This window comes from Leptosomus discolor, chromosome Z (assembly GCF_034619465.1).
Source record: "Leptosomus discolor isolate bLepDis1 chromosome Z, bLepDis1.hap2, whole genome shotgun sequence".
NCBI classification, from domain to species: Eukaryota; Metazoa; Chordata; class Aves; order Leptosomiformes; family Leptosomidae; genus Leptosomus; species Leptosomus discolor.
In genome coordinates, this window is record NC_141419.1 from 35,306,004 (window position 1) to 35,373,444 (window position 67,441).

Below are 67,441 nucleotides of genomic sequence, written 5' to 3' on the forward strand. Positions count from 1 at the left end.
CAAGCCACCACACATCACCAGCCTCCAGCCAGTCGTAAGGTAGCTATTGACTTTTGCAGTTTTTTGGAAAACCAGTCAGATGATGTTAGTCCTAATAAATCAGAGGTTTGCTGGGCAAGGCTTATTATTCAGAAAAAGCTACTGATTGGACTGATTACCAGCACTCCTGATATCAGTTTTTGTGAAAGCCATCTGCAAGGTTAATTGTAATAATGATGTAGCAATGGTAAGCATGATAGTGTTTATATTCTGTTAGTTCTGTGAAGGATGGATAAAACTGGAAAATAAATATGTAAGAACAGCTAAAACAAGCTGTAAAAGACATTATTTGTGGGAGGAAGCTTTGTTCCTCAGATATTCTCTGCAGCGACGTTTATCTTGGGTTCCTGGTATATTAAAGCATAAAGACTGTTGTGAGGACATGAACAACAGGCTGATATAGAGGTTGACCACCTATTACGTAATTTGTTTTTTGGTGGTGTTGCAACTGTTATTGTTAGGTGCCTGAAGATTGCCGTTATGGGAGCAGGCAAACTTCAAAATTTCCAATATGCTTTTATTTATGTTCAATGACTAGGCAATCTGTTAGCAGCTAAAAATCAATCATTAATCAAATGTATTAGTCAGGCCTTATGCATACTGTAACACGTGTCTGATGCTACTTATCTAGCTCTGATGTTCACAGTTTTGGCTGGCTTTAGTTCTCTGAGGACAGGATAGGCAGGCTCAAGACCTCTTTGATGAAAGAAACAAGAAACAAGGTTGGCTGCTTTGGTCCAAAGAATTATTTCCTCCTTTTGTAGATTAAAACCAGTCCATTGTGGCTCTTCCAGACATGTGTTACCGGTTTGCCAGAAACATATTATCTGTTTAGTAGCCGTTATCTGATTCCATCTAATAGTTGCACCCTGGATGTCATGGCCTTAGGTCTATTGTTTTCATGCAACTATACTAAACAAATAAACCTTACAAAATCTGTATCTTCTTGCCCTGCATCAGTCAGTCTTTTGATATCTGTGGGTGCAAGGCAAACAGAACAAAGTCACTAACAGGTCTTGATGCTATAAGAGAGGGTAGCATTTTCATTTCATTAATAGCGCATGTTAAGCCATGCATGCATTTTGGCTGCAGTAAGGCTGTGACTTAAAAGAGTTTTGAATGAGTCCAGATCCAACCTCTGAAAAAAATATGGCTCTGTCTAATTTGGAGTTTATTTGATGGTCAAGAGATTCCATACAAAGGTGTGGTGAAATGCTAGGCTTGTAAGGTTCACCTTAGCAAAGTAAAGCAACGTGTTTATCATACCCTGAATAGAGCAAGGACAAGAGCTGAGCAACTTGCTCATCTGGGAAAAAACAGCAAAACATCAAGAATGCTGGTATCTGCTTCTCCTTCTCCCCTGGAAGGGGAGATAACAACTGAAAGGGAGCAAGACAGCTCTGTTTTGTCTAAAGAATGAGGAACCAAGCAGAAAAACACTTCCAGCACAATAATTTGAAGGCTACAATGCCCTGGAGTGAAAGCTTTGCTTAATTATCTAGAAAATTAATATTACACTTTACACTCCTCCTTATGTTAATGAGAATTATAGAGATCATGCTATACATATATGACTATGTTACTCAACTGTCCACCTAAATCATGCTATACATAATCCGTGGGAGTGGAAACAAAGAATTAGAGAATAAAAAAAGGAGAATAAGGGGGAAAAATTTGGAGAAAGGGACTGAAAATCTAGAAAAGACAGTCAATGAGCTGTGCTCCCCTTTCTTGACCCAAGATAGGGACGCCTTCTTGGTAAGAACTGTGCCTTCACCCCCAGCAAAGAATACCCAGGAGAACTTGGCCAGCATTATTATAGTACATTAGCGCTATATTGCAGTAAGCGCATTTATCAACGGCAATTCCGCACCTGTTGTAACCGTCGCTTTAATAAACTACCTATATTTTCAGCTTTGTGAAACTGTCTCAGTGAAAGTCCCTGAGAGGGCTCTGACAGGCAAATATCACATCCTTACTCTTAACTTGACAAAAGGGAAATAATAAAAGCTCTCTCTCCTACCGAACACCTCCCCCGAGAAATCTCCCACACCCTAAATTCATAATTTTCGTGAAATATTAGGTAGAACAAAACATGAAGAGTGTGCTCAGAATCTAGCACACATATTCTGTGTTCACATCTTTTTTCTCTGACTCATCCCTTTAAGTCTCTTTTCACTAGCCAGCCATGTATGTTTTGTAGAGAAAAAAAAATCATAAATTCAAAGACTGGTGTGATTTTTTTTTTTAATTTTTATATCAATTTTCTTCTTTGTAGCTCAGGGAGTGTGGTAAAAAAAAAGTTTCCTTTTCTTAAAAAAAGGTATTACTACACTTCTCAAAAATTACTTCTGTTTTGTTCAAACAGAACAGGAAGACTTCAGTCAAACACATATTTTGTTTCCACACAAAAATACTGGAACACCTGCACGCACTTTAACATTTTTTGAAATTACAGGAATTGGTTTAAATGTCTTTTGATGGGTAGCATCCAGCAGAAATGTTAAATGGCATGTATGCTGTCTGTTACATTGCATTTGTGAATTGCAAGGAATAAAACAACATAGTCATCTTCAAAGCAGTTTGCATTATAAACCAAAACAAGAAATTGGCTTTCCAGACAGATGGCCTCTCTCACCTGGTAACTTAAATTCTGTTAAAGATGAGTGGTGAGTGCTTCAGGGGAAGGCTTAGGCAAAGCCAAGAAGTGAACCACTAGGCAGCAGCAAGTATTTGGAGAGATTATGCTCAGTTTGGGGCTAGTAGGGTTTGACAAACTCCCAAAACAATGAGAGCTCAGTTTATATCCCTTATTTTTGTCCCTGCTCGTTCACCTCTGGTGTTACTCCGCATCAGTTTTGGGCATACGCAAGCAGAGGTGGTCACTTAGCTTGACTCACTTCTGCTGTGGGCCCACTAGCCTGCCCCCAAAACCAGCACTGTGTTCACAAAACACATGGGGAAGTGAGGAGAAGTATTCTCTTTCCTTATCATAATTGGACCCCAAAGGCCTCCTTGGGGCCCCAAAACAACACTGACCTCCCCACCATCCTTTCTTCCACTGCTACAAAATTCAATTTACATTGTCCAACAATGAAGAAAGGATAATTTATTGTGTTCCTGTTACTTAGATCAGAAGAATACAATTTTTGTCACCCGTCCAGATAACCCCGTGTAATTCTGCAAGCATTGTGTGGGATTTACTTCTTCTTCGGGAAAAGGTCTTGTAGCTAAGCAGTACCCTTCCTCTATTTCTCATCCTCCACCAAAATGCAGTAATATGGCATTCTGTCTGCCTCTGGTGTTAATCCAGTCACAGCTCTATAGAGGAGAACTCTTTCTGTTTTAAAATAAAAGTCTGGATAACAGCAACAGGCAGCCCCAATTTCCACTTTGCAGTCACAGCCCAGACGATATTTAAAACACAAGCTCCCTCTTTGGCTGAAAATTTGTTCAATGAAGTACAGTCAAGTGAATTTTTGTCCTTTTTTAAAAACGCTGTACTGAAACTGCTTGAAGAAATGCTTTGTATAATATACAGCAAAATCACTGTGGGATCTCTGTTCTAACCTTGTTCTCAAGGTCTTTTTCTTATCTTTCACAATCTGTATTAAAGACCTGGAGGCTCCTTTGCAAAATTATTTTGGAAAATGGTGTAATGGCTATCTTGATAATTCAGTTTCTTCTTTCTGACAAGGCTTTTTAAAGTAAGAGAGATTTTCAGATTAGCCAATTGCAACTGTAAAAATAGGAGTACATTTGGTGTTGGTCATAAAAGCAATTTTATGCAAAAGCCCTTCTTTACACTTCCAAGAGGTATGCAGTTCACAGAAGCAAGCTAAAAAACCAGGAAGACATTTTCCCATCAGCTGACCTCAGCCATCATAATGATCCTAGACCAACTACCCAGGCAGAACAGCTGCTGCTCCAATTTTGTCAGGCAGAGCCACACAAAGTGATGTATCTGAGTGGACTTATTGTAAACAGAGCATTTCACTAGCAGATGTACCTTTATTGTAAGGACCATTTACAGACATATATATATTAAAGGTAATAAAGGTCATCTGTAGATGAGATATACCACTCTCTATACTTTTATAATGGTGCAAAAGGTGTGGAGATCAATCGTGGAGTGAACACGCAGTTTATGGTGATGTACATGTTGTAAAAATCAGAAGTACAGAAAAACAACTTTTGGGGGATTAATTTTCAGTGTTAGGCATGATTTCCCACTGGATGAGAAAACCCAGTATGCATCTCCAAATGAAGCGAGATGGTGCCCCTTTCTGGGGAGAGGCTGCTGCGGGTGGTTGGTGATGGTGGCGGCAGCACTATTGCTCAACCAGGCTTGGGGGCAAGGGACTCCTTCTACTGCTGACTGTACCCATCCTGCCTCCTTCTGGGCATTGTCTCTCTCCTGGCCTTCCCAAGCCCACTGGTGATCCTGGAGTCACTTCTCAGGTCAGGTACAAAGCCGTTAAGCACCAGTTACTCCCATGCTTCAAAACTGAGCTGGACAGCTTGAATGGGCGCACTAGTGAGCTTCATTTGTCGAGGAGCCAGCACACCCCAGGCTCCCCAGTCATATGGGTGATTTTGAAAGTCTTATCTTGCATGTGGAGAATGTCCTTTGGACTTGTTTTGTCAGCTTTTTTCCAGTTTGCCATCAGAATTGCCATGTAGATATCAGATTAGAGATAATCTGCTACGTGATACAATGACTGCAGTTTGAAGAGAGGATGAATTATAAGAAGCTTTGCTATTAGCATTACGTTATGGAGCAGTGGAGTTATTTTGGCAAGGTAATTCTCTTCAGGGGGTTAAGATGGGTTAAATCTGTGGGAGATGACAATCTCAGAGCCTGTGCAGAAGCTAGGGTTTTGCAGTCACCATGGTTACTTACTTCTGAGCCAGAAACAGAAGGGGAACATACACTTTATTTCTTGAAACTGGCCTGCCCCATTGAAACTGTATTGCATTATGGGGGGGTCCCACTTCAGTAAAACTGTTCAAAGGAATGGGCCTGTGTTAGACGTGAAACACCACAGGCGTTAATCACAGTGCTCCTGAGTTCTGCAAACAGCAATCGTAAAAGAGAGGAACTGATAGCAGGAGCAAAAGAAAATGAACAAACCGAATCAAGGCTTTTTTTTTTTGGTTTAAGGTGGCACAAAAATAGTTTGGGTTTTTTTTTTTTTTCAGAAGGTGAAATAGACTCTGGTTGATTGTCTGCACAAGTCCAAGAGTACTATTTAGGCTTTTAAAGCAAGCTGTTTGTGACGAATGGAACGTTTCTCGGCCTTCTGCATTGCTGTGTTTGTTCTTGTATCTGTCTTCCGTATCAGGAAAAAAAATGCTAGTATGCAAGTTAGTGTCTGAAAATTATGATTAGGAGAATATTAATGAAAAGAGGATTTTTGTTTATTAATTTCTATCTACCAGCCAAAGGAAGCACTTTCTCTTCTTGTCCACTTGTTCAAATTCTCATTCACTTCCAATTAGGAAGGAAAAGGGGTGGCAGTTCTGTGAGACGATTTTTCTTCCACGTTTATTCTGCTTGAACTTTGGAAATTCTTCAACTCAAATTCTTCAATAGCTGCCTAATGAACTGGGAAATATCTGTCTAAAAATTAAATCTTCACTGAAAGTTTCAACCAACTCATGCAAGCAGCAATAACTCTATATTGTAGTTGCATCACCAGCCTATTTACATGCTGTTTGGGTACGTTGCCATTATAAATGTAGCACTTTTATTAAACAACATTGTCACCTTGCTATATATTTTCTTACTCAACTAAGAAACAATCTAGACAGGAGAACAAAGTTTTCTTTTACTATTTCCTATCTGATCAACTATGTTAGACAAGTAATTTAACGCTAGACCACATTGGCAATAGGCAGGGTCTGGCTGCACAAAATGATGCAAGGCTAAAACTGTAAGTCCAGATCTGTAAAGAGATATGTTATCTTTTATTAGATAAAAATTCAGCAAATGACCAGTACAAACGTCTGCCCTTTGATAAGCAAAAGTCCTCCTGTTACATGTTATTTTATGTAAACCAGCAAGAGCTTGCAGAGATAAATTTTTTCCTATGTTACATCCAATTCCTATAAAGTTATATTACATCTCTTTACAAAACATGACTCGCTCCATCTTCATGCCCTTAAGGTAACAATATTATGTTCCATATATAGAGTAGTTGTGTAATGGCCTGTGCCCTTTACTGCAGCAGCACTTACAACATGAGAAGCACAGTGGATCAAATTCAAATATTCCTTGAAAAAAATCTGCTTTCAGAGTTTAATAGAGACCTAGCCACTGCCTTATCCATTTTAAAAAGCACTAGGTATATGTCTACTTAGAATATCTGATAAGACACCATTAGATTTATTATATGATAACAAATATTAATTTTACGTCATATTAATAACTTTATTTGTACATTTTATATTCATACTAGTACTAAATCAGAAATGCATTGTGAAAGCTGTAGCTTTCATGCGCATTTTCATTTCCTCCTTTTGATCTGGTCTTCAATTATAAATGCTTGCATTGTAATTCATGGTACAAACATGGTGACATCATCAATTATGATTGTGGCCAGATATTTGATTTTGACACTTTTATGACTTCCATTATGTAAAGGAAGAGTTCTTGACAGCTGAAGATTGCTGGTGTAGCTAATTCAGTCACCACACTTACTGCAGTCAAGGGAAGTGATTAATGAGCTAAATTATGAACAAAATGAACTTTTTGCCTGCTATATCTCCCCTACAAAGTCAAACAAGAAAAAATATATCATTTGTTTTAACCAAGTCTTAGACTTTACCTATAATAGTTCAATTGCAAATATCTTTCAACAGAGAAGAGCACTGATGCCCACCTCCAGTGTGATGTTATAAATATAGAAATACTGTTCTGCTGTTACCATAGAAATTGTTTAAGATCACAACTAAAAATTATTGGGGAATTTAGGGAAGATTGAAATGATGCTGTTAAATTTCATCTATTTTGCTTTCAGTTCACAAAATACCCTTACAGGCAAAAAACCCATCAAGCTTCTGTTCACTGAGAGCTTCCTAACAGGGGACCTAGGGTTTGCCATGACAGCATAAGATTGTGTCGATCATGGCCTTAGGATAGCACAGGAGGGTGCGGGGAAGTCTGGTCAGCAATAGGAGGGGTGTCCTCCCTGTTGGAAATCTTTGATGCTGCCACTCCCTGAGAAAGGGAGAAGCATTGTCGGCAACCATCTTACCCAACCCCTGTCTGCCCACAGGTCTATGGATCCTTCAGCTCAACTTTCTCAAGATTTGGGTCAGAGAATTTGCTTCAGGGATGAACAGGATTTGCATAAGTTTCTTGAGTTGGAAAGAGTTTCACCCCAAAACCCACCTCCTTTGAGAGGAACAACAGCCCTTCTGCCAAGAAAACGTCACATCAGAAATATATACTGATATAGCAGCTTTTCAGAGTAGTTTCTCTGTGACCATTTTGGATTAAAAAAGTTCTTACTATTTGTGAGCAAATACCCTCGTGAATCATCACATTATAGTGAGACTCCACATGCCCATGAGGTCATCTCGGCAGAAGCAAGTTCTGTTTAAGTGTCGACAACTGCATAAGGTTTCATAGTGAAAATCACCATTAGCACAATACAAGTTTAAAAATGCTAGCTCTAGAGACCATCAGATTTAGTAGTGAAACTCCCATTGATTTTTATACACTCTGAATTTGACCCAAGACACACGAACAATTCCATAATTCTCAGAAAACGCTTCAGTACTTCCAGAACAAAAATCTTATCAGTGCTACTCTATGAAGTACTATACGGTCCTTTAATACTAACTGAAACAACATGCTGGTGTGGATCTGAATGCTCTTATGCACATGACTAACCGCTAGAGATCATCAAGCAGAGTATAAAATGAATTGTGAAAGGAATAAAAAAAAGCTCTGTTTTCAGGAATGGCCAATAAGTAGTTTTGAGATTTCTATTCTCAAGCACTTATGATTGTAATTTGTCTTGCTCATGACCACCCTCATATTTTAATTTCTCCACGACACACACATCTGTGAAGTGAAATGATCCAGGAACCTTCAAAACAGGAAAAGACAAACATCCTGCTCTCCACAAAGTCAAATGTCAATCTTTGATTCCAAATATCCAAATCCTAAACACCCAGCACCTTATAGGTATTTTCTTCCAGAGTCTTCAATTACCTAAATAACAGAGAAGACATTGATATTTTTCAAAACCAGGTTCAGATCTTTCTTTCAAGAAAAGAGTTGCTTATAATGCATTTTACCCCTTAGTGAATACAGCAACTAACTTTTTGTGAGACGCAAACATTTCATCAGATTGATGCACATGGATCCCCATGTGTATGCTCATAAATTTTCTTACAAGTTTGTTCAGTCCATGCCTAGAAATGTCTGTATTGACAATTTTACAATAATTTGTATTTTTGGCACTCAGACTTAAGCTTGCTGTAACACTGAGACAATTCAGAAAACAGACTCAGTACTGGGTTTGGCTGGGATGGGGTTGACTTTCTCCATAGCAGCCTGTGGCGCTGAGCTTTGCATTTGTGACCAAACCAGTGTTGACCCATGTTTGGCTGTTGCTGGACAGTGCTAGCACAAAGTCAAGGCTCTCTCTCTCTTTCATACTCTATCCCCCTGCCAAGAAGCAGCCCACAGGTGGGCAGGAGGCTGGGAGGGGACACAGCTGGGACAGCTGACCCCAACAGACCAAAGGGACGTCCCATGCCATATGATGACATGCTCAGCAATAAAAGCTGAGGGAAAGGAGGAGGAAGGAGGGATGTTTGATGGCATTTGTCTTCTCAAGTGTAACTGTTATGCTTGATGAAGCCCTGCTCTCCAAGGATCAGCTAAACATCTGCCTGCCCACAGGAAGTGGCAAGGGAATTCCTCTTTTTGCTTTGCTTGCATGTGTAGCTTTTGCTGTCTCTATTAAGCTGTCATTATCTTGATCCACAAACCTCCTTGCCTTCCTGATGCTTTCTCGCATGCCACAGGAGAGGGAAGCAGGCAAGCAGGTGTGTGGGCATTCAGCTGTTAGCCAAGGCTAGCCCACCACAGTAAATGAGCAGGTGCTTTTTGAGGTGGAATTCAACACAGGAAGCCAAATTAACTCTTTTTTGTCTGCTCTTGTTCTCGGCTAACTGAAGAGAACAGTAAAAGATTTGCTGGCCCTTACACACATCTACCTTGAGGCCCTGTCAACTAGCAGTTCAGAAGTGCTCCTGAGAAGCTGCTGTTGAAAAGTGTTCTGGGTGAAACATCATTTGGTAGCAACACTTTTCATTTTCAGGCTCCTTTCTCTCTCAACCAGTCCACACCAGTTTTCCAAGACATCTGAGGAAATTCACAAGTTGATCTTAATATATCAATGTGTAATTCTTTCTTTGGCTGATTGATATGTGGTTTGCGCTGTGTCATTTTTTAAAAATTTTTGTGACAGGAGGCCAGAGTACTGAATGAGCACGTTAGCACTGACTTTTGAGAATTCACTATTTGCCCACTTGTAGTATTGCAGCTACAGGTGTGGAAGCCAGGCTGGGAAGCATGGCTGTGCTGGTTTTGGCTGGGATAGAGTTTATTTTCTTCACAGTAGCTAGTATGGGGCTATGTTCTGGATTTGTGCTGAAAACAGCGTTGGTAACACAGGGATGTTTTCATTACTGCTGAGCAGAAGCAGAGTCAAGGCCTTTTTTGCTTCTCACACCACCCCACCAGCAAGTAGGTTGGGGGTGCATAAGAAGTTGGGAGGGGACACAGCTGGGACAGCTGATGCCAACTGACCAGAGGGACGTTCCAGATCATAGGATGTCATGTTCAGCATATAAAGCTTGGGGAAGAAGAAGGAAGGGGAACATTCGGAGTTATGTTGTTTGTCTTCCCAAGTCACTGTTACAAGTGATGGAGCCCTGCTGTCCTGGAGATGGCTGAACACCTGCCTGCTGATGGGAAGTGGTGAATGAATTCCTTGTTTTGCTTTGCTTCCGTACATGGCTTTTGCTTTACCTGTTAAAGTGTCCTTGACTCAACCCGTAATTTTTCTCACGCCAATTCTCTCCCCCATTCCACCAGGGAGTAGTGAGCAAGCGGCTGTGTGGGGCTTAGTTGCTGGCTGGGGTTAAACCATGGCAACAGCCTTTTAAACTTTCCCTAAAAGCAGACTCCAAATTAAAAGAACTCCCAGCTCAGATGTCCACCCTTGATCGCAGCACCCTCTCTTGAGCAGGTTGCTAAAGGTGTAGACCATGCAGCTTGCAGCTTGCTGCACAGATCGGAGAGAGCTGCATCCCTGTGAGATAAAAGATGGCCAGCCAGCTCCGGGGTATGAAAGCAAAGCACTTCCGAGATTCCCAGCCCGGAGTCTTGAGATCGCCGGCGGTTTTGAAAGCCGTTATCACCACTCAGTGTGAAGCCAACATCCAAGCCAATTTTTTCACTTTGTTATAGTGACACCTGGTGTTGTAAGGGAGCTTATTCGGGAACGAAACAGGACGACCTCAGTAAAAGCACCAGAAAGGTTTGCATCTTTGCTCAGCCATTCGCCATACTTCACTGGCAAGCAAATGTGCCCATTTTTGAACACAAGGGTTTTTTCAGCACCGTTTTCTTCGTTCCGCATGTATTAAGTGAAAAAAAAAAAAAACAGCTAACTTCCTTTTTTTTTTTTTTTTTTGATATTCTTAGTCTATACATAGTCCTATCTCTCATTTGTAGATTCTGTGTAGAAGTCACACAGTGGATAGCAAAATCAAATGGGTAAGGCATCGAAGGATGTAAGAGTTTTGGATTGTCCATTTATGCAGTATACCTTGGAAGAGCAACCACCACACAGATTTGGGGCCCTTCTCTGTAATGGAATATCAAAGCACTCTTGTAAATAAAAACACACACAAAAAAAACCCTAACCCTCAGTCAAATTAGTCAAATGTTAAGCCCAGTGGACTATCTCGGTATTACGTGAGTTAGGGAAGATGTATTTAATCACCGATAGAGTTTACTCAAGATCAGTAAATCAAGCTCCCTTGTAACACTACTTATCTTTAGGAAGGAACACAGCACTCCTAGTCGCAAAATAACGCAACTCGGTGGTCTTGTTTTTAAAGCAGTAGCTTTGTGCAGAACAGAGCTACACTCAATAGTGTAACTCAGTGGTGTAACTATTGAGCTACAGTAAACATAGCTTTAATATGAAAAAAAACCCTCATTAAAAAGCCCGATCAAATTACAGAGGTAAGTGCGATACCTCTGTATTTTATCACTGTGAAGGCCTAGCTTCAGTTCCAGGAACAGGATTCTTAATCTGAATTGTTCTTTTTAGGTAACTTCCAGTTAGGATCCAGAAGAACAGAACAGTTACTGTCCATTACAAAGTTTTGTTTAAGTTGCTTTTATTTTCAACTAAGATTAAGAGAACTCTAACAGCAACAAGTTATTTCATTCCTTGGTGTCTGCTTGCAAATCTCATTTAACATGCTAGGGGGCAATAAACACTAACTTGTTGCCAGGCTAATTATGGTAAAGGTTTAGGATTATTATTTGAATTAATTTCCATGCACACTACAGTGACAGCTGGAGACTGTGAAGATGAAGGGAGGCAGTTGCATGCTGTGTGAACCTGTGTATTTCCATACTCACAAGCTCAGTGCTGTGTTTATTTCAGTTAGAAGCTTTTTCTTCTCCCACCCCCAGCCCCCCACTTTAAATGGCATTTTGGACAGACCTGGTTTGGACACCCTGCCTGACACCCTCAGACATTTGGCAGAGACCCTTCTCTCCATTTAAAGACTAGAGGCGTATACATTACCCTCCCTTTTGAGCCACACACTGTGCTCTCATTAATGGCAAGCAAAACATCTCTGCTCAGCAGGAGAAAAATGCACACTTTTAATTCCAGCCTCTCTAGCAGAGAGAGGTCTAGATTGCCACATGCTTGGCGTGGCAGGGGACAAAAATGCCCAACGGGACGCATTTCTGCAGTGTGCTGGGTGAGCGCTACAGTCTTTTTTTGGTCACAGCTAGTCAGCTGCTAATGTGATTTTCTGAAGTGACATAGACAGCCATCATCTTTGTTTGGTCCCTATAGACCTTAGAGAGAAGTTCAGTCATGAGGTTGTGAAAGGAGCAACTAGCTGATGTGGTGATGTGGAGAGATCATAATATCAGTACAACTTATACCCCAAATGCAACCCAAGGTAATGCAAAAACTGGGAAACTTTCTGGTGAAACACAGTAAAAAAAATAGCTCTGAAGTTCCAGTCACTGCATGGTTTTGAGACAGCTTAATCCTTCAAGTAACACTTTCCTAAAATAGGAAGATTTTGGCCTAACAGCATCAGTCTTTCTAGACATTTATACCAAATTCCTTATGGTCTTTTCAGAGCATAGGATTACATTTTTATAATATAAAGAATATATTATGTCTTTTCTCCAAATAATGCAGGCAGGAGCTTGTTCCATTCTGGGAGATTCTATGACTAACTTACTGTAAGCAAGATTGAACCACTGCTGAAGAGTTACTATCCTTTGAGCATGAGGTATTAGCCATTTGCAGAGAAAAACTTTTTACATCTTTTTCATGTAAGCAATAGTAAATCTGCTGTTGCTAAAAGAGTAGATGTAGTCTGATTTTATGGGTTTTGCTTTTTATTGGAAATGGAAGGTTAGGGTTATTCTGCATGTCTATACTATAACAAAAGCATTGTAGGGCCCTTCATCCTTTTTCCTAAACCTGTGTCTTCATTTCGCTTTACATACATCTCACAAACATCACCACTTTGAAGCAAGCAGTTTGTTTTATGGTTCTGGCCTAGGCTGCTACCTAGAGTAATCTATTGTTGCTGTCAGTCAGAGTTTGTATCAGCTGTCATTCAAGCTAGCAGCTTCTACAGTGCAGAACCGTACTGTAGGACAAAGATGGAAAATAACCCCAAAAAGAACAAAATAGTCAGGAAACAGAGTAAAGTCTATGAGGAAAAACCCCAAACTGTTCCACATGTAGCTTGCAATTACTGATTTAATAAATCCTACAAGTTTCACCGCTGCTACAAATACTAATATGTAAAATCTGAAAACTCTTCACACATTCTTTTTACACATTATGTCACCCTTGCTTACATAGGATTTAAGAAACAGCAAGGCAAGTGCAAGAAGCATAGCTGTGACAAACTTGAGACTCATAAACGCAAGCTGTCCTAAAAAGAGAGATTTCAAGCAAGTGCTGCCATTCAGGAACATTCATAATCCATATATTTTCTGTACAAAACCATGTTCTTCTCTGTTGCAGTTTTAAGAAAAATACTAAACTATTTGGTACTGCTTTCAAAGCACTTTTAGTTATGAGACTACACCAGAGCCTTTTAACTTGGGTTTTTAAAGCTATATCAAAGACAAATGCAAGTATAGATGCTATACATACCTGAAATTCAGGTTAAATCTTAATGTGTTGGATGTGGTCTTCAGCCCCTGTTTTCAAGCTTCTTATTGATGGCTGAATTATGAGTTCTATCCCTATTATTACAAATAGTTATTTTCTCACTGACTTCATCAGGAAGAAAGATAACTCCTGTGCGATTTCATCTTAATTATTTTAGAGGCTCCAAGAAAATCTTCTACCTGAAATATTCCAAGTATTTAATTTCTACTCTGTTACAGGTGGTTTTTATCTCAGAATGTGTTATCAATCCCTAGACAGATCTACCTCACTTCATATACTAGTGTATTTTCAAATGTTTTGAGGTTCAAGAACCCTACTTTACACACTCACTGTGGTGACAGCATGTATGCAGAGCACATACTTTTTGATGGAGTTTTGTGTTCTAATAGCTTTCAGATAAAAGGTAGGTAGAAGAATGAAGTGAACCAGATGCCGACAGTGTGCATGACCAGCTTGCTAAACATCTGATTATTAAGAATGCCTCTCCATGCGACTTACAAACCTTTCCTCATTAACTCTGTAAGCCAGCCTGATGCTTCCTATAAGCAGAGGTAGTTTTGCATTTTCTACCAGCATCCATTTACTTGTGAGAACCCCTGAACAAAGAAAACACATATAATTGTGGGACTAGAGGGTTACAAGGTGGCTCACATTTGATTACCTGCTGTATTTTCCTCTATTTTCCTTGCTAATGTTATGATTTGCATGTCAGCATCCAAGTACATGCCTATTATAGGGAGCAAACAAGCCATCCTTTTCCTAATTAACCAGTAGTCCTATAAACCTTTGAAGGCTGGTATTATTGTAGTACTTTAGAGGAATACAGATTCATCAGTAGCCAAGACAAGAATAGAAGAGCCCAGCCCAGGCAAACTAGAAGTAAACCATTGCGCAATGTTTTTTGTACCACCTGATACTTCAAAACATTTCATGAAAGGATGTTGGTGGATAAAGGAAGAGCAACTAATGTCACCTACCTGGAATTGTGCAAAGCATTTGACACTGTTCCGCATGACATGTGTCCTGGTTTGGCTAGGATAGAATCATAGGCCAGCCACTGGCAGGCTCAAGCCAGCCAGGGCAGCTGACCTGAGTTAGCCACAGGTACAGCCCATACCACAATGTCATGTTCATTATAAAGGGCGCAGGTTTACTGAGGAGAGAGAGCTGCTGTGAGATTATTCCTGCTGGGGTTCCTCCTCCTCTTCTGCTGAGGACTACTCTGATGACAGCATATTCATTCAGCTAAGTATTTTCTGTTTGTACTGGTAGTGTTTCATTAAACCTGTTGTACTTCCACCTACAGGTCTTCTCTCCTTTTTCCTGATTCCCCTCCCTGACTGGTGAGGGTTCATCGGGTGATAGAGCGACTGTTATGTTTAGCCCCAGGTACAGGCTAAATGTAGGTAACATCCTTGTCTCTAAACTGGAGAGACATGGATCTGACAAATGCACTACTCAGTGGATAAGGAATCAGCTGAGTGCAACCATCCGAAGAGTCACGGGCAACAGCTCAATGTCCAAGCGGAGACCAGTGACGAGTGGCATTCCTCAAGGACCAGTATTGGGACCACTGCTGTTCAACAACTTTGTCGGTGACATAGACAGTGGGATTGAGTGCACCCTCAGCAAGTTTGCCAATGAAACCAAGCTGTGTGGTGTGGTTGACACGCTGGAGGGAAGGGAGGGTGTCCAGAGGCACCTGGACAGGCTGGAGAGGTGGGCCTGTGCAAACCTGTGAAGTTCAACAAGGCCATGTGCAAGGTCCTGCACCTGGGTCGGGGCAATCCCAAGCACAGATACAGGCTGAGTGAGGAGTGGATCAAAAGCAGCCCTGGGGGGAAGGACTTTGGGGTGTTGGTGGATGAAAAACTGAATATGAGCCAACAGTGTGTGCTCGCAGCCCAGAAAGCCAACTGCATCCTGGGCTGCATCAAGAGAAGTGTGGCCAGCAGGTCAAGGGAGGTGATTCTGTCCCTCTACTCTACTCTGGTGAGACCTCACCTGCAGTGCTGTGTCCAGCTCTGGGGCCTCCAGCACAGGAAAGACATGGACCTACTCGAGCAGGTCCAGAGGAGGACCATGAAGATGATCAAGGGGCTGGAGCACCTCCCCTGTGAGGACAGGCTGATAGAGTTGGGGTTGTTCAGCCTGGAGAAGAGAAGGCTCCAGGGAGAGCTTACAGCAGCTTTCTAATATGTAAAGGGTGCCTTTAAGACAGAGACACCTGTGAACTTTGACAGAGAAGATGGTTAAGGAATTATGCTGGGAGGCGTAAGCGTGTCCATACCAGACTGTCCTCATACTGCAAAGAATCCAGGTTGTCCTAAGAAATCCTTATATATAGGAATTTGGTTTTCCAGAAACCTGTACAAGTCAACAACGCTAAGTTCTGACGGCTCAAGCCTATAATAAGCATTTCCCCTGGTGAAGTAAGAATCATGTTGCATGCATGCTTGCCTTACACATGCCAACAGTCCACTACCTAATTAATCACTGTTAGTGTTGAGTCACACTAAATGATAACTGCTGCCACTCCTAAGGACAATCAGTTAACAGGAATCCAACTGTGTCAGCACATCACTTATTGCCTTTGCTTTTCAGATGACTAATTATTAACATCTATCATTCTCTTCCTCAGTAACATATTCAGGAAGGAATCACAAGGTTCAGTTGAATTCCTGATACCCCGAACCAGTCACCCCAGGAAGACCTATAAACTGCATCTCGGTATCCTGCAGGCATGGTGGTATTACTATTTCCCCTCTTTCTTACAAACACAAATTCATTATTCTTCATGAAAGAAGAGGTAGAGACCTTTCAAAATCTCAATCAAAAACTCTAAAGATTGCTCCAATTATGCAACTACTCTACAGATTTTCTCAGAAATCTCTTTGACTTTTGAGCTCTTTTTTTTTTTTTAATTTTCTCACTTATATATGATTTTACTGAAGATCAGGGATTAAAGGGGTCCTGCTCCTGCATAATTTTCTGTTCAACAAGCTCTTGCCCAAAAAAATCCCCTTGAAATTCAGAACTATTACTTAAAATTCTTAGAAAAATAATATCTTATTGTACTTTCAAATATGCTATCATTTCAGTCAAAATTAAACACAAAAACTAAAATTGTTCCTTTTATTCCTGTTACAGGTGTCTTCACTAAAATACGAACTCTATTTTCCTGTAATAGCAAATGTGCCCAAACTTCAAGTTAGCAACTTTGCAAGCTGACTCACAACCACCGTCGTACATGGTTTTAGCTGCAGCAATCATTTCCAGCAGTGTACCTTTTAACTGCGGTTCTGCCAATGACGGAACGCTTGCCAGAACCAAAAGCTATCTTCAGAGGCTGGACTAACACCAGCCAGCCACCACCGCAGTAACTCACAATAAAGTTTCATCAACTGTAGTACCAACTGCCCACCTAAACTCCAAACAGAGCATTAGTTGTGTGACACAAAGATGCTAACTTCAGAGAACTTCCCCTAACATTTGTGTTCTGTTGCTACACATTGCTCATCTGTGTAGCACTGCTCTTCCCCAGTACTGACGGGTTGTGTCAACACTTTGAGAAGACAGCCCCTCCCCTTATTTTCTCATCACACAGCTCCTGCCAGTTCCATGACGCATTTTCCTATCATTTCAGGATTTCCTCTCACCTTCAGGCAAAGGGCTAGGCCACTACCTAATTTTTCCAAGTGGAAGACCATTTCCTATACGTACGTCACTTCCAAAAGCCAAGTTCACTTCTGATGACACTGATGGTTTCCCCTTCAGAGAGACCCTTTCTGAAGCTAACTCCAGATTACTTATTAATTCCCCTCTACCCCCGCCCCATCCACTCATCTGCAGTGTGTTTGTGGATATTCCTTGTTCACTTTGCCTTTATTGACGTCAACTGGCAGGACAACAGGCAATGTCACACTAAGTCAGATGTCACTGCTGTCCTGTTGGGACGACCTATCTGTCAATGCAACATGACCTTCAGACCAATTTCCAGTCACTTCTAAACACACCAGACAACGTTCTTTTCTGCCACTAAGCACCTCTTTGTGCCTTGTCACTGACTCTTCCAAGACAAACTACTGCTCTTCTACAAATTTTAAACTTCTGCATTTCTTGGGTTTTATTAGTTGCAGTTAAGTTAAAGAACCAGTATGTTCAATCACAAAACTAGTGGTTTAGCTTATAAACAACACGTTTATAGAGTGGCTGGAGAAAGGAGATGTATTGTTTGGGTCATCAGTCCTAGTCCTTCACGACTGCAAGCAACTATGTAATAAGCAACCCCAGAAGGAAACAGAACACCACCTGAACACTTAGCAAACTTTAGACTTTGTCTCAGTGAAAAGCCACAAAAGTCATGATGCATCACAGGCACAGAGAAGACCAGTAGAATGTTTTTCAATAGTTTACTGCTAGTGGTTATCACAAAACACTTAGCAAAAATCTACCTATGCAAGAGATCTGCGTGGGACAGAAAAATTAAAATAATCTTAGAGAATCAAATTCTTCAACAGCACAAGGGCAGCACAGTGAAGGAACAAAACAAAACAAAGAAACCAAGCAGATTAATGGTCCTTAGAGATCATTACAAAAATATGTCTTGTCTCTTAAGATAGAAACTTAATAAACAGTTTACAACAAATAGTCTAGAAAAGGTTAAAAAAAAGGGTGTTTTAATGTACAATACAAAAGTGAGACAAATCTAAATAAATAACCAATAATAAAATAAAAAGCTTATTCTTAAGGCCTTATGTGTAGTGATAAGCACCTACACAGTCAACAAAAAACATTAAGAGCTCACTGTTCCATGACTGACTATAAGAATTTCCTGTTGCCTGTTATTGTCAATACGAAATAATAAAGCTGTCCTTTAAATCAGAAGTTTCTAGGCCATTGACTGTTCAATGTCTTAGTACTCCACATCCTAGCACTTTCTCTAAAGTGAAGGTCAACCACAGCAGCCACAGGGTGGCTGTCTCTACCCAAAGGACAAAGTTTCAGCATTTCCTTGGGGGGGGGGGGGGCGCGGGGGAAATCCCAGAGCTGAAGTCCCTCACAATTCATTTGATGAATGCAGTTTGGGAATCAAATTTTTCCATGCCCACTACTGCAAATCAGGCAGAACACCAAAGCAGATGTGTAGCTGTTAAGCAGTTAGTAAAAACAGCATAGTATATTGTCACAGGTTGAACCATTTAACTACCAGGAAGCACTTGTTCAGCTTTATTTTATAGAGTAGCAGACAATACAGAAGAAATCAAACCATGCTGAATCCCATAAAAGACAGTCACTGCAAATTCAGTTAAGTTCTTCCTAGAACTTAATCTACAATGAAGTAACCACTAGAAAGAACAGAAAATCAGCAAGAAAGTAACTATGTAAGTATCTCTGTACTACAGAATTGTTTTCCTATCAAACTATACTAGATTTGCAGTCAAAGGAAAAGAAAGTGAGACCTGTTATGAGAAATTCTAAAAAGTCTTCAGTTTTTTTTCTTTGCAAAACATTGGCAGTAACAAGGTCACAATTTTTCAATGCATACTTATACAGGCTAAATAAGCACCAGCTGCTCATGAACTGTACTGGTGATGGCATTTAGGCCCTTTTATTTTTTGCACAAAAAGAACAACAGGCAAAAGGGTTAATGACCACTTGGTATTTTGACCCCGTTTGGAAACTCATTGACAGAAATCACAAGTCCTTCCTTCAGCAGACTATGACAGCTGGTTTAGCTCTTCCTTTTTATGACAAAACTTTGTCTTTATTCTAGACTCTCATGTAGCTTTCCAAGTGGCAATACAACAGTTACACAATACTGAATTTAGAACAATTACACAAAAAGGCTTTATTCCAGAAAAACAGGAAGTTGTTACATGTATGCAAGAAATAACTATGCTTAAAAATTCAATTTCTGAATCTTCTCAGAAGAAATTCTGCTCTTAATACAAGAAAATATTGATTTGATATACAAAACCCCCAACAAGCATCATAATACACAGTGCCAACATTTATATGCAATGATCTTAGATGTCAAATCAGGTTTTCAAAGCAGTTTATGGGAAACATTGGTTCACCACTTTTGATTGTGTACAGTCTCCCATATAAACTCAACCTTTTAGATCTCTGTCCTTTCAAAATTCATACTTTTAAATCTTTCTTCAAGCACATCAGAACCTTCATCACTGTCTGTACTACTGAAGTTTGTATCAAAATCCAGCTCATCCTCCAATCCACTGCTCTCTTGGCCATTTTTGGTAGTCACACTCTCCGTTCTGTCTTGTCCTTTATTAATCCTGCAGAAAGCAAGAGGATGTTATCACCACTCACTTTTGGAATTTACTTTTCTTTTCAACAAGAATGGGATGGAGGGTAGAACACTCTACCAGGGATGGAAGGGAGGTGGGGAGGAGGAGGAGAGGGACAATAACCTAACGTTACTTTCCCTTTGAATAGAAAAGATATAAAAGACAGTAAAGGAAAGGGAGTCTGTGAAGAAAAAACAATATATACGTGAATAGTTCGACCAACTAAGCAACAGCTAGCCAGTCATCACAAACTAGTAAATTAATACAGGATGCTCAATAAAGAGAGGATTCTAGTAAAAGAACAAAAAACCCCAAAAGCCTGCTAAATATATTGCAGTAACTGTGCTCAATATCAGTCCTTGTTTAGTTTTTCTATTCACTAGTAACTGAATCATCAAACAACAGACAAAATGCAAACAGTCAATTGGATTATGCATATTTTATGGTGCTTTATACTGAAAGCCATCCTGAAGTGTTTTGTTACAAGGAGGATGCAGAGTTTAGCCTTTGGTGTTAAAATAAAGCATCTTAACCGAGTAAGACTTTCTTTTGGCCCAGCCCCAGCAACATCAATAGGCATTTCACCCCCACTTTCAACAGAAGAAATTGAGGGTAATGACTCCTACTGATTCCTGTCAGGATTATTCAGAATATGCATAAAGTACAACAGCTTCTTGGCAGTTTCCAAACAAGCTTTATTAAAAATGGAAGAAACAGTACAGTAGTGAAACCATGTAACCTATGAGCTACTTACGGAATAATTATTTCTTCTTCTTTCCCACATTTAGCACAAACTTCTAGTTTACTGGCACATGGTCGACAAATAATATGGTAAGGATCTTTTACAGTCTTTTGGAGGCACTTCACACTGTGAAGAGAAAGAAAATATGACTAAAAAAATATTTGTAGACACTTACTAAACATTTTGTGTTCAAAGACAATACAGACGTACTCTTCAAAAGTGGAACAACATGTTACAGGCCAGTTTTATATGAAACAATTGATATTTTAACAAGGAGCACTATCAAAATCATTGACCGTCTTCCCTCTTCTTTTAACTTTTTCAGGGAAAATTATTAAAACAAGAACTGAAGAAGAAAGTTAAAATCAAGAATTTTTATATTTAAACTGACAGAAGAAACCCTTCCATTCTTTTCTGCAGGTAGTTTTACTTTAAAAGCTACATAGCTTCTTCTTTTAATTATAAAATAAAGCTAGAATATGGTATAAAAAGGTGCATGCATTTTACAAACAAAAAGCTTTCAATTCAAACTCATGGACTTCTCAGAGTATGGACTTCCCAGTGCTGGACTTTGCTTTCGATGAACACAAGCCTGCATGGAACTGTATTCTGAACAAATCCAATCTAATAATGTAGAGATTTTTGGCAATTACTTTTCAAGATATGACAAAACTTTGTAATTAAATAATTTCTAAAATGCTATGTCTTAACATTCAGCTGACATTCGTAAAGCCTTGTATTTTTGGAGAATGGAACCCAGAACTATATATCCTATGTAATGTGGCTGTCCTAAAAATCACTCTTTCTTGGCTCCTCAGGCACTCAAAAGTCTGTCAGGAAAGATTTAGCATACAGTTCTGAACAGTGGATTTACAGACTTGGCTAGTCCAGGCTGAACAACAATATCAAAGTGTTTTTGCATACCTTATAAGGAGAGATGTGCTTACTAGCATCTAGAGAAACAGATTTTTTACTTGCTTTCTCAAATCCCATTCTTAAACACTATCACGTTCTCCCTACTATATTCCATCTAGGCTCTGCTGAGCTTCCACTATTAAGATGCACGTATCCAATTCCTTAAGAAGCTATAAAATCACAAGAATTGCTGTAGGACATATGTGACAAAAGCAAAGACTGAACTGCCTAGTGTTTCTGGTCTTCCCTCCCCTCCAGGAAAAACCTACAGTTAGATGTCCCTGTAAATACCTACTTAGTCTGGTGGCGTTTTTTTTCCTTTTTCTATGCTCAGTTTCATTAGTATTAAAAAAAGTCTATGGCTCTTCTCACCCATATCACACCAGAGACACTATCAATGTAAGGTGGATAGGCTTTTTTAAAAAAAAAAAAAGTTTAATTTGTAATAATTAAATACTTGAAATAAAAGTAAAGTAGGGTTAACTTCTCATTGTACTAACAAACATAACTTTGAAGATGTTAAAAATCTAAAAATAAGTTGAGGTACTGCTTCTGAGAAGTCCTCCATTCCCATCATCTGTGATGTGAAGAATCCATTTTTTTTCCATATAACCACATTCTTAATGTCTATAATGTGTTTACTTCACCTAGAAGCTTCACCCATTGAAAATCTTCATAGCCTTGTCCTTTCAGAACAGTGGCCCACTCAGCCATTGTACTGCTGTAGGCTGGGCTAGAAACCACCACCTGGTAGAGGTAGAATGCTCTGCAGCCCAATTTACTTGTTCAGAAATATGATGGAAAACATCACATATTCTGTCAAAAGCAGCTGTCATATAATGCCACTTTTTCTATTTCCAATGCTTCTCTGATTTACATGGTTTTTTGCCTGCTTTTTTTCCTTTGGTATAGGCAGAGAGAAGAGGCAAAAGAACCATATCCACCACCACATGATTTGTTACAGCTCATTACTTTTAAACACGATGCACATAGTCATTTGAGAAAAAGCTAAAAAAAAGACAAAACCCAACTCTATCCATGGTGAATAGAACCCAGCATGTTTACTTTGAGAACCAGTCAGACTTCTACCTAATCAAAATTATTTTTTTTTACATGCAAGGATGAAATAATTCACTAAAACCAAAATATTTGTTGCATATTGTTTCATATTAAAAAGTAAAACTTCTCGCAAGTGGGGGATATAGTACGAACACACATTCCTTCCCTTTGAACCTACTGAAAATCAAAATAAAATACACCATCATTCAGGGAACTGCACACATACATTTACAGAACCTCTTCAAGCAGTTCATAAGTATTTCAGAACTGTGTAACTCAGAACAACACACAAACACAGAGCAAACTACTACTACTACTGTGACAAAGCTGGCTATATCTTACACCACAGCCCAGCTGCAGTTTCTTTGAGTTGAAAATGTCACTGTTGAAACACTGGCTGTGTCTGCAGCCACAGAGGTAAGGACCTCTGCAGCTGAACAAGTAAGAAGGAAGCAAAGAGTATCCACTTCAGAAAATTAACCTATCACGAACCTACAAATTATTTTAAGATATTTATCACCTTTGTTAAGTACTTACCAAAAAACCATACAATACAGAACTGTATGCAAACATTGCTAAACATTTAATATTTAGGATTATAGAAAAAGAGAGAACATGCTAAGAAGCAATTAAATGCATGTATTGCAAGCACTTTGTAGGAACCGAGGCCTCAGTAATGCTGAGAACAGTGTTGCTGATGAGTTTCGATATGACACAAAATTAAAGCCTTCCTCTCCTCACTTCTCTACTAGTCTTTGCCAACCACAAAAGTTAAGAGATGTGCAGATTCCCCTAGCACTGACTTGCAACGAGGCCTTAGAAAATTGTGTTACAACTGGTTCAGGTTTGTCATTTTGCTCAGGAGGACACACTGATGGTTTTGTAAACTTACAGGTCCACAGTTCAAGCATTTTAACAGAAAAGAGGGAAGCACAGTTGCTTTTCCACTGTGTTTTCTTTTCAAAAGTTTAAGATAAAAGGCTAATGAATTAGAAAATTAACACTGCATATATATCGTCATTGCAGAGTCCAAATTTGAAGAATTGTCATATAGTAGCAGCCACTACTTGTGAGTTTCCAAAACTGGAATATTTTCCAGTAAGTTCACAAACCACACTATCAGTGATGAACACAAAGTATCTTAACTCACCATTTTTTAGGTTTTGATAGTAGTTTATACTTGCTGAATTTCACCCGCCACTCCAAGATACCTTTGCAACGCTGACACACTCCATCATGAAGTTTAGCATTTATTTTCTGAATAAATAGAAAAAAATAAGACTACATTGAAGATTTCCTACTTTTGTAAGTATAATCTTGCCTAGAACGCGTTTCCACCCATCATGTGATTAAAACAGAATTTAGAAAGATGTTTATTTGATAGTAACGTAAGTATCTCAAGGTAGTCTTCATCTTTATTATTATTACCATAATTTAAATATTGTTAATAGTAGTACTTATTACTCCTTGATAATAGATTATTATAGGTATTTTATTATTATTTTTTAATATCTAAAAATTTTACAAAAGAGATTTGAGTAGAAATCAGCCCTGAAATACACAGTTTTTATCCAAAGAAGACAACTCACAAGACTTAACACTTCACTTATTATTGCTCAAGATACCATTATACACATACTTTAAGTAAGTAGCCTCAGAACTTTTTCACAGATCACAATAAGGTAGAATACAGATATTAATTGCTGTCAAATCACTCAATGTCTCTTTCATCATAAACTTCCTTTATGAAAAAATAATACATTTTTGCTCTCAGGTATCTATGACAAAATCCTCAAAATGGTCATTTAAACTATGGTATATTTTCAAGACAATGCAGTTTACCTTAAGTTCTTGTATGTATTGTGTTTAGTTTGCTCAGGAAAACAAAATATCAACTGGCCAGTACTGTCAGCACAAGAGAAGTTATTCCGAGTTGGGAAGTAGTAAAAACCCACACTGTTACATTAAATAACAAACAACATACACTCATACTTTTAACCTACTTTTATTCCTTCTCTACCTAAAAATGCCAGCAGTAACTTCATCTATCATATGGTTGTGTGTATTCATTCAGAACTTTAAAAACAGAAATTTCACAATTAAAAAAAAAATGCACATAGCCAAAGAAATTCTATTGTGCTTTTTAAAAGACAAATTAAAAATGGCTACCATACTAAATTACATTATTAACATTTAGACCATATATGGTCTAAAACACACCTATTTCTTAGAATACCTAAAGGTTCATTGGAACAGATTCTGCATTAATCGGGATTGGAGTTTATGTAATTCTTTTACAAGTAAATTGAAAAGTTATTCTACAGATACAGTAGCTTCTGAAGTAATTTCCTTGTTTTATGAGTCACAAGATCTTACGACTCCACAAAGTTCTACTTCAAGACACTAGACAAAAGAACAAGCCTAGCTTTAAAAATACAGTATCTTATTCTATTGCAAAAAATGTATGCGGCAGAGGAAATGCTACTTACAAGTGAGACTATACCATGGGACTTGTCTTCCACTGTTCCCGTTTTTACTCAACTTCAACCATTCTATATAAGTTCTGCCATAGTATGGTTTAACTGAAGGTGTGGTGCTTTTTGGCTCATTCAGTTAAAAAACAATTTTTTTTTTCAAATGATTGAACACAGACTTCACATGTTAAAAAAAGAACGAAAGAAAAGAGGTTTCGCAGAATGCTGGAGTATTGAATACAGAAAGCTGTGGTTCTGATGTCAGCCATGCATTATGAATTAAATTTTCCAAGAAACACATGCATTTGGCTAATGTGGAAACTTTCTGAGAGAAGAGAATCATTGGCAAGTCCTCAGCAGATATCTGTTAAAGGGCTGGCAATTCAAATTGCTGTCAGCACCAACTGTGTTCATTCTTCCAAAATTCACACAATTTGAAGATAAGCTTTCTTTTCAGTGCCTGACTAGCACAAAGAAAGGCTCAAGTAGCATAGCCTGAATAAGCTTCTAATAACCTACAAATTAGCCTGAACTTCACAGTTCTCCCTCTCATGCTCCTAACTTCCATTAATTAGTAATGCAGGAGGGGAGAAAGACACAAACACTGCAATTTGTATTCCCAGGTGTTCTTTACTGTGATCAACTATTTCTAGTACTGTGAAGCCAGGACCCAATAAACGTCAGAAGATTGCAACAGTTTAAGCTGAGGACAGCTGGTTGCCTTTCCAAAGGGAGTTAGCTTCCTTGCTGAAAACTACCTCGTTTCCAATAATACGTCCTGACATCACGGCTGGCGGCTGGGGATGGGAGCCCTGTTACTAAGTGATGCAGGGACAGGCTCAGCAGCACGTAATGCCCTTGGAATGCAAGAGGCCAGGCTCAGGACTGCAAGTGGCATAAACAGTGCAGAATAAAATAGGAACTACTTTCACCTCTCATCTGAAGGAAATCCGAAGTTTGTCAGACAGGCAGCCTATGACAAATTCTGCTAAACATTTGCTATGGAACAAGGAAATACGCATAATTAGTGTTAATGGAGCTTTATAAAGCTCTTCCCCCTCCCAATATGGTTATTATCTGGCTCCAGAATACACAACAATCATACACTGGTGAAATTACTTTTTATTTGGGGGTTTTGTTTTTGTTTTTGTTTTTTATCAGACAAACTAAAATGCAGGCCATCCACGAATTCCAAAGATGCCTTTTTGTGTTACTCATAGTATAGATCTTTGCATGAAAATGCCACCTCATAGCAAGGCTGAGAGACTAGTCATGTGGCATAAAGACTATATTACTTCACTTTTGCTTCGAACACTTTGCATCTAATCTGGTGCCCTCAATCCAAAGATTAGTCCTCCCTCTATATTAACACATTGCTTCACCACTGAAAAAGGTCTTTATAAGGTAACTAACACACAAGAAGCTCTGAAGTAAAATAGAGTTAATGCAATTCAACTGCACAGCAACAATCACATTACGCACACAAAGGCAATGAATCTCCATCGGAGCTGGTCTGTGTATTTACTTCCACACAGTCACATCTGAACCGTTCCGTTTTCTTGGTATGATCAGCAACACTTCAAATACCCAGTGCAAAGGTAAAGGTTAAGAACATCAACCAAAATGCTGCCTAAGAGTCTTTTGACACTAAATTAGATTGTAGCTACGAAGATCACATTTATATATCACTTAAGATCCTGATCCGGGCATAAAGATGCTTGGAGTTTTCAAACTAGTCACCTGTACAACCACAAATCTTATACAGCAACTCAAAGAAACCACATGGTATCTGCTCAGAAGGTAACAACTGGAAGAAAGATGGCAGCTTTTAAGTTCTAATTTCCTCCTAACAGGCACACATACAGCAGTCCCTTCCCCCCCTTCAGCAATTTCCTGTATTTTTGACTCACCGTCGGCACCTCAAGTATGGGGTGGTGTAGTTAATCATTGGCTCAGCACATCTGAGTATGAGAGCAACTATGACTCTACAATCCTTCTAACCAGGCTATTGACTTAGAAAGTCGATAGAGAATGACAGATTGATTTCAAGCAAGCAAGCAGGGAGATTTACAGAGTTTAACCTTGACTGGTGTTTGCCTTCTAAGTTTATTTGGCTCAGAAAAAATGCCTGATATTTAAATGTTATTAGTACTGAAACAAATAGATAATTTACTGTGTTTTTCTACACTAAATTCAACGTTTCCTTTGACCCCCCAAACAATATTGTAACACTTTCAAAAGCAACACAGGCTTGAAGAATCCAAGAAAGCTGCCCCTAATTGAAGATTTGGACAAGCTATTTTTTCAGATTTTTGAAATTACCAAAGAACACACGACAGTCAGTTCTCCTAACAAACCGGATGGGAATCTTTCCCGGTATCTCAGTTCCCAGGCAGACTGGAGAATTCATTAGTTAAATCAAAGAAACCACCCTGCTGCTTACTTTTCCTATTAATATCCACTTTTTAATGTATTTTGTAAATTGTTTAAACTTTCATGTATTTGTGTTTTCTTCCTTTTGCCCATTTAATAGCTTGTTTTCCTTTAAGGGTACAAAAAACCAACAACCCACACAAAGACCTGAACAACGTCTGTCAACTTCATTTTTCCCTTCCAACTTTTCTACTGAGCTTTTATGCAAGTAGTTAGCTCTCAAACACAAAGATGTGGTAGTGCTTACAGTCTGAAATGAATTTCTTGGTGTGAGAACTACTCTGGTATGTTACATTCTGTTTCTGTCACAGCAGTTCTGGGGTTTTTTTACGCTCATTTCCCTGGTTTAGTTAATAGCTCTTTCCTATTTTCTTTTGCTATGCTTCCCTCCAAGGACAAGTGCAACTCATTCAGTGTTTACAGTATGTCTATATAATGGCCAAAGAAATTATAGTTACGCAATAAAGACATACATAAATAGTTTTAAAGTACACAGTCACGAAATATTCCCTGTGCATATTATATACACACTGTCAGGTCAACTGCATTAACAAAAGAGCATCCTCTGTATGCTCACGTAATCCAATATTAAATCACTTAACAACCTGCCAAAAGCAGTTCAGAATGTATTAAACACATGCACCTACACCTACTAACTTGGTACAAAAAATAATCCCTAGCTTAAGCTAGCATTAAAGCACTAACAAGCAAGATGTAATAATGGGGTTTCAAGGAAGCCTCGCTGTCTGCTTGGAAGCGTCTAGTTATGTGTGCATCTATGGGTACTTTGATTTACCCTATTGAAAGCAGACTCCTACTACTGAGCACACATCAGTGGACTATTCTGCTGTAAATTAATGCAATGTCAATGCCATGTATAAAATCTCTCCTCAGAAGCCCAGGTTAATACTGCATCAATCCACAAGGGTGTATGCAGCACTTCTGAATAACTACACTACTAAGAAAAACAAAACTCCATAGGATCTCCAGCACATAACTACAAAGCAGTTAGAGTAGATCAGCACAGACCAACAGATGTGAAACTGTGATATGAGACACCAGCTTTTCAGGGTTCTAATACACATTTCACAGGCTGAAATCAAGCCCCCGCAAAAGCTTCACTTGCTCACATATTTTATCAGTATTGCTTCAAATTCCATTTTCTACACAGATATTTTCTCATCTCTTTCTAAAGAGAAGTATATTTAACCAAAGCCTTAAAGCCTTCCTTATATCCATACTAGTTACATATGGATGGCTATACAGCTAGCATTTAAGGCCCTTTTGTGTTTCATTGCTTTGGAATTCAAAACACATAAAATCAAAAGCTTAAGTCCAGTTCCAAATGGCCATCTTGAAGATTTTTTCAGATCAGTGACCATGGATCTGAAAACATGCAGGCAACCAGCAAGAGAATGTACATATTTGGAAAGACCAACAGTCACCTCCCATCCTCTTCCCCAGAAAGAACTGAAAACACACACAAACACTCTCTCTCTCCCCATGCCCCCGTCCATCTGTCCTGCCTCCTTCCCTGCCCTGCCCTGAGTTAGGTTATAGTCCAACACAGATGTTATGCTTGCTCCTCTTCTCCCTCCGTGAAAGACTATAACCCAGGCCTGAAGGCACTTCTGAACCCAGAATAACAGGAGTGGCTAGAGAGTAGACTTTAGCCTACCAAGACACTCTGTGCTGCAGCAAGAACAGAAATTAACAAAACCCCAATACTGTTATCTGACAATTCAAGTCAGCCACTGGTTTTTCTGTATCTCCCCGCTAAGCTTCAAGTCATCATCACTGACTCAGCATTTAAGCTCTTGTATTCACCTGTTCTGTTCCTACTGCCTTCCCCTGTCACAGTAGGGACGGACGCCGACAAAAATATATGTAAAAAAGAAGGCAGTCTTTATTAGGTTACAAAAGGCCAAGATGGCTGAGATGGCGCAGCAGAAAAAACATTCCTTTTTATAACCTTTCTTATCTGTCCACCAGTTCATGCACTAAGGCTGCTAAAATGATTCTCTCAATAGCTCTGTCCATTCACCTCTATTCACATACTGATTGGCTGGAGCTCCTACTGTATTTCCCACTTCATTCTCTTGCCAAATTTCTGCTCTGTGGTATTCACTTGTTTAGTTTCTCCTTGCTCAGTCTCTTATCACCTTCTCGAGCCTGTTTACAACATTCTTCATCCACTTCTTTCATCTTCTCAGGGGTATACTGGGATGCGGTCGAGGCCAATTTCATCTTCCTCCATCAGGCTGTCACCGACATTCCCCCAGTCCTGATCAGCATCTCCATCAAAACAAGTTATTTATCCATACAGCCAGCTGAAGAAGTAGCTGACATCAACACTACAGTAAAACTGAGGTTCAGAGCTAACAATCTCTGAAATCTAGGGAAATGCAGATTATCATCTGGGGCATACTTAATCAAAGGAAACAAATGGAGAAACAGATCAGTCATTTGGCTGTAAATATGAATCACGCTGTGGTTTACCATCTTGTTACAACAGAGTTCTAAACATTCTCACTGAATGCTATTTGCTTTCATCTCTAGAACTACTCCAGCTTCCACGGTAACTTATGTAATACACTTGACATAAAATGTATATTCATACAACATAATGTATGTTCCTCAGCTCAGTGCCACAAACAGCTGTTCTGGATGATACTATGTAAAGCAAGCACCCATAAACAAATTCCAAGATTCAATAACTAACACCACAGTGTGTCTTACCCTGTCCTGGCTCTTCCTTCTGCAGTTCATCCTAGGATGCAAGCTTTCCCAGCACTGTTGTAGGCAGTTAGCCAAATACAGTAGAGAGGCAGTGTCCTTTGCTGCAAGGGTGTTTCATCTCACCTAGCCTATCCCAGAGTAATGCTGCAGTCAAGGCTGATCATTAGAGGAAAGACAGACAGATCTTTCAGCATGTTCTGCAAGTAGTTGGACCTATGGTCTTTAAGATCAGAAAATGCATGCAAAGCTCAGTGTCAGACAGAGAGCACAAAACCTTTCAAAAAAACACAAAACAACTGGATAATGACTGCCAGCAGGGAAAAGTCCAAAGACTGTTAGATCAATTTCTTCTGCAGATATTGCTTCACTGAGAAAAGCAGCACTAACACTGCAAACCTGAAGCTACTGTAGTTAATATTCAACATTGCTAATACAGTGCACAAATAGAGCAGGACAAAATTTTTTAGCTAAAACCATTCTGCAGCCTTTCAAGACAGTACTGCATTGGACAGTGTCTAACAGTAGTCAAAGACAGGCCAAATACCTATGGGAAAAAGAAACTATCAGCGATTTACAAGAGATTCACCCTCTTTCAGCAGCTCCAAGCATTCTCCTGATCTACTGAGCTAGTAAGAGGTGGAAAGGAAGGATGACCCACTCACCTATCAGTCCCTGTGATAAACTGCTACTATTTCTTCCTTTCCCTAATCAGACCTTGAATGTCTATGGTGCATCCGATCACTCAGAACTGCACAAGACAGAGATGCAAAATTGTCATTATTGAGCATAGTCTGTATCTAAACAATGACATTAATCACCATTTAATCTTTGTTAATCTAACTTCTTTTCAAATTTCTCCAATAGCAGAATCAGGCCTAGTCATCATTATAAAGAACCCTGTGTATCCCTTAGCACTACAATTTGTACGTGACAGTATGCCAAAAGAAAAACGCATCCTTTCCCTTTACCACACACATCTAACCCTGTCACAGGAAGCACCTTCTTCAAGGAGCTTCTTTCCTGTGTTCAGCCATCTCCATGAACGGGCAGGCAGAGAAAAAAGAAATCATTTGCTTGAAACAGAAAGGAAAAAGACACAGTCCCATATCACATTTAAGCTGACGGTGAATCTTGGCTATGTTCAAAATCTTTTAAAAAAAACATTATTTATTTGAGTGCATGGTACTGCATGTAGTCAGTTCTATATGATACAATATATTAACAAAAGGGAAGAAAACCAGCCACGTGGGTATTAAAATTACTACTTCAGTTACAAAACTGATGTCAGAATTCAGTTTCTCCTTGAAGACTTTTCTGATAGACTAACTCTCCAGGATATTTTTGTGTGTAGAGGCCAGACAGGAAAATACACTCCTATCAGGGATCACGCAGTGACTCACATAATAAATAACACCGGCTCTGATTAGAGCCCCAGGAAAGCAGCCTGTTCAACTTGCAGAACCAGTCCTACAACATCGTGGAAAAAACCCAACCAAAAACCAAAACCAAAACCAACAAAAACCAAACCACAAAAAACCCCAAATGTCCCTCTTTGGTGCCATTGCTTTACCTCACTACTTTCTTCCCCTCCTCTCATCTCCTTTTAACAACCCAGTCATGTTCAGTTGAAGGGATACTGACATAACAGCCATAGCACCAGGTAAGCCTCTTCTAGAATGCTCACCTTGTGTTTTGCTGTATTCCTCTCTTTCAGTTTAGCTTGTAAGACAAAACATCCCACTTTCATGTCATAACCACTCAGATACGCTGCTTGGTCTTCGTCCGCTCACACACTATTATGTTACCACAACCACAAACATAGAGCATGTTCCAAGAACGTATTGTAAACCATTTCCTTTTCCTTGTTCAAAACAAAAAAAAAAAAAAAAAAAAGAGAACAATGGTCTTTTGCAACAACAGTGTGAAAATATCAAACCACGATACCGTGTGTAGCAAAAGCACTGATAAACCAGTTGAAGATACCTTTCTACTTAACTACTCAAAAAAGCCCTTTAAGGTTCTTTTGAAACCTTAAAGCAAACATGAGTCTTTTTTAAGTTGTCTCAAAAGTAAGTAAAGTGACACTTGATGTTTAGACGGATAATGGAGGGGAGCTGCTCGAAATAAATTCTCAAAGCATTACGGCATCTGAAGTAAGACCGCACAGTCACAGACTTTCAGAAGACCGAACGCCTTTCAAAAGCCACATGGAAAACACTACAGGGAACGTCTACCTACTGCACAAAAGCAAACGCCTTATTTCAGTTTTCCTTTTAATAATTCTTCGGCTTAAGGAGGGCCTTTCACGTCATAAACATGACTCAAGTATCACACCGTGTATTTGCTTACGCAGCAGCCTCAGACACGGGGCCAGGCGGCAGCTGACTGAAACGGCTCGCTACGGATCACCGCCTCAGCCCCGCAGCGACCCGCCCGGATCGGCCTCCGCCGCTAAAACGAAGCGGTTTCTCGGCTCCCCCTGCTGCACGGCTTCGGCTGCGATCCCGAGGCTCTCCAAGACCCTCCGGCAGAGGACGGCACCGGCACAGGCCGCCGCCCCGAATGCGCCCCTGCAGGCCGCAGCGGCTCCCTATAACGCGTTCGGCGCTCCGCCGCCTCAAGAGGAGTCGCCCCTGTCGCCCCTGCCGCCGCCGCCGCCGCCGCCCCTCCCCGCCCGCCAGGCAGCGAGCTGCGCGGCCCAGCCCAGCGCTCTGCCGGTCCCGGTCCCGGTCCCGCCCCTACCTTGCGCCGGGCGCTGGTGTCGTACTTGTCGTTCCTGAAGGCGCGCGCGTTCTGGTAGCGCTGGGGCCGCGTGCGCGACACGTTCCCTTTCTCCGAGCTCATCCCCCGGGCAACAGCCGCTGCCGGCGACACCTGACCCGGAACCGCTCCGCGCCCCTCCCCGCTCCGCGCCCCTCCCCCCCTCCGCCTCACCATAGGCGTCGCCGTCCGCGACGGTTCGCTGCTTCCCACCCACCCGCGCTCAGGCGGCGCCTCAGTGGCCGGCACGGCGCTACGGACTGCGCCCCCATTGGCGCGCTGCGGCCGGCAGCCGGCCCCGCCCCGCCGCCCCCTCGGCCGCTCGGGCAGCCGCTCGGTCCGATGCAGTCGCTCGGTGAGGCGAGGCCGGCGCCGCTTCCGTAGGCCGCCCCGAGAGCCGCTCTCCGGGGGCCGCGCGTTCTCTGCCGCGGAGCGCGGCTGCGAGGCAGCGGGCGCCGGCCGGGGCGCTGGCAGCCGCCCGCCGCCGCGCCGTTACTCAGCACAACCGGCACCCCTCCCCCCGCCGGCCAGGCGGGTTGGGAGAGTGCGGGGCCGCCGCCGCCCAGCGGAGCGCCAGGCGCAGGTACGGGCTCTCCTTCTACCGGTACCGGCGGGGCCGGGACGTGGCGGGTGCGGGAGACGGGCGAGTTGCGGTGAGGGGACGGTGGGGAGCAGACAGTGCGGCCCCGGCTCGGCGCAGGCGGCGGCGGCGCGGTCTGAGGATCCGTTTCCGAGGTGTGGCGGCGGGGTGGCCCCTCGGCCGGTCCGGCTGTTTCTCTTCCCTCCTAAGCTACCCGCGGCCCTTCTCTTCCGTCTGGGGCAGGCGTGTGGCGGCCCGCCTCCCGCGGCTGTGGCGTGGGGCAAGAGGAAGGGCCGCGGCCGACACTTGCTTTTCCTCGGTGAAGGAGGCGGCGGTTCGGCGCTCCCACCCGAACCGGGCAAGGAGCTGGCGGACCCGGCGACACCCCACCCCCACCCCCCCACACACACCCCGCCCCCTCCAGCGCCCGGGTACCGGCTGTGTGCTCGGGGGCCTCTGCTCCGCCGCTCTCGGGGCACCGGGGAGCGGGCTGGGGGGTGTCGCCTGCCTCCGAGGGCCCGGGGCGCTGCGGACGGCCTGTCCGGGGCTCTCCGTCTCCGCGGTCTTGCCGTGGGCGCCTTTGTTCGGGAAACGGGCGCGCTGACTTTTTAAACGCTTGTTAAATTCTGGCTTTTAGCGGGTCTAAATAGTGCCTCCGCGGGAGTGGTGTTGACTTCTGCCAAGTCCTTTTTAGATACAGACACCTGAAGAGTTCATTTGATTCCTGCGAGCCTGATTTAATGTGTGTGTTCGGCTTCTGCTGTCGATGGTGGGAGTGATGCTGGCCTTAAAATTGCTCTCGGGTATTATTTAAAAGTTTAAAGTATTTGGCGAGAACGGAGCTAGAAAAATACATTACTGGGGAAACCAAAATAGTACTGTCTGAACGTAGGCTGGTTTTAAAAGCGTCGCGTCTTACTGGTGATTGGCGGGCTGGTGCAGCGAAGCACCAGGTTGGTGTGGCTGAAATACCGTAGGGGTTCAGCGCTTGTCAGCCTGCGGGTGGCTTTAGCAGAGCAGTTCCGTGGTGCAGAGTCTGGCTTGAAGCATGCGAAACGTTATGTAATCCGACTTCATCCCACAGTTGTCCGTCTGGGCTCCTTAGAGGGTTGGTTTGTTCTTTAGGGGAGAAGGAATGGCTGGATTTTTCACTTACCCTTTCTTTTTTTCGGCTGTGCCGTTAGGGTTTCAAGGTATACAAAGTAACCAGCAGCAGCAGCAGCAGAATGTCTCTATGTACAAGTTGAGCATTGTGATATCGCTAGAATTTGTGAGAATAGTAAGGCTGTTAATTTTTTTAAAATCAAACCAACCAACCAAAATGAAGTTTTGGTGCTACAAGACTTTTCTGGTTTTATGTAGGTTGTTCTGCTCTTTGAAAACTACCTTAAAGAGTTAGAGTATTGCTTGGTACGGCCTTTTCATTATTGAATAGACTTCCTGTCTGTTCTTTTCTGGACCTACTGTACATTCTTTCTTAATTCTCTGTTAGTTTTATCCTTTCATATAATACTTAATCGGACACTGTTTTGGTTTTTACTAAATATTTTGTTGCTTTAGCTGTTGAAGTAGTTGGAGGATGTTCATACTTCTGTTCCATTTTTAATATAATGCAGATGTTGAAATAAATGTGAGTGCCTCAGTAGTGGCTTGAACTTAAGTTTTCATTGCATTGTGTTCAATGAAAGGATGGAGAAAACTACTTTATAGTTTCTTAGTTCAGCGGTACGCAATGGAAAATGATTATTTAAAAAACTGAGCACTCAAACAACAAACAAAAAACTCCAATAGTTTTTAATATCTTACCTGTTACAGTTAGAGCAACACTAAAATTTACATACCAGCAGCTGTATTTATGAGTTTGACTTTGTTCTTGTGAATAGTTCCTATGAAATAGGTAATTTAATTTCAATATACAATTAGAATAATTTATATTTAATGTACGTGTAAGATTTCTAGATAAGTGCTTGCAAGGGTTGGGCTTTTCAGGCTGTAGTGAAGTATTCAAAGGTGTGAATAATAGGAGCCACTCTCTTCTTGTGATTTGCAGAGGGAGGAGAACAGGAATAGTTGCTTATATGAAAGAACTACATTTGTGTTATCCTAGGAATCACAGGATAAATATTTGAGGTGTTCTTTCAGATTAGATAGACTTCTTCCCCCCTCTTTTGTCAGGTTTAATGAAAACGTTTATTGCTGAAGAATGGATTGAAATTAGTGGATGTGGGTAGCTTTGTCTGTTGTTTTCTATGTTACTTTTTTATTCATGAGAGAGCTACATTTGATAAATTGATCTGGCATTTAAAAAGCTACTCTGGAAGAGATGGGTGATGCTATTTGGCTCTGTTTTGTTACTTAGCCTTTCTTGGTGCGATAGTAGAATTTTATCAGTTTTCTGTAGTTTCTTCCACACAGTTTTCCTACTTAATTTATATGAAAAATGTAGTATAGTTTAAAAGGATATATATATATACATCTCTCATTGTATTATTTTTGTTGTTAGTAATTTTACCAGCATCGGGAACTGTGTTTATAGAACAGTATTGACTTCTTTATTAGTACTGAAATGACAAATAGAAGGTGAAATAGTTACGTTGTTGGGATGTGTTAATCTTAAGACTGTTGATCTTCAAAGCTTTTACCACGAGTAAGTGATGCTAAATGAACTGGGGTTTGTGACTTTTAATTGTAACTATAAAGTTACTGTAATAATTTAAGGCTGTATGAAACATTAGGAAATGACATTACATGTTTTTAAACATTAAGAACATTAAACAAAACACTGGGCAGAGGGGTAACAAAGTTTAATCCCTCATGGAAGCATCTAAGCACTATGTCTTTTGAGGCAAGAGAATTCCTGTTTAGTTCCATTTAAATTATGGCATCTGGTGGATAACTACTAGGCTGAAATGCTGACTTAGTTCGACTTTTAAACAGTGCTATCAGAATTACTCTATACACCCTGGGGACCCTCTCATGTCCTTGTTCCATTGCAGATCCAGAGGTTAAGAACAAGCTTGCGTGAATACAGTGAGTGACAAACCAGTTCCAGTATAGTGGAAACAGTTTGCATTTAGTTGAAGGTAGTAGGTGTTCTGTGTCAGATTTGTTTAGTTAGTGGTGCTAGGGATCCACTGTTTTTCTTGAGTCTTCTGAGTGAAGAAAGTAGTTAAGTATTTCTTTTAAAGAAGAGCTGTTGCTAGCCATGATTTAGATGGTCAACTGTAGAGTCAGAGTCTTTAGTTTCAGTAGACAGCATTTGCATTGGATTAAATGGACATTATATAAAGTCTACATTACACTCTATTATAGGGGTGAAATAATACTTTAGCCATGGGCTTCACCGTAAGTCATTTGCCATATGTGGCAACAGCCCATTTTTAGCCCATTTAAGCTATCTTGGGGCACAGTACCACCTCAGCTGATGAACTGTGGTTACTGCAGTGCTGCCCTGTGTGTGAATTCCACAGGCCAGCTTCCAGTCTTCTGAAATGACTTTGACAAATAGCACATATTTTCTGAGTGAGATCATATTAGTAGTGTTGCCGGCCTGTTTATAGTTAGAAATAATGTAAACTCCTGTTTTAATTCTTTCTGACAAGTGGATTGGGAAGCAACTAAGAAATTCTATAGTTGTCATATGCCAGAATAGAGTGCAGTCTGCTGTTTCTGAGCAGAACAGGCTATTTATACCTCACTTTTGGAGGTACGTATTCTTCTAAATTTTTCAAGTGAAATGTTTGGGGTTTTTTTCCCCCCATATAAATTGTAGTACCTAGCTTTGGCCTTCTGCTTTTCTGAAAAGGTGGGAGAACTTACTCAGAACAGATCAGCTTAATAGTTTGTGATAGAGATAGAAGTGTGGTTGAACACTTGATCATAAGCACTCCTTGCAAAAAAATCCTGTTGAGGCATCACAATGGTTTCTCTGTGCTGTGAACATGAACTTTCTAAGTAGAGGTGAAAGAAGTGGCTCCTTTGATGCTCACAGCTGTAAGAGAAGTAAAGAAGGGAACAGAAGTGTTGAGTTTTTCCTGTGCATAAGACAGTCCAAGCCTTTTGCCAATCTCTAGAACTCTTCCATAGACCTCTTCCACTTCCTGTCCTGACTTGCAGATTAAAGTTAATGTCCAGATAATCTCACCTGACAGGGAACAGATGAGCTATTCCAAATTTGAATGACTTCTTGTGCTGATTACATAAATACATGCGGTTGTTTTTTCTTTGGCTGGCAGAAAGACGATCATTTATTCAGGATCTTCATGTAAAAGACAATCTGCCTTTTAATGGGAGGTGATCAGTACACCCTTCCTGCCATCTCCTCTAAATTGGTAGTGTTGGTCACCCATATCTAAGAATCTGTGATTTCCCTCTATTTTGAAGGAAACTAGAGACTAGGTGAAAGCACTTGGCTATAGCGGCCTTGGCAAAAAAAAAAAAAAGAGGTTTTGTGCCCTGCAAAGAGTAGTATTCCAAGAATGCTCATGCTGTTTATTGGACTGTCTTGCTGTGCCTGTGTTTACTACTTTACAAGTATACTCTAACATTATATGCAGTATGCATTTGTACTCTACCACAAGGAAAAGACTATTCACACATCCAAAATGTGGATAGTTGTCCTGTGATCTGTATTCAGCAGTTCTTACAGCAGTGTCCTTAAAAATTTTCTGAAGTGAAATTTATAGAGGCATGGAAACTGTGCTTGTATACAAGTTAGAGGACAAACTTTGAAATACTTACAAGTATTACAGTTAGCAGTAAGATTTGATTGTTAGATTACCCAGGTATTTCTGAAATGACATGGGACTGTGGACATCAGAAATCAGCTTGTTTTGTTCCCATTTATAAATTTGGATCTAGCAGGCAAAGCTGGTACATGAAACTGTAAGAGTGTTTCTGTTCACTGTGACCTGACAGGAGCTGGGCTTGAGACCTGTAGATAGATTTGGGATGGAAAAGTTGAGATGAAATGTCAGATGTCTTAACACAAGGAAAGGAGTGTAAATGCTTATCTTAGGTGTGCTGGTTTCCAGCCTGGCTTTTGGCAGATTTCATCACTCTTACCTCTGAGAAAAAGTATTGTCACAACAAAGGATTTTTTTTTCACTTCTCACTTCTCCCTGCTGTAAATTAAGGGGACACAATGCCTGCTTTTCAGGGCAACTGTATCTTTACCTAGCTTGCTTTAGGTGTATGTGTGTTTAGTTTTTTTTCTCCCCTCACTCTGTTAACCAGTGCTTTGAGTTGGTAGTAGAGATCATATTGATTTGCCGAATACCTGTGATAGAGCATTTGATTTTGCATGTTTTTGTTAAAGCACAGAATAAAAATAGTCCTGTCATTAATATAATACCCATTCCTATGTGCAATACAGGAAACTTTAGCTAATCATTTCTTTGAAGGATTTGGAAACATCTATGTCAGCCAGTTGGAGCAAGGAAGAGTTTATGGCTGGTTTTTAGTGTAATGAAGGGCTATAGTGTTTGCTAAACCAACAGAAGCATCTTAGTTTGCCTTCTAAGTTTTGACCTTCATGCACCTTTCATACTGCTGATACTGTTTGCAGGAGCCCGTAACTCATGATTGCAATACATAATTTCTGTATTTAGGAAACTCTTTAGTGATTTTTGGCTGCAGAGATCTGCATAGACTTAGTATCCTGCAAACACTGTGGTATATTTTAATTGTTCTTTATAACATACGTATTTGTCAATGGGATGAACACTTCTCGTAATGGCTTAAGATGAGGGACTTCATTTCCTGCAAAGAAACTCCAAAACTCATGCTAGTTCTTTCCCTGGGTACTCGTATCTTGGTTTTAATATCTGGCAGGGCTTTAGAGTTATCACTCTTCTTTTATAATATGCTCATTCTAAAGTAGCTAATAATATCTAATAAACTATTATATAGAAATTTACATATGTGTTTAAATCTGTTTTGTTAAATGATTCCACTAAAATGATATATTATTTTCTAGAGAGGTTACATTTCCATTTTCCATGAGTGTTTTTTTTTTTATGTGGGATTGTGACTAGAAACTGATACCATTCTCTCTTCCTGTTTCAGACTAGAAGATGAATAATCTTTCCTTTAGTGAACTGTGTTGCCTGTTCTGTTGTCCGCCATGCCCAGGGAAAATTGCCTCCAAACTGGCATTCTTACCTCCTGATCCCACGTACACACTGATGTGTGATGAGAGCGGTAGTCGCTGGACTTTACATCTCTCAGAGCGAGCCGACTGGCAATATTCTTCTAGAGAAAAGGATGCCATTGAGTGCTTCATGACTAGAACAAGTAAAGGTAACAGGATTGCCTGTATGTTTGTGCGTTGCTCACCTAACGCCAAGTATACTTTGCTCTTCTCTCATGGAAATGCTGTTGACCTAGGTCAGATGAGCAGCTTTTACATAGGACTGGGTTCACGGATTAATTGCAACATATTCTCATATGATTATTCTGGATATGGTGCAAGTTCTGGGAAGCCAACAGAGAAGAATCTGTATGCTGACATTGATGCTGCTTGGGTGGCTCTTAGGACAAGGTAAGACATTAGTTGCCATTTTTCTTTTACAGCATGCTTTTCAAATGATCGTACTTAATATGCTTTGGTAGTTTAAACAGAAATGCCATATTTTAGGATTAATGAATTAATATCCAAGCTGATTGGTGATGCCATATGTTGAAGGCACTGTCAGTATTGAGCAGTGATCAGTATACAGTAGAAAAACAGAAAGGGGATGAAATTTAATAAGGTGTATTTCACTCTTGAGTGCTTGGAAGATAATCCTCATTGCCACAGTTTTGGATCTTTCTAGTTAGAATTCTATCTCAGAAGCTAGGAAAAACCTGTAATTAATTCCCCAGTAACTGAGCCCCTGGTGTGATGTGGGTGAGTGAAAATGCAGGTTGTTTTTTTTTCAGATATTTCAATCACCTGCTTTTTTGTATGGAGGGGCAGTGGAAAACCTGGTGATATTCTGTTTGGATTTCTGTATGGTATTCAGACCACGTTTGTGAATTCTGAAGTTCAGACTAGCAGCTACAGCATTGCCAAAGATAGCTTTCTATGTAAAACAAAAAGCAGTTTTTATCTAGTGAAATATGATGTGTGGGAGAGTTTGTAATTGGTCTGTGTAAATACATTATGGTGGGAACAAAAAACCAGGAATTTGATTGAGGCGTTAGTTCGAATTTTTTTGCTGGACAAGGAAAAAAATGCAAGTTGGAAGGATCCTGTTGCAGCAATTTCTGTGTTCTAATTTAGGCAGATAGATGAGTAAGATGAAAGACTCAGGAGGCATTCTCTGATATAGGTAAGAATCCTAGGCACTAAATAAATGCAGCACAGAATACCCACTTCTTAAATTTGAGGGTGTTTTTCACCATGCTTTGTTCCATTTAAAGCAATATTCTTCTTGTGTTACAAGTATCCAAACTACAAAAAGAGTATTTTTTAAAAACACTATGTGATCATAAGAATAGATGTTCACCAAAAACCTCCTGTCATTTTGTGTATTTTGCGCAAAAAAGCTGTGAAAAATGAATTTAATGTAGAGCAGTGTGTTATGGTTTAATCATATTATGAAACAGTGTGCTTAAGTTGCAATATCAGGGATGTGTAAAGACTTTTTAAATTCTGGAGCCTGGTAGTTGTTGCAGTGAATTTAGAACTTGCTCGATATAATATTAACTGTTTTCCTGTTACTTTGGAGTGGATTATCCCTTTTCAGGGTTTCGAAACCACATAGTGTCTTGCATTTCTTTTAGGTGTGATACTTCTTTTTAAAGCAGCATATTTTACTCATATATTAAAGTAGGGGGAATGCTTTTTGTCATAAACCTCATACAACCACAGGGCACAGGCATTCAGCCTCATATCTTCGAAAACATGCGTACTGTGTTGTTGGATTAGGTTTTGGCATTTCTTTTGATTACAGTGAAAAGTTGAGATGTAACTAGACATCCGTTCTGTAAGCAGAGAGCTGCAACAGGTGCATTGGTGACTGGTTTGTAGTTGATAGGTAATCTCTAGAAGATAGCCACTTGGTGAAATACCCAGTAACGTTGACCAAAACGATAATATGGTTTGTAAACAAGGTTGAAAACAGTCTACATTGATTAAATGTACCAGAAAATGGAAGAGAACTGGATCATGAAAATTGTTTACATCAGTTTACAGACGCTGGTTTGTGAACTAATTTGTAATTATTGTCTCTTCCTCCCCTTGACGGAATTCTGTAGTTTAAATTCTTACCTCCATTCTTGAACAATGCATAGTGTACCTTCCCTAATCAAGTAAGTGTTTATTATAATATCCCATCTGAACGTGCCCTTTGCTGAACAGATATTGTCAGGGGCAGAGAACTCTAAATACCTTCTCCATCTATCTGCTTTTCCCTCTTCCATTCAGGAATGACCTCACCTCAGTCCCATTTGCTGTCTGTGTTTATTTTTTGTGTCAAAACCTCCTCTAGAAATATGTAATTCTGTAGAGTGTATAGAGCTTGGATTGGTCTGTCCAATTTCAGGATATCACAAACATGAACTGAATTTATTCTGTTGCTTAAAAAGTGGTTGGTATTACTAGTTTACACTGTTGTACTTTCAACAGCTTTCCAATTGGCAGACGAGGTCTTGTCCTTGTATCTGAATGCTGAATGCAGCGGGGAGAAGTTCAGCGCATGACTCCAGATATATGCCTCACACAGTTTGGTTACCAGTCCATGGTATTCTCTTGAGCCCTGAGACACTGCTCAGCTGTGTTTAAATACTTGACAAATATCTGGACCAAAATGGAACCTTTGAGCATTTACTGCAGCATTGATTCACTTTTCTAGCATAGCCTGTTCTGTCAGTGTTAAGCTGGCACCATCTTTAATGTTCTATAATGCAAGTGTTCTGCAAAAACAAATTAATTCAGCAGATTGTTTGCGGGATAGATATTAAGTATAGCTGTAACTCCTTTGAAATTCACGTTGATGGGACGAAGAGAAGAAAGGGATCCTAGACTTTTGAACTGTGCCTCACAGATTATAATGGGACGAATAAAAGAATGGAGAAATTTACCTTTGGAAGTTGATCACAGCCACCCACAGCTCCCTGCATTCTGTGTTCTGAGGAATGGAATCCTAGAGCCCAGCATTAAAAGGTGTTTCTGGGCCGATTGAAATGCTGATAGGAGCTTCATGCTACAGTCAACACAGCTGCTTGTGGTGGAGATGTGCTAATGTGTCAAGTTTTGTATCTTGGAAGGACAATCCAGGTGGTCATCTGTGAATTGGCACAAGTGTCCACCTGGGGTGAAGTAGTCTGGAATGAGTATTGAGGGTGATGGTGAGGTTGGTGCAACACCACTTTCTTAGAAGTGGTTGCTGTAAGGGTGTGTGAATATTATCATTCATGTAAATGAATACAGAAGGCTAATTTGGCAACAGATCAGAAGAGGTAAACAGCAGATGCAAATTCTCGATTGTGTCCTTATTCTTTGCCTGCTTTGAGTATTTTAATAGGAAGCAGTAGCTATCTATGTGGATGCTGACTGGAAGAAGGCAAGGTGATTCACTGCCATCGTGTTTGGGAAAGTTGCACATTACTGCATGTTAATGTGCATGGGACTATATGAAAGCTGCAAGTGAGGACATTCTTTTTCTGACTGTCATAGCTACAAAGTGTTCAAATGCCAGGAGTAATTTTGGGATACACCTATTTTGTTCTGTCCTGGTCTCTGAAGGCCTTTGATGACACCCTAGCAAGGGTGGAAAGGTTTAACCAGCCCAAGGCCAATGCAGGGCAAGTGGCACTCATTCAGAAACCTGAAGACTTGGCAGGAGTTGCCTCACTTAGCTCTAAGAAGCCAAACAGCCTTTTCATTGTTGCTTATCATGGACTGTATTATAATTGCAAATTTGAAGAGTAAATCTCACCATCAGACTGATGTGTCAGAGTGGATGGAATGTCCATAATTTGACCAGCTAAATATGGGAATAATATCAAATCTATTTGAATGTTGGCTGAAGGTGTTCTTTTGAGAATTCACAAATTATATATATTTTTTTTCATTCAAAAGCAGGGTTTGTTTTTTTTTTTGCTGGAAGATGAAGTGCATTAACTTTGAATATTTTATTTTGTAATATTTTATATTATTTTATATTATAATATTTATATTAAAAAGCTTTTATTTAAATTGATAGGGAAAAGTAGCTCAATTTATTGTGAAGAGAAGTCATGCCAACGAAGCAAATGTACCAGTAGGTACTATAAGTAGGTTCAGAAAAGGCCAAACCATCATGAGAGAGGCAGAGGAGGTACAGTTTGTTGATTACTACATGCATGGTCAATGGGCTTGCATCTCATAGAACATAGTTCCCTTTTTCTTCTGGCAATGTTATGTGTTGTATACACAAGAAGAGGAATGTGCATCTGAGCTGAGGAAGAGCTGTACGCTCATGAAATTTATTCATGGCCTGGAATGTTGGTAGTTAAAGGTGTGGAGGATGTTCATACCCTTCATGTTCTGCAATTTGCAGCTGTAATTTTGTGTATTAAGAGTGTGTTGACAAAAGATTCTGAAGTGTGCATTGAAAATTCCCTCAGGATGTTCGCTCTTGTTCCATGTGCCCCGAGCACTGCTGTAGGTTGGTTAAATGCATGTGTTGCGATCACAAACCGTAGCTCTCTAGATTCTGTTGCACCTCCTTCATTAGTGTGAGCCTGAGAGGTACTATTGAAAATGTACTCTTCTAAGGTTGATTTTACTGATACTTTATTTTATTACTGTAAAGTGAACAAGTCTTCTAGATTAACAGCAGTAGTTCAGAAGTAAAAAGATAAATTGCTTTCTTCCTTAGGTATATCAAGGGCAAAATTGCAGGTTCAGTAAGAGTCTGCAAGTATAGTATGGTAATTTCAGCTGGTATTTGGTTATTAAAGGTAACTGAAGCTTAAAAAAAAAAAAGGCAACCAAAAACCAAACCCAAAAACCACTTGTTACAGCCAGACATGCATTTTGTAGTTTGCGTATTGCACCTCATGGTAAATGTCATGTATATCCAATGAAAGTATATAACATGATGAATATCCAATGTAAGTGATGTATGAAGTATATCCAATTAAAGTGTTCAGGGTAAAGTCGGACGGGGCTTTGAGTAACCTGATTTAGTGAAAGACATCCCTGCCTGTGGCAGGGGCTGGGCTGGATCATCTTCCAACCCAAACTGTTCTATGATTCTGTAAAAAGAAAAAAAAGGAGGAAGGAGCTAAAAAGAGGTAGACTGCCACTAAGATAAGGGTTTAGTAAAAGGTCTTGTTATAGAGACAACTCTAAAGGAAATGGTGAAAGAGTTTCTGCTACAGCACATTGTGAAGTTTGTCACAAAGGGGGGGGGGGGGGGGAAGAGTATTTCATTACTGTTTAGCCGTTAGTTTTCTTGCCAGAAGCTGAAAAGATCAGGCAGGAGTATTCAGAGTGCTTCTTTTACAAGAGCACCTTGTAGTGATCAGCACATAGGCTCGCAGAAAAGGCTATGGTTTCATTAGTCACCCTGTATTAGCTTGGGCCCTCATTCTAGGGAGTGGCCTGATGGTACAGTTAGGATTTATTGGCTTGCTCTTTCCTTTAACCCACCAGTGGCATGTCAATTCTTGCCTGGCCCTGAAGACAGGCCAGCCCAAAGGAGCAGAAAAGTTGTTGCTGCCCTACGCCCAGAAGAGATAATTTAGTTTCCTAAACTAGATGGTGAATGCCCCAATAAGGGGGCAACATGTGGCTGAAGATGCAGATAGGAAAGTCTTTCTCTTCTATTTGGTGATATGTTAGCTTTGTGATGACTTTAACTTGTACCTTTTAGCATGATGATAGACCAGAAGTTTGTGAGTGCTCAGGCACTCTGTGTGAATGCTAGCAAGCTTACGTCAGCAGAGGTACATCTAGTTTTATGGAAAAACTGCTCTTCAAGTTGCACGTGTTTTCCAGACAGGTAGCCCTTAAGTGCATGAACATCAGGTGGTGAAAGAATTGAAATCTCAGTTGCTGTGAGAAAGAGCAAAATGTGGGCAGACTTTAAACTGTGGAAAATATCTATCTAAATTTTATGCCAGATTCAGTCCAGAATAACTTGCGCTGAGGAAGAGTGCTTTCTCTGAGAAGGTACAGCTGTGCACAGCTACTTTAAAGATTTTGTTCCAAGGTTCTTTCTGGTGATTATGGCTTAAGAAAAAAACAAACACAAAACCTTCCACCTTTACCACGACCACCAAACTGAAGGTCTGTCTATTCTGACACAAGAGATAAGATTATTTGAGTAGACAATAGTGTTTACATTACTCCTGTGATCAACATAATGAGCTTTCAAAGATACAACAGTTTTTACAAGCATGTCTTTGAGTTCTTGTCACCAGAACAGCTACTTACAGCATATGGCTCTGTAACTGTCACATTCCCCTTCCTTAGGATAGCCTGTAATTCAAGGCACTGATTAAGAGAACAGTAGTACTGACACTTTTTTCTCTTGATCTAGCACTTTCTCATTTGGGAGACCAAGTGTGTAGTCAACTAATAAGTTTCTACCAAATTTGTTGGAGTTTACATGGAGTTTACAGAACTGTCGAAAGGAGGAGTAGACAAATTTTATAACTAGGGAACTTATCAACAGTTAACCTTTTGAAGAATTCTTCCATTTTAGATTGGAAAGTGATACTTTTTGGAGAGGAACTGAGAGACAGACTCTTTGTTTTTCCTGAACTTTTCAGAAGCCCATTCAAGAGAAGAAGGAAGACTGGAGACAGACACAGTGGATGTTCTCTGGTTTCCAAGCTTTTTGTTTTGGTTTGTTTTTTTTTCAAGCCAGAATGTTCAAAAGTCTGCTTAGAACTACCACTTCTGGTGATTGACCTCACTATTTTAGATTCCAGACTGCAAAACAAGTGGTTTCTGATGGGTGCTGTGAAGGCAATCTGTTTGGCTGTGATGGAGAAAGGATTACTTTAATCCAAATGTAGTAAATGCTTTTCTTGGATTACTTTTTATAGCTAATATTTAGCTATCTTTAGGCTGAAGGATTTGGATCCAAAAATAGGGGGAAGAATAATGAGAAAGAGGAGAATGTGTGCTCTAAAATGTACTTTTAAGTTTTGCTTTACATTTCTGTGCAGTGGCCTGCATTTTGTAAAACTCAATACCTGAGGAAATGTGAATGTGATCATTTGCAAAGTTTATTGAGGACTATGTTATGTCATAACATGCTGTGCAAATGCCATGCCCTACTAATGATGCAAAGCGTCACTTATTAATGTGAGTTTTATTCAGCTTATATGAAGGGTATAGAAGGCCATACTGTACTTTCAGAATGGACAAATTTGAATTATTTTGAATTGTGAGATTAATTGTAAAAGGATAGGTGCTGGCCTGTTCTCAGGTGTTTCTGAAGAGATACAGAAATAGTGAAGACCTTACATTTGTTTCTGTCTCAAAGCTTTGATTTATTGTATTTTTGTGTGTTGGAATTTTGAGAAAATCTTTGTTAATCAGAAAGTTTGAATTTTTATGTTCTCCGAGAACTGTTGTGAGGTGGAGGGCTTGCATGTAGTTCCGGGCTGGTGATTGAGTCTTAGTGGTTTAGAACTCTTGATTATGATCCTAGAGACTCTTTCTAGGAAACGGTGGTAGTAGTTAAGTAGTTGTGATACAGACAGATTCTGTAAATGTATCTGCGCTAAGTCTTTTACAACTTTTATGTTCCACTCTAGCAGAAAACAAATAAATAGATGAATAATTAAATAGACAATGTTAGCTGTGGGCAGTGGATTTTAGCCCCAATTTAGAAAGCTTATTGGGGTGCCTAATGATACTGAAATTTTAGTAATACTTAAATGTGATTTTGTTTTTCTGGAAATCTTCCTGGATTTTTTTTAATTAGCTGTTTATTATATACTAATGTAACACACAGGACATATTTTCTGGCTTATTGAAAGTAGTTCTGGTGTTTTGATTTTGTTGGTTGGTAACTTGAATGTCTTGGTACATGTGAAACATCTTTTTCCTAATGTTCCTGATTTTGAGGCTGTAGGACTTTACTGGGTTTAGTATTTGGTAACCTATACAGTTACCATACAGTTATTTAGCCATATTTGTAAGATACTGGACAATTTTTCACTACCTCTGTTTCTCTGGCTTTACTGGAGGTATGTGAAATATACTAAATTGAAAACTCCTTTGTGTGTATGAGTGTTGTAACCTCGCTTTGACAGAAAAGATGAATGTGTTTATTGTAGAAGTAATCATTGCTCTTTCCTTTACTTCAACTGAAAACAGTTGATTGTCAGTCCTTTTAGGCTTACAGCCAGCTGACAAACATTAAACTTACCTCATGCTCTTCCACAGTGGTGTTAGGCTAGTCTGCTCTTTCTCAGAAAGCAGGTGTCAAGAGGGTGGGGCCAGGTTCTTGTCAGTGGTGCCCAGGGACAGGCCAAGGGGCAACAGGCAGAAACTGGAACATGGGAAGTTCCGCCTCAACATGAGGAAAAACTTCTTTCCTTTGAGGGGTGACGGAGCACTGGAACAGGCTGCCCAGGGAGGCTGTGGAGTCTGCTGCCTTGGAGATACTCAAAACCTGCCTGGATGCAATCCTTTGCGACCTGCTGTAGATGGTCCTGCTCTGGCAGGGGGGCTGGACTAGATGATCTCTAGGGGTCCCTTCCAACCCCTAACATTCTGTGATTCTGTGAACAAGCTTCTGATAATACATGAGAACAATGTTTGGTTGTTTTTTTTTTTTGTTATACAATGCAGTATTTCTTGCAGTTTAAGGTACTTCCTTTCCCAAATAAGTTAAAAAAAGGTACGAAGATATGTACACTTTTGCAGTCTGAACCTGTACTAAGAGTACTTTGTTAGTGTAGATCAATGTGTCAGCAGCTCACTTTGGCTGCGGGCACAGTTCTTGCCAGCGTAACGTTCTGCTTAGAAGCTTTTCCAGTGTTACTTGGGAACCAGCTGCTCTTTGTATCCACACTAATGCAGAAAAATATATTAGATCTGACTTGTATAAGTATTAATTAGATGTTTCATGCCTCTTTGGTTTACCTCAGTTAATTACAGAAAAAGTGTTTTCATCTTACTAGAGGGGAGGCTTTTACTTTTTTTTTGTGCTTTTTGGGCTGTCTTAATTGTTGGTTAGGCCGGGTATTATTCTTGTTAGCTTGCATATCAAATCAACTGTGATAAGAAAGAAGCATCTCAGCTATTACATAGAATTATAATATTCTGACCACTGTCTGTATGAGCATGTTTTAGGTCCCACTAAAATGCTGAGCAATGTTACCAGCTTGCACTTTTACCAGGTATCAGAAGAGTAAAGCTGACCAAATTTATGCAGATTTAACTATGCTCCCCTTGATGGTAACCATAGAGCTAGTTAAGTCTCTAATGAGTTTTCTGTTGTAGGTCCACTAGAGTTACCAGTAAAGGCTTTCAGCTAGTATACAAATCACGACTGCATTCACAATTCCATATTCTAAAAAATAAACCTGTATTTCAGTATGATTCAGGCATAAGGCAAAAAATATTACTGCAAATACAGGGTAAATAGTTGTCCCTCTAAGTCAGCAATGTTATAGAATATACTTGTTCTCCTACCAGCTCCTGTTCCATAGTTTATCCTCTTAAGGAAACTTTTCTCTTCAGAAATGCTTTTTTTTGCCTTGCTGTGTAGTTGCAGTTTTGTCTGTTTTGCTTTATATGCCACTTTTGTTAACATTTTTAATTTTCTAGGTATGGAATCCGCCCTGAAAATGTGATTATATATGGCCAGAGTATAGGGACAGTACCATCTGTGGATCTTGCTGCTAGGTACGAAAGTGCTGCTGTAATTCTTCATTCTCCACTGACCTCAGGAATGCGAGTAGCTTTTCCTGATACGAAGAAGACCTATTGCTTTGATGCATTCCCAAAGTAAGTTGTAAGATTTTTTTATTTTGCAAGCATTTTTCTCTATTACAGAGGTTTTAGACTAGTGAAACAAGTAATGCGGCAAATTCTCTGAAATGTCTTTCAAAGGTTTAAAAAACCAGTTAGAGAGGTTAGAGCTAATAACAACAATGAGGAACATTTGATTTAAAGGAGTTTACAGAACTCTGTAAATCTTCTAGGTTTTTCACATCTCTAATAGTTTCAGTTGATATCTGTTAAAGAAGTGTTTAGTTTTCCTATATGTAATCTCTAATATCACTAATTGTAAGAAGCAGTTCTAGTCCAGTGAATTATTAATCTGGGTAACTGTGGACAAAGTCTTTTGCATATGTTTCTGTAAGTAGCAAAAAATGGAAAACTAAGTAGACTTTAATTCCTGTCATGTGTTTCAGAACTATGCTACTAGTTGGCCAGCACAAACTGGTATACTTGTCTCAAAGAATTACTTGTATTTTGAGGATGTAACTCCAAAGACCTTTTTTTTTTTACCCCCATAACTTTTTAAGTGCTAAAATTCTTTCACTTCTGACAAGCACTTTTTTACTGAAAAACTCCGAAGTAATATTTTCATCCATCTGGTGACTTTGATTTTTTTCTTTTTAAGTGAACATGGTAATGAATACCACTACTAGATGGATTGCTGTGTTACTCGATCCTAATAGTTTTCAGTAGTGTTTTTCCTTTCTGTGTGGCTTTACATGTGCTACTGTAATGGCTTCCAGGGCGTTGATAAGATCTAATTTTCTAATGATTTAAGCAATTTCAGAATTAAATCATCAGAACTACAGAGTATAATTAAAAAATGAAATTAAGTCTGGTCCGATTTAATGAAGCTTACTGTGTTCATAGATATATATTTTTTTTTTTTACAGCATTGACAAAATTTCTAAAATAACATCTCCTGTGTTAATAATCCATGGGACTGAAGATGAAGTAATTGACTGGTCACATGGTCGAGCATTATTTGACCGTTGCCAGAGACCTGTAGAACCACTATGGGTAGAAGGAGCGGGCCACAATGATGTGGAACTCTATGGACAGTACCTTGAAAGATTAAAACAGTTTGTGTCACATGAACTGGTGAACTTGTAACTTTCTTTGTATATTTACATGCTTTTTCATTTCACAGCAGAGCTGCACACCTTGATAAATAACAAAACCTGAAGTTGTGTTTTCAAATCATCTTGGTTGCCTTCGTTAAATGTACAGGTAATGATTTGTCAACATAATTAATGAAGGTTCTAATGCCAGTATTATAAACTGGAATTACATGATCATGCAGTCAAGCTTGGCAGTTCATACTACTTTGTGTGAGGGGGTTTTTTTCTTCTTAGATGTGCAAAAAAATCACAAGGAGTACTGTACGAAATTTTAATTATATAAAATCAAATGCTGTAAAAGTGTTGCCAAATGCTTTAGCATATCAAAAACAAGTTTATAAATATTTTTTAAACATCTCAAAATGTACTGTGACTTACTCAGTTGCACAGGTGTAAATTAAAAAACAGACTTCTAAGCAGTTGTTCTGTAAAAATGTAATAGCCATGACACTTGAGCAAATACTAATGTATGTAATAAGTCACTGGAAATGACTCATGCCCTGTTATAGGGGGAGGGGTTCAAAGCAGATATTTTTCCATATTTTTCATATCTTTTGTGCTTGTTTTGTTCTTGTGTTGTCCCTTACCTTTCAGGTTAAGCAAATTTACCCACTCATCTTCTCAGCAGACCTAATCTTGCCAAAATAATGCTGCAAGTTATCATTGTTTTGACATAAATATCATTCATATGTTTGCTACTGAGGCCACTAAGCTCTTCTTTGAAACCAGTAAGACTTTCAGAACCTAGAAGGCTTTGTGGACAGTGTAGTTTTAAACATTGATTGCATAGAGATGCAGTATTTCATTAGAAGGAACCCAGAAGTTTATCCAACTTTGTAATAAACAATTTGCAAGTTTGCGGTTGTCTGATCAGGCTTACTTTTGGATGTTTAGTGTAAAAGCTTATTGTTTTTTGAGTATTGTATGAAAATTTTACTAATTGTGCCTGGATGGGGTGGGGAAAGGGCAAGAAGAGAATGTTGACATTTTTCTATTAACTCCTAGTAAAATAAACTTTGTAAGTTGCCTTTCCCTTTAATGCATTTTGTGTGAATTAAACTATGAAAAATAAACTTAATTATATGTAGCCTATTTGTAAACAAAGTAATATTCCAACAATACACACTGTGCTTCTAATTTTAAGGCCTTATGTAGTTTATTTGTTCTGCTTGGGGTTTTTTTGTGATTGAGACTATTGTATACTTAAATGTAGCTTCAAGTATTGTGAAAATTTTGTGTTGATTAACAGTAAACAATATTCCACACACTTGTTTGTTCTTCCTTTTTTTCTTAAAGAAATAGCAACAGTTGCTTGTGGTGTGATAATAGTAAGCAACTCCCCATTTACTCGAGAAAATCTGAGAACTAAAGCAGTAACCCATTGTTACGGATTGTTGGCACATTGCTTTACCAGCAACTGTTCTGGTCACCCTCTCACCCCAATGTCTCATCTTAGTTCTTTCTGTCATTCACCGTGCAGGTTTACTGCAGAGCTACTTATAAACATTCTTCTCTAATGGATTCAAATTTAGCTTGATTTGAAATCATCAGTAACTTTTTGTCTTGTGCTCTTTGGTTTGTTAATTGAATAGGAAGAAATTTGAATTTGTTCTCAAGCAACTGGGTTCTTGTTTGTCTTTCTGATCAAGTAGACTTCAGTGTTTTCTGAACTTCAGACTAGTATTCAGGCACAATAATACTAGACTAATCCAAAATTTTGCAACTGTAAGTGTGCTTACAGCTTTATTACATCATACTGTATGCACAGTTTGATTTTGTTTTCTTACTACCTTTCAGGTACTATCTCTGATTTAGATGGGAGTCATTACTATTAAGTGTTTAAGTGCTTTCCTTATGATGAATGAAGTCCATTTTGAGAGTCCTCTTCAGAAATTCACAAATAAAGAACTGCAATGATAAGTGATACAGATTGGCTGATAGTATTGCAAATTGCAGGCAACTGACCAAGTGTCTTCACAAGAACTGTGTGGTTGTGCTAGGGAATATTATGGCACCCTGTAATTGAAAAGACAGAAAAGGTGGCATAGCAATTTTACTGCTTTTGTTTGTGCTTTGTTGAAGCAGAACAAAAGGCCTCACTAACAGTGTTTTGTCCTCAGTAGATACAGCTGTGCTGAGTTACACTGGTGAGTAAAGGTTCTGGTCTCTTTGGGACCACTTATACAGGGTTGATCACTGCCAGTTTGTTCTGATTTGTATTTTACACCTAGATTTTTTCAGATTAGTTGTTTACTGAAGGAATTATAATTGGTTCTAGGCACAGCCTAGCTTGTATGGAGAATTGTATTACAGCTACAAATTTGTTACCAACATAAAGCAACTGTGAGCTATTGCAGCTGGGAAGAAAACATTTGACATGGTGGTTGTCTTGTCCTTAAACCATCGTTTTGGTGAAATTGACAATGGGCTGTTGTTTTATGTGATAAATGCGATTGTCACATGATAAGAGTTGATTCAGCATTCATTAACAAAATAATGTCTGTATTTTAGGGAAAAAGAAAAGACCATTTTGTGAACCACGTGGTCTCATTCCTTTTCTCTTTAAGACAAATACTTGACAGTCAACTGTCTTTTTCAGTTCTGGAAATTTTGTCAAATCAACTTCAAAAACAACTTCATTTATGTAAAACATGAGATTACCTTCTAAGAGTGAGGTCTTTTGGGACATGTTTTGCTGTCTCGCATTCCCAGCTACACATAGAAGAAAAAAATAAGAAGTTAAAAACCTTGCTTTCTTTCCTGTCTGCTTGTGGCATCAAAGAATTCTAGTGTATGTTCAGTTAGCTACTTTTATTGACTGATGTAAAACTTGCTTTCCTTTTCAAGTTTCTTTTTTTAGTCGAAAAGAAAATTGTATGTTCACTTCTGGGCTCTTTTAATTGGATGACATTGTGCAGCAGGGCTAGCCACTTGGTATATTCCAGGCCGTACAGCTACAAATTTTTCTTACTATAGAGTAGGCATTATTACTATCTTAAAGACAAAACCAAGGAAAATAGTGTTTGAGAACACTATTTTAGGAAGGAGGGAAAAGCATCCTGTGCACATAGGGGGCTGATCACCTGAAAGCAGCTTTGCAGAAACGGAGTTGGGGACCCTGGTGGACAGCAAGCTGACCATGAGCGACCAGTGCACCCTTACAGCAAAGACAACCAGCAGCATCCTGGGCTGCATGAGGCAGAAACTTGCCAGCAGTGTCGAGGGAGGTAATCCTTCCCCTCCACTCAGCACCGTGAACAGAGACACATCTGTAGAGCTGGGTCCTGCTCTGGGCTCTCTAGTGCAAGGAAGGTACGGTTGTACTGGAGCACGTCCAGTGCAGGGCCACAGCTATGATGGAAGCGCTGGAGCATCTGTCACAGGAAGAGAGACTGAGAGTGCTGGGGCTGTTCAGCCTGGAGAAGAAAAGATTTGTGAGAATCTTCACCATGTGTGTGAATATATGAGGGAGGGGGTGGAGAGAGCTAGACTTTCCCTGGCACTGCCCACTGAGTGGACAAGAGGCAAAGAGCACACTGAAAAACGAAATCCGATCTGAATACCAGAAAACAACTTTTTTCTTTTTTTTCTGTGAGGGTGGTTAAATACTGGAACCAACTGTGGAGGTCCTGTCTTTACAGATAACTGAGAACCCAGCTGAGCACAGCCCTGAGGAACCTGCTGTAGCTGACCCTGCTCTGGGAACAACAGTTGGACTAGATGATATCAAGGGATCCCTTTCAACCTCAGCCATTCTGTGGGTTTGTGAAGTATGGCATGCAAATCCTTTAGTTGGTTGGCACTACACGTATTTGTCTGCCATCACCATACACCAGCTCAGAAGTGGAGACTGTTGAGTTACAAGTTCTAGCTTCATTTAGTGCTCCTTACTTTTGATGGTTTATTTTACAGCAACAGAAAGCAACAGGGAGACCACTATGGTAAAAGCCCTTTACTTCTTAATCCTGACACCATCACTGTTTGATGTGCTGTTGCTGAGACGGACTCAAATACCAAAATTTGTACCACAGTGTTGTCAGAGATCACGTTGCTACCCTACTATAAAAAGAAGATTGAACAGATGTAAAGTACAGGCATGCTATCCTGAAATGAGAAAAAGTGCTTGAAAGATGTCTTAAACATTCTCAACAGTGGAAACATTGCATTCCCAACTACTATTACCCTGTGTGCTTGGCAAGCAGCAGAGGAGACTGAACAGAGATTGCGTTGTTTATTAAATAAAGTTAGTTAATAAAGCTTGTTCTACTTCAATAGTGTTTGTAAAACAAAAAAGGAAAGGTGTTTATGTTCTCATTGGGGGGAAAAAACAAGTTTTTCATGAGCTACTAACTGCATCAGGCTTGTTCCTCTTCACTTAAACAGTTCAGATAACATTTGACTCTTTCTGATCATTGAAAGTTAGTGTGAAAACACATTGAGCTTAAGTAGCACCAGATTGAAATTTCAGCATGAAATAGCTTTAGAACTCTTAACATATGGAGCTTGTTAACCAATTTGCACTGAGACAATATTAATTGTAAAACAGCTGCAGAAAGACACAATGTTTCCCTGTGAAGAAATCCATTGTATGACAGTAATAAATTCAAAACTATACTTTCTTATTTTAATTTATTTTATCGTTTTTGAGGTAAGACCTCTTACTCTTTTTTTTTTTTTTTTTTTTTTATCATCTGTGAAAGGAAGTAAAAGTCTGGCATAATTCTAAGGTACAATGGCAAGGAAAGTGCTTTAAGAAAGAGGATAGTGTAAAAGAAACGTTCTTAAAAATTGATTGCCAGTGAGAAAGAGGCCAACCTCAAAATAAAAAGTATCTTGGGATCAACTTTTCCCTAGAGGTATCAGTAAGGTACTTAGTCTAATAATCTATTTCAAAATCTTTAGAAAACCTCAAAAGGGTTTTTTGGCCTAGGAGAGGTTTTGTGGTTGGTAAATGACGCATTGTACAAATGATTGTAATTTTAATCTTTAATCTTCAAATTATTTTTTTTTTGCTTGCAGAGGGCAAATAATTTTCTTGTCTTCAGCGGTGACGAGAAGACATGGAAGAGCGATTATTGACAATGAAATAGTAATTTTACCTTCCTGTTATGCTAGAAACTATGCACAACTGAAGTCATAGCTGTGCCCTGTATCCTCCTAGAGCACAGGGTATATCCATACGAATGAAATCGGGCTGTCATGTTGGGACATTTTTTTTCTTCCAAAACCATAAAGCCACAAATATTTTTGCCCGAAGTTTTCTTTTACAGTCAGGATTTGCTATATTCTTCTGAAACAGAATTATACCAAGATCCAAACAAGTCTTAAGCTAGAACAGTAATTTGAGTCATTTGATCAGTAACTCATCTAGTACCTTGAAGACATATAACTGCAGTGCCAGTCTTTCTGAAGCATCTTAAGCATTGCGAATATCCTTGGGTGGGCAAGTCATTTGCTTTTAAAGATCATACAGTCTAAGTACACTTTAAGTGTAAAAGCGTTATAAGCTATCCTAAGGAGAGCAAGGAGAGTGTGGCCAGCAGGAGTAGGGAGGTGATCGTGCCCCTGTACTGGGCACTGGTGAGGCCGCACCTCGAATCCTGTGTGCAGTGTTGGGCCCCTCACTGCAAGAGACCCTGAGGTGCTGGAGCGTGTCCAGAGAAGGGCAATGAAGCTGGTGAAGGACCTGGAGAACAGGTCTTGTGAGGAGCGGCTGAGGGAAGTGGGGTTGTTTAGTCTGGAGAGGAGGAGGCCGAGGGGAGACCTTATGGCTCTCTACAACTGCCTGAAAGGAGGTTGTAGGAAGGTGCGGGTCGGTCTCTTCTCCCATTGACAAGCAGTAGGACAAGGGGAAATGGCCTCAAGTTGCACCAGGGGAGGTTTAGATTGGACATTAGGAAAAATTTGTTTACTGAAAGAGTAGCCAAGCATTGGAAGAGGCTGCCCAGGGAAGTGGTGGAGTAACCATCCCTGGAGGTGTTCAAAAAATGTGTAGATGTGGCACTTTGGGACATGGTTTAGTGGGCATGGTGGTGCTGACAGTTGGACTTGATGATCTTGAAGGTCTTTTCCAACCTGTGTGTTTCTATGAAAATCACCAGCAGCTTTGTCAGAGCATTACTGATTTGGAGGCACATATGATGAGTTGTGATTTTGCCCCAACTCTTGATTAAAACAGGGTCCATTGCTAGGTCCATTTGGTGGATGCCACACACTATTCGGAACAGGAGCAGAACTGGCTGGTCACTGGTTTGAAATGGCATCCCAGGATGGTGCTATTTTCTTGTGTCAATGGCAATGTTTGAATTCATTAGAAGCACATTCACAAAAGATTTGGGTAATAAAACCTAAGTGCTGATGAGAGGCACTGTGGTTTTTAGACCTTTCTGCTCCCAAGATGGCATGTGATGGGGCTAAATATATAGTTTACTTTATTTAATGTTTGGCCAACTGTTTTGTAGCGTGCTGTACAGAGAACAGCAAAGTATTGCATGGTTTACTTACCAGAATTCTGTTTGTGTTGTGCTGTCATTTAGTTAGCAATAAGCTTGAATAAAAGCCGCTACCTGGCAGACATTTTGTGGCCACTCAAGTGGTAACGCAGACCATGTGCTTGGAGCCAAAGCAGCAGGATAGGCAAAGAATACAGCCTTGAAAAAGTGTATAAGTTCCTATTCTGCTGTAGTCATGGAACCCAGCACTCTCTGTTTGGCCCGTCACAGCAGTATGTAATAGATAACCTGTCATTGTGTCGTTTATGATACCTAAACAAAAAGAATTGGAGTAATTTTAAAAGTTAGGATGATATGTACGCTGTTCCTTGTGTGTTTCTCTGTAGTCATAAAGGCTGGAGCATTCTGTTTTAAAAAAAAAGTTGAGATGCACTTGTCACTAGCTAGAGCTGTTCAGAGACAGCTTATGAGATTTCATAAGGCCTGATAAAACCATGAGAACTGACAAATCTGAATATGCAGTCCTGGAGGCACCTCCAGAATAATGCAGGTAAGGTAAATGTTAAATCTAAGTCATGATTGTTTCAGACCTTGCTGTTACAATGCATTATTGTCATGCTAGATTTTCACTTAGTAAGGAGATGCGTTTTGTGTAATGCATTGTTCATGAATAACAAAACCACATTGTATTTGCCCATGCCTCTTAGATCTGTGACATTTATGCTTGTTTTCTACAGAAATTTGTATGAACAGGTTTGTTCACATGGATGTTTGGGGAATAGCTACTCTAAAAAACAATCATATGAACAAGAGTGTTCATGTGTGAACAAAATAGTATGACTCATTTCTGATTATTGCTTCATCAGTGTTCAACAACTCTTCCAGGCCCAGTTGGTTTTTTCTGTGTGTGATATGTGAGGACTTGGCCACCCATGAAAATGTATGTGTTTAACAACAATTTTTTTTTTCTTTTATTTAAACTTCATTATTTGTTCTGAATTGTAATTAGTACTGTGTGACTTCAATGAACAATTGGTTAAGATTAATATTTTTAAATACATATATTTCCATATAGTATTGTCAGTACAGAGAACATTAGGTATATAGCTGTTGTATAACTGTATAGTTTCACTGGAGTCAGTCGTGTGATCATTTATGATGGCCAAGGATTTGGTTCTTATTCATACTGAATGATTTAACTGGCTGCAGTGCTTTTCTGTGCTTCCCTTTTACGGCTCATAGGGTTTTTTTTTTCCCTGTTACATAGGTCTAATTAAAGAAGCAATTTGGTTATGGTGATGGGACCTGATCCACTCCATTAGGCTTCCATGAAACATGCAGACATCTGTTTCCACATCTAAATTTTGTATTATTGCAGCTTTCTGCACTATGTAGACGGCATGGAAAGCAGTAAGATATGGATGCACAATAAAATTTTTACTTAAGCAAACCTATGAACTTCTTATATGTCAGTTTTTCTACACTAACTCTGTGACCTTACCCACGGTAAATGCAGGATTATATGCGACTTTCCTTTAATTGTATCCCACTTACACATGGGTCACAACATGCAAACAGATTAGCAACTATATGCACAGTAAATGCTTTCCTTGCAGTAAATTCTCTTCAAAAGTGCCCTAGTGTGTCAGATAAGTTGTCCATCTGTCCCAGTATTCTGTCTGCAACAGTGATAGTTGGAAATGCTATTTTAGAAGAGCTTACAGACCTGGGTACTCTCTGTTGTCAGATATTCTTATACTCCACTGACATCCTAAACTACAGAACTAGAAATGTTAAAGGTTAGATCCAAACCTATGGCATTTAATCTCTGTTTATCTTTTGTATGTGAATTTGTTTATCCCCTTTTTGAACTTCTTGATACTGTTGTTCCATGGCTATAAACCCAAGAATTTTATTGCTCACTCTAAAAGAAGTGCTTTCTTTTCTCTGTTTTAAATCCATCTTCTAAAAATTTCACTCCTAAATAAGTGTCCTCCATTTCATATTTGTGGGATTTGGTGAACAGTTCTGCCACCATCTTACCCATCTTACTCCTAGCAGATTTCACTCCATTTTTCATTGTAAAGCAAGTGCTCCCTTTCCTTAATCATTTTAATTGTCCTCTGCTATGTCCTGCTTGAGGAGCAGTAATTAGAGTGCACAAAGAAACTGCAAAGTTACTGAAAATATGGGCACATGCCAAGGCCAGGTTGGATGGGGCTTTGAGCAACCTGGTCTAGTGGAAGGTGTCCCTGCCCATGGCAGGGAGGGTTGGAACTAGGTGGTCTTTAAGGTTCTTTCCAACCCAAACCATTCTGTGATTCTGTGCTTCCAAGTAATCTGATAAAGAGAGAAGACCCACAGTGTATAAATAATTTAGCACTTGTTACACATTATGGATCCATACTTCTATAGACGTATTTTTATTGAGTTTTGAGACCATTAGTGTAGAAAAGGAGATGACATTTATGGAACATGGGTGCTGATACTGTTTCTGCAATAGAATCATTCTGAAAAAAACGTTGTTGGAAGGAAGTATGTCAAAAAAGGAAAGCATTCTCTGCAAAGCAGTTTTTAACACAGCTGAAGTGGTAAAACCCTGTTATCAGCATATATTTTGATGACTAATTTAAATATTCATCTTTAGTTTGTTAATAAAGTTATCGGATATGTACTCTAGTAATTTGATGTGATATTTTTCACCAGTGGTGCGCATATACATTGATAATTCCCGTAGTGACCCTTTCTTTTAACTCTAGAAAATTTTCTAAGAAAAATAAAAAATTAAGTGCCTTAGCATCTACATTAATATTTTTTTGGCTTACACTTCACTGTAACTCATAATTTCTTCTGCTGTTGTGTATGATGAAACACTGGGATAATGACTTTTTGAAAATTACAGCAGCAGAGAAACAGCTAAATAAATAATCTCAGACTTCAAAGGCTTTTGACCTCTAAGTCGCATGTTGCCAGACTGCTTATTGTGATGGTTACTGCTGTAACAATACCTGAATTAATGTGCTCTGGCATGTAATTGCCACCTGCGAATATAGGAAGTCTTTCCTTGAGTTTAGATTGTCTTACTCCATAGCTGCAGCTCTCAAATGCACACATGCCCATTTCTCACTGCAGATTCTTACCTGCTGCCTTTTTTCACCCTTGCACTCTGTCTAGCTGTCCCTGTGCTAGTCTCAGTGCTTCATAAGCCAGTACATCCTCACAGAAATCTTGCAGCCTGCTGCCAGAAGTGGACGAGGCTCCACCAGCTGCATGCTGTATTCTGCATTGCAGTGGCGTAGAGGACCTCCAACAGGAAGGGACTTGTTGCAGCAATTGGACAGCTATTCCTGCTTTGCTAAAAGGAGATTTGTTGCCAAGGGAAGGGGGAGCCGGAAGACTAGAGGAGACAGAACATTACAGAGGCATGTGTCTACTCCCAGAATACTTCTCTTCCATCTTGCTATGGGAAAAGAAAATAACAGGAAAGAGAAGATGTGGAAAAGATAAAGTGCCACTGGGGAAAAAGAAAAAAGCGTAAGCGGGGTAGGGGGAGAATAGGCAATGGGAAGGCCCAAAGATGGGCCTGCAAATCAGATAGAAGGGGCTTGTGGTTAGGTAGAGGAGGGCAAAAAAAAGTAGAATGAAAAAAATATTGAAATAGTGAATTTCATATTGAAATACGAAAAAATAAAAAGGGGAGATGCTGGGAGTGTGGAGAGATTACGACAGAGCTAGGCAAAATAGGAAAAAGGAAAAATGAGAAGAAAAAGATGAAAGGAGCTAAGACTTTTGGCTTTATAAAATAAAATATTTTTGAAAGAAAAATGTAACTAATCCAAATGGGAGTGAAGAAAATAAAAGATGGAGAAGTGCCAAATATAATGAAAAACAGAGGAGAAGAAGGAAAATGGAAAAAATAAAAGGAATTAGAAAGGAGAGGAGCAGGGGAAACACCCTAAAAATTTGCTTATTTTTTCCAATCCCTGTGTTTTGTCATACGTTCTTGGGGCATCACTTCATTGTCATAAAATAAATTAAGTGTAACAATGGCACTTTCATTCATTGATACCATTACTGTACTAGGGCTAGAACAGTGGTCTCCAAATATTTTTGATCATGCACCTCTATCTGTAAAACATTTTTGAGCATGCACCCCTAATATTTATATGTTTATATACATGTACTATTGTACTAATATATTATGTACATTATAAAACATATACAAAAATAGAAATTAAAAAATTATGAGATAAACAGTATCTAAAAAATATATTTTATTTATTAATGGTAAAAAGAATATATTCCTGCACCCCAGTGAATTGTCTTGCACATGCTCTGGGGTGTACTCCCCCTGCCCACAACACGCACACACATTTTGGAGACCGCTGGGCTAGACCCTAATGCAACGTCTAAAGCTTCATTATGAGCTCTCAACAAAGCTATTGCTGACATTTCTGATGGTCTTGGTGATATCACAAGGTGCAGAGCTATCTGAGCTCTTCGCAGCAGTGGAATCTAAGTGTTTCCAGTACTGCACAGGAACGGATCCTGGTATAGCTACTTAGGACAGTAGAAATCTGATATATGATCTTTCAGGTTGACCACACTTGAATTCTCTAGGTTCTTGTCATCTTATTTCTACCAGCTACAAGGATGAAAATTACAATTTTCAAAAAAATGCACGATACTGAAGGCAGTGGCCAAGACTTTAGAAGTTTCTAGTACTGCTACAATCAAATTAGACCTAAAAGTGTTTGCTAAAGACATTGAGAATTTTATTCTATTTAAAGGCTTTTGTATTTTTCTCAGATTATTCTCAAAGAGGATCAGTAAATTAAAGTGAGCTGTGTAATTCCTTTGAATTTGACCTGCAGTCATGCTTTCAGTTGCACAGGTGAGGTTAGACTAACTGCTTCAGGGGTAGCCTTATTTACATGTGTTGACTCCTAATTTTCAAATTTATTTAATGTAACACATTAATGTGACATTCAAAACTTCAGTAATAAATCATACTGGACTTTCTTGAGAAGGGTAAGTCTGCAAACACCTGCCTTCATTTTGTTATCTTCCTATGTCCTTTCATGTGGAAATTCATGTAACAAAGTTTATGGGAAGATAACAGCTCTAAGAAGATAAGCATAGACTTCTATTTAAAGAATATTTCTTTATTTCTGTTTAACAACATTTACATTTAATGTTTATAAAATTCATTTTCTTATGCCTAGAAGCAGCAAACTCAAGCCGTAACAAAAGGCATATGTTGACAGTGAAACAAAAGCATGCTAAAACAATGGATTATTTAAAGGTATTTTTAGATTAGATTACAACTGAAAGCTTTCTAACTCTCTTTATGCCCTCTGCTGACATATAGCTGAATTACCAGACTAATACACAACATGCTAGGCTGAAGAATCTTTAAGGCAGACTAGCTGATACAGTCTTCAGTTCACTGAAAAGGCTCTGGGTTTAAGTGCTGTGGGAATGCAGGAATTTGTGCCAACACAAAAACTGGCAAATGATGTTACACTCTTTAGATGAATTTACCCTTATGTTTCAAATAGGTACTTGCGGTTTAGTGGTTTTTTCGGACTTCTTTGTCATTTTACATGTTTTCTTGAAAGAGTCCCTTAATGGTATTGACTGTCCTTGTTAAGGGCTTAAGGATCAGAATGGGTTGATCCCTAAAAGACGTTTTTAATCTTCCTGGGCCTGACCTTTCTGCTGAGAATATCAAATACAGTAATTGTTACAAAATGAACATTGGTTTGCATGGAATTGGACTGAGAAGAGTACTTGTCTTCAGTGTGCTTCCCCACAGTGGCATCAGGCAATTCCTCTGCGCTTTGTTTTTAAGCCACTTTATAAACACAAATCCATCATTATTTTCATCCGCTGGAGTACTGATTGAAGTTGTCTCAAAGATAAAAGAGTCTGTATCCTGTTAGGTGTCTGCTACCCTTTAAGTAGTATTTAATGACTGTACTTGTTTGTGAGACTATACTGGCAGAATGATAGGAAGACAATACTGTATTGTGAAATAGAAATCATATTATCAATGAGATAGTTTAAAAGGAAAAAGTTTCCTATAGACCTGTATGTAAATAGTGTGTCTGGAATTTAGTTCCAAATAGAATGCATTCTGTAAAGTTTTATAAGAGATCTGTTTCCCTGAGGATGTTTATGAGTCTTTTCAACAAAGAAGAACTAGTGAACTCAAGCCCAGCCCAATCCGGTATATTAAAAACATATGTTGGACCAAAAAAGTCCTGCGTTTATTTCTCTCCCTCAAGACAAACTAACCCAAGCCTGGTCCTTTTGATTTACCTCCTGTGTTTTCAACCTGCAAAGGACACACAAGTTATATTGCCAATCTCCATCTTCAAACAGAAGTTAAAATTACTTATTTTTAACAGAAAGCTTAGATTCTGATGTAGCCATAGCATTCTAGAGAGAATAGTGAGTCTAGAGACTGTAAAGCAAACATTTAATTAAACTAATGAAAGAAGCATGGGAGCTGACAACAGCAAATGTGCTTGAGGTTGCACTTTTCCTTATGTGCTGCTACTTGCAGGACAAATTCTGAGATTCTGCATGCTGGGGCTGAGGGGTCAAGGACAGGTGCCTGAGGTCACCACTGATGGGTACCTTTGGGTGTGTGACAGGGGTCGATGACAGCTTTGGCCCCTGTAATTCCATGACTTCTCTGAGTTTAGGCCATTTGTAATCCAGAGGAGATTTCAGTGCTGTAACTGGAAGATTAAATGTGTTGCTAAGTGTTGGCCAGGCATTAAATGTAGTGGCCTCATGCTTTACATTTGCCCAGTCCATAGTAAGATGAAGCTTTTCCGTTGGTAGCATTAAGTGTGTGTTTACAATAGCCTTATCCCATGAGGAACTTTGTCCTAAGCTTCTGTTCCTTCCAGCTCCTGTGCAAATTCTAGGAATCATCATCTTTTCCAGGGCTTTCTTACTCCTCGGCCGTGTTCAAGTCCAAGAGAAACAAAAATGCCCTTCACCTAACACTTCTGTTCAGATCTTAAATACTTCTCTACCTTAAGTTCTAGCTTAAGAGTAGTCCAAAGAAAGGAACAGGCCTCCTGTGAAGTTCCAGGTGTTGTCAACTGCATATGAAGAAGTCAGAATTTTATTGACAAAGTAAGAAATAGAAAGCTTGGCGCTGTCTGCCTTCCTTATTGAGGAAACATTTGAAAATTTGACTAGCGAAAGGGATGTGGTGTATGCCAGGATGGAAATTAAATTCTTTTAAAAGGACGATGAAACCTCATTCTTCAGGCAAGCAATTCCAGATAGCAAGTATCTGTTCCACTCCAGGTTTGGATTGGAATACAGCACTAACCAGCAGTGATGGGGAGTTATCAGCCATGCAAACTTTTTTTTTTTTTTCCAATCAGGAGTATAGTAATAACTAGTATTTCCCTTTAAAATGTGATTACTGAGCTTCAGGATTAGCACCCATGAGACATACGGGAGCCATTCCTATCTCATGCCTTTTGTTGTTCCAGTCAGCATTCTCTGTCATTAGGTTGATATGCAGCCCATATTTTGAAACATATTTGCAGAGCTGCAATTGTTAAGGCTGCTTGAACATATTTGTATAGTATCTTACAACAAAGTTAAAGGCACTGAGTTGTACATACATCAAATAAAATAGGATCCCTTTTTGGGGGGATGAGAGAGGAGTGGTAAACCAAAGCTTAAACTTTGAAGACCAAATAAAGCCATACATTTGGGGAAAAAAAAAAAAAAAATAAAGAGGTTATTACTAGTGAATAATATTTTAGAACTGTTCTAGCAACATGTCACTGAGTATTTACTATAAAGAATACATGGATCAGATAGTACTGCTTCAAATTTAATGATATTTTATGAGAAGAGATTTGAAATAACTATGCAGAGACATTTGTGTCCATTATCTCATTTTAGTTCATTATCTCTACATCAAGTCAATGTTTTGCATTGAGGAGGATGTTTTAAAAGTGAAAGTGATTTCTGTACCATCTGGCTTTCAGAGAATTAATGATTTATTGCCACATTTCTCTGATTCTGAAAAAGCATTTCCTTTCCCTGTTTGCTTGTGACAGACAATACAAATTGTGAAGCTGACTAAAGGTAAGCTGTTACCAAAAAAGCAAAATAAACAGGGAAAAGCCTTTTTAAAATCCTAGCAATTAAACAGACACACTGCAAAGATGACGCTACTATATAATTGTGGTGGGATGACCTTGGCAAAATGCCAGGTGCCCACGAAGCCATTATCTCACTCCTCCTCTGTAACAGGGCAGGGGGAGAAAATATAACAAAAGACTCATAGGTTGAGATAAGGACAGGAAGGGATCACTCACCAATCACCATCACGGGCAAAACTGACTCAGCTTGGGGAGTACGGTAATGACAAATAAAATCAAATCTTAAACAACCTTCCCCCCACCCCTGCCTTCTTCCCCATCTTAACTGCATTCCCAATTTCTCTCCCTCCTCCCCTTGAGCAGCACAGGGGGACAGGGATTGGGGGTTGCAGTCAGTTCATCACATGTTTCTGCTGCTCCTTCCTCCTCAGGGGGAGGACTCCTCATGCCTTCACCTGCTCCAGTGTGGGGTCCATCCCATGGGAGACAGTCCTCCATGAAATTCTCCAGTGTGGCTTCTTCCCATAGGCTGAAGTTCTTCAGAAATGGCTCCAGCGTGGGTCCCTCCCACAGGGTGCAGTCCTTCAGGAACAGGTTGCTCCAGTGTTGGTCCTCATGGGGTCACGAGTCCTGCCAGCAAACCTGCTCCAGGGTGGGCTCCTCTCTCTGTGGGTCCACAGGTCCTGCCAGGAGCCTGCTCCGCCATGGGCTTCCCACAGGGTCACAGCCTCCTTCGGGCACATTCACCTGCTCTGGCACAGAGTCCTCCACGGGCTGCAAGTGGATATCTGCTGCACCATTAACCTCCACGGGCTGCAGGGGGACAGCCTGCCTCACCATGGTCTTCACCACAGGCTGCGGGGGATTCTCTGCTCCAGCGCCTGGAGCACCTCCTCCCCAGCCTTCTTCATGGACCTCGGTGTCTGCAGAGTTGTTTCTCTCACATATTCTCACTCCTCTCTTCCACCTAGTGTTGTACAGCAGTTTTTGCCCTTCTTAAATACAGTATCATAGAGGCTCTACCACTATCGCTGAAGGGCTCGGCCTTGGCCAGTGGCAGATCTCTCTTGGAGCTGTCTGGCATTGGCTGTATAGGACATGGGGAAAAACTTCTGGCGTCTTCTCACAGAAGCCACCCCTGCAGCCCCCTGCTGCCAAAACCTTGCCATGCAAACCCAATACAATAATTTACGTGTAGGATTTGTGTTTCATCTCCTGAAAGGTGTATGAGTTGAAATAGTAATGTAAAAAGCATTAGACATTAGATAACTGAAATTCAGTAAAATAACAAATGTCCTGATAATCTCTATAACTGTGTAAAAACAATCCTTTGTGCACAGCAAGAGATTTGACCTAAAAGGACCCATAGCTTTGGAAAACAACAATATCTCACTCTGCCTTTTTGGGTAACAGGACTGTGAATGTCTAAGGGTTTATGTTCCCATTGCTGAGCGCTTTAAGGAGAGGACACTAATTTTCCCAGTCACAGACAGCTTCTTGTTCTGACCAGTCCTGCTCAAGAACACCTCCTTTTCTGAAAGTTTAAGTATCTCTCATCATATGCATTTGTTTACCAGCCTCAATTCTTGACTCCTTCATTCTTAATTCCTTAAGATTACAGTGTGAATCTGGTTCATGTACAGGCAGAGGCTTAGTCCAAAGCCTGCATGAAGCTCATCCCTGCAGCAGAGGCCAATGAGAAGCTGCTGCATTGATACTGACAGTGTTTGGGCAGGCCTTATGTAAATATTTTCTAGTAATTCTTTTGTACTTTTTAGCTTTATACACTGTACATGGGATCAAGAGTAAAACTTTGAGTAAAAAAAAAAAAAATCAACCTTCAGGACTTGCAGCGGAGGATGCACAGAATGCTTCTTGAGACAACAGCTTCAAGGGCTTGACCTGACCGAGCAGCCAAGGATGTCTGAATGCTGGCAAAGGGTTTCTGCAAGAATAACAACTCCAGCTGCACCCTCAGGTGAACTTTGTCTCAAAATGAGTAGGGGGCGCTTACCCAAATGACCACCGACAACCACCCGAGACCCCCACACACGCAGAGTATAGTTTTGCCACGCTAGCAATACACAAATAGGGTAGAAAGGTGGAGTTGAGTATGACAAGTAATGATGTGTGTGGCACGTAATCGAGATATGCAAATTCTAGTACATAAACATGCTAAGTTTTCTGCTTAGCTTTGCACTCGATTTGGGAACTTTCCCTGAGTGTTCGATTCTGCGCACGATCA

At 39.8% G+C, this 67,441-nt stretch overlaps 2 protein-coding genes across 3 annotated transcripts; one reads left to right on the forward strand and one right to left on the reverse strand.

The window, feature by feature from the left end:
- Positions 1–18,995: 18,995 nt before the first annotated feature.
- Positions 18,996–33,037, reverse strand: CZH9orf85 (chromosome Z C9orf85 homolog). Its single transcript, XM_086479878.1, has 4 exons — positions 32,936–33,037; positions 23,698–23,804; positions 20,586–20,699; positions 18,996–19,819 (listed from the first exon to the last, which is right to left on the reverse strand). Exons 1-4 carry the CDS (start codon positions 33,035–33,037, stop codon positions 19,642–19,644), a joined length of 501 nt encoding a protein of 166 aa, XP_086336004.1. The 3' UTR covers positions 18,996–19,641.
- Positions 33,038–39,607: 6,570 nt separating this feature from the next.
- On the forward strand, positions 39,608–51,845 carry ABHD17B (abhydrolase domain containing 17B, depalmitoylase). Of its 2 annotated transcripts, XR_015184050.1 has the most exons (4): positions 39,608–40,074; positions 49,300–49,479; positions 50,370–50,706; positions 51,192–51,845. XR_015184050.1 is itself a non-coding variant. In XM_009956361.2 (3 exons), the coding sequence occupies exons 1-3, from the start codon at positions 39,608–39,610 to the stop codon at positions 50,587–50,589; spliced, it is 867 nt and encodes a 288-aa protein (XP_009954663.1). In that variant the 3' UTR covers positions 50,590–51,845. The 2 variants fall into 2 exon arrangements, 1 of the variants encoding a protein (XP_009954663.1); XM_009956361.2 differs by having other exon boundaries at positions 50,370–51,845.
- The last annotated feature ends 15,596 nt before the right edge of the window (positions 51,846–67,441 follow it).

Coding starts and splice junctions, on each gene's coding strand:
- ABHD17B (XM_009956361.2), top strand. CDS start 39,608: ATGAATAATCTTTCCTTTAGTGAACTGTGTTGCCTGTTCTGTTGTCCG. Junction 40,075..49,299: donor TGGGTGGCTCTTAGGACAAG/GTAAGACATTAG, acceptor TTAATTTTCTAG/GTATGGAATCCGCCCTGAAA. Junction 49,480..50,369: donor TGCTTTGATGCATTCCCAAA/GTAAGTTGTAAG, acceptor TTTTTTTTACAG/CATTGACAAAATTTCTAAAA.
- CZH9orf85 (XM_086479878.1), bottom strand. CDS start 33,037: ATGAGCTCGGAGAAAGGGAACGTGTCGCGCACGCGGCCCCAGCGCTAC. Junction 20,700..23,697: donor CTATCAAAACCTAAAAAATG/GTGAGTTAAGAT, acceptor TTCTCTTCACAG/TGTGAAGTGCCTCCAAAAGA. Junction 19,820..20,585: donor GAAGAAGAAATAATTATTCC/GTAAGTAGCTCA, acceptor TGCTTTCTGCAG/GATTAATAAAGGACAAGACA.